Here is a 71,085-nt window from a genome sequence, read left to right as displayed (position 1 = left end):
TTTCCTCCTACGCTCAGCTTTGTTGTATTAAGTATAATTCTCCCTACTTTTATGAAAACAGGTTAAGAAGAAGAATTGGAGATATTTGGATTAATGTACAAGAACAGGGGGATTAAGAGGCCCTGTCAATTAAGGTGATCCCTTTAAGGCTCTGCCCTTTCACCCTCGGAGCTTGGCTTTAATTCCTGCTCAGACTGATGTGACTAAACTCCTTCTAAGCTGACAGCTGATACAGGTCAAAAGTTAAATGTGTCCAGGCAGAAGACAGCCTTCTCATGGTCCCCGTCCCCCGGGCTGTGGAGCGGGAGTCACGCTGACCCAGCAGCCCCAGGCACCCCACAACTGTGCCATAACAGCTGAAACACAAAGGGGACTCGGCTGTGACAGGCTTTTTTCAGCACTTTCTGGTTCTGGCTCCTCATGGGGATTCTTGAAAATCTAATCCTTCGTGGTTTGATTCTCACCACCCTATTTGATGCTCCCATCCCATCAGAGTACTGCAGGCATGTAGAGCCTTGTTCATCCTGGTGCCTGGGGAGGTATTTCAGCATTTTCCATGTGCAGAGTGTCCTGTGCCACCTGTAAGCAGTGACCCTGGCATCCCGAGGCTGGTGAGAGGGATCTGCCTCTCACCACTGAGGCTTGCAAAGCTTTCCAAACCAAACCAGAACACGGTGTTACTTCAAAGTGAATGCCATATCCAAGTGAGGCTGCTGAAGATGGTTTATGAGTTGTGAGATCTTCCAGCTTTTATAGCAAACTTCTATCCAAATCCATACCCTGGAGGTACTGAGGTTGGTGCTGGCTGGTCAGGAATGAATGGCCTACCTAAAATGAATAAACTTCTCAGCAGTGTTAATGAAAGCAAACTGGTTTTCCAAAGCTGTTTTCTTCCCTGCAGACAATGCCACTGGGCTCGGAGCCTTGCTGGGATCATTCTTCTCTGTATCATCTTGCACCTGCTCTGGTTCAGAAGAAGACTTTGAAGCCCAGAAAGACTGGGCAAGCAGCTCTCAAAGACCACACGACAGATATAATTCAGAGTACTTATGCTGAGAAAGCAGAACAGCTTTGCCCCATCTCAGATAACGAGAAGGTATTTCTGGATCAAAGCCACCTAAAGGCTTCTTTCTGTTTCTTCTGGCTGGGCACAGCAGCAGTGGGGACGAGGAGAGCAGGGAGCTGTAAGGACACAAATGAGGGGGGATGGAGCCCAGCATCACAGGGTGACAGCCCAAACCCCTCCTCCTCCTGCCCCACATCCCCATGAAGTCCTCTCCCATTGATCTACTCCTGCTTTTTCTACCTATGACTTCTTTTTCTTTTTCCTCCTCCTCCTGTTTTTGGTGAAAGCAGCCAAGACATTGTTTGATCCAATTAATTTCCTGTCACCAAAGGGCTTAATTCCAGGCACACAGAAAAAAAACGAGCAGCCATCATTCACGACACCAGTGCTTTACCAAGGTTCAGTCTCCCAGAAGCTGTTCTTCATTTTCCGTGTTTAACTGAGATGATGCTTTCTATGAAATCACTTTTTTGAGCCAGATTATTCAGTGTGCACTCCCTTCCACATACATCCTGAGCTCCTACCACTGCTTTCAAGGCATCACTGATCATTTACCTCCTATTATGCTCTCTTACAGCTTGAAAGAGGGAGGTTTGAGGACTCCAGTTTCCTGGGGCCTGAAAACCTTTGCAGTCATCAGCCAGAGACGTGTCCCTTCATCTCCAGAGCCACAGCACTGCCACGTGCCTTAAGCAAGCAGACTGCAGAGGCTCCTCCTGCTGCAGCTTTGGCGTCCAAAGCTCCTCTTGCAGACCTGCCTGGCTGGGATAATTCCTGCATTGCCTCAAGATGTTTTTCCTGAGCATCCTCTGCAAAAGCTGAGTGCCCTTTGTGCACCAAGTGAGCACCCTGTGTGCCTGACCTGGCTCGCGGGCAGAATTCACCTTCCCCAACAGCTCCCCAAATGCTGCAGCTCCAGAGAGCTCTCCAGAGCTGGCCTTGGGCACCCCCAGGGTGCCCAACCACAAGTAAGAAACTTGGCTCAGAACCTCGTTATTTTAAGGCCAAGGAAAGGAAGAAGACGCCGTTTCCAAGAGATCCAGATGTGGGGAGGGCAGGCGCTGCAGTCAGGGCAGGTTTGCCATCCTCTACCTCCATGCTCAGCAGCTCGTCCCAGCACATGGTCTAGATTAAGCCCCATTCTCTTTTTTTTAAGACATTAAAACCACGATGAGCTCTCCAGTCCCCCAGTGGGCTCATCTTGGAAAATCTCGCAATAGCTCCGATTTCTGCCAAATCATTCTGATCTGAGCTTTCAACTTGTCTGCCACCCCGGGGGCTTGGCTTCCCTGCTGGTGGAAGGATAAAGGGCTCATACAAAGGCCTCGGGAGAGGTGTGCGTGGGCTCCCTGATGCTGATTTGAAGCAGAGGCAAGAGCCCGCGTGTGGGGGTGTGTGCACGTAAAACTCAGCACACCAGTTCACCTCGGGGGCCACCCACAGCCTCCAAAATGAATTATTTGCTCATATATCTTCCCCACAATACGGAACCTGGCTGCTGCAAGACGACAGAGGGAAAGAGAAAAATTGCTAGTGTGCTAAGAGGTAGAAACCCCCTTATAAATGTGTTTTCTTGAGGAGTTGTGGAGTTCACTGGTGGGGAGATGGGGCGATGTGGAGACTTTGGGGCGTTGAAGGCTTTGCTGTGTCTGACAGATGTTCGGTTCATACTAAATCTGGTCCAGACTCATGTCTGAATGCTCACACAGAGCTGAGCTGATGCTTTGGAAATGACCTGATGTCTTAACTCATCTGTGCCGTATGGAGAAACCGGTGTTCTCAGGAGGAAGGCACCAGTTCCCGACTCTGCCATTGGTTTTATTTTGTTGAATGAAGACAGCCCTCGTACCGTGGTAGCCCTCCAGCCACCCCAGTGCCTCCCCCACCAGGAGTGCACCGTGGGGCTGTGGCCACCTCGCCAAGGCACGTGCGACGTGCCCAGGGGCTGGCAGCCACCTTGGCAGCCACCCCGTGAGCACAGGCCAGCACTGGGCTTGGTTATGGCACGTTCACACCAATTTGGTGACAATTTGGGCACACCAGAAGTGTTCAGAGAGCTAAGACAGGCAAACGAAAGCATTAGTCACAAGGCTGGGACGGGAGCTCTGTGCAAGGGGCAGCCCCCCTTGCGCCTTTTCTCATGGCTATCCATCACTCCTGCACCCTAACTGCAAGGTTTATTTTAGTGCCACAAAAATGTCCTTAAATTCATTAGCAGATGTGCTGTGCTTTACAAATGGCTCCTTTAAAAGACTGCCTTTATGTTCTCTCAGTCCGTGGGCACAGCCTTCCGAGTTCATGGTCAACAAACAGCTGCTGAGTGAGACAGGGGGGAGTCAGAAATTAATAAAACCTTTCCCAGGCTAAATGGTGAAACGCTGCGTAGCGGGTATGTAATCTAATAAATACACCTGCTGAATGAAGGGGTAAGCAAAGAGAAGGAAGAAAAATGTTGCCTGAGGCCACCCCAGGCTGGCTGCCAGCAGATGTTGGAGCAGCGCATGCAGGCGCAGAGGGTGTTGGTGTGGCAGCGACGGGCCGAAGGGATGCATAACAGCAAGGGTGCTTGTGGCACTTGAGGGTGCCCAGCACTAGCCCAGATCCTGCTGCGAGAGCCCAAACTCTTAAAGTCACCCAAGCAGACCGAGCACAGGCACACTCTGGGGCTTTGCAGCTAGGGATTAAATCAGTAAGCAAAATCACTGCATTTTTTTTTTAAGAGTCTTGGCAAAAACAAGGCAAACTAAGCTTTGTGACCTAGCTCTTTGCATGCAAGGATCAGCTGGCTTCCTTCGGATGCCTGCTGGGGCCACGTGCTCCTGATGGGTCTCTGCAGCCAGGGAGACACCAGGCAAACAGCTCTGCCAGCCGCAGGTTCGTGAATGTGTCCAAAGCAAAGTGTCCCTCACACGCACAGCGCCTCCATCGCAGCCTGTCCCAGCAGAAGACAGAGGAGTGCATGAAGCATGTTGTGGAAAGAGGGGAAAAAACACTCCTGGATGCTTCGGGTTCCTGATGTTTTTAGGGTCTGTAAGGTATTCATCATGGAGCTGTTTCTCCAGAGAAACTTGCCATCACATGCATGTCTCATCTGGCCCTTTTTCCTCCTGGTAGCTCATGCCTCCCCAGCCCTTTGGCCATGGCAATGTCCCCAAGAATGAGTCCCTCACGCTGGGACACATGCTGGGAACAGAGGGCGTCTGGACCCAGCTGGTGATATGCCACAGCATAAAGGAGGTTAAACCACGTGCCTTCCCCCTGATCATTTCCCCATAAAGGAATACTCCTAAAGTGCTCTGAGATCCCTGGATGAAAGGATCTGTTAGTAATAACACTTTATTACTGCAAAGCTACTGCTACAGGTCCGTCAGCTTTTCCTTTGTGCTTATATACAGTGGGGTTTACCGCAGAGTTACAGAACACCTCCCCGGGCTGATACTTGGCAAGCCATGACCCAGTCCTGAGCCATTTAATTTTTTATTCATCTTCTGAAAGCTTGTGTTGGCTGATTTTGAGCCTGCAAAGTGAAGAAACAGAAGAAAAACAATAATACCTGAACTGTAAAATCGGCACCCTAGTGATTTACAATGAAATAACTGTTCGGATTAGGGTGACTATTGTTCTAGCAGCACTCCACATCATCACCAAATGGGACAAAAAAATGAAAGGGGAGAAGAGAGATTTTCATGTATATGAAGACATGGAAAATCACGGTAGCTTAACATCTCTGAACACCTACAGCTTCCCCCCTCCCCAAAGCAAGCACAGATCTTGTGGACAGGAGCACAAATACATCCTCGTGTAGGCACACTGGTGTCTTCACTGTCCTCATCCAGTTGGTCTTTGCCAGCCAGCCGGGGTGCGGAAACGTGGCAGCAGTTCAGTGAGGTGAGGAAGGATCACTTTTTAACTGTAAAAGTTAATTTGTGAAAATGGTTTTAAAGAAAGAAACAGGTCATTTGGTCCTTGGCAAAACAACGCGCTCTGCACCTACACCATGATGGAGATGCTGCCTGCATGCATTTGGTGGCACTGCTCTTCTATGGCCTGGGGCATCAGCATGACTAAATCCCTCACTCATACACCTTTTCCTAAGCAACTTGGCTTGGCAGTTTCTGCAAGGGTAGGATGAGGAGAAGGTCTCTCACCCACCTGCAGCTCAGGCAGTGACCACTGCTATTCATCGCTGTGCTCTGCCTCGATTCAGACACCACCTTCCTGTCCTGACTTTGGAGCAGCACCAGGATGGGGTTGGAAGATGTTCCTCCTGGGCTCTGTGGCTACTAAAAGCAATTCAACAGGATTAAACTGAAGCCAAACAGGAACCGGAGAATTGTTTCTGTTTTGTTTTGTTTTGTTTTGTTTCTTTTTTTTTTATTATTTTTTCCAGCACGGGAGTGGAGTCTGCCCATAATTGCGTCCTCTTTACTGACCTGACCCAGACAAAGATGAGCAGGCCCTTTCCCCAAGCCTGAAGAGCTCACACTAGCCAGGACAAAATCTCATGTAAGAGTTTTTCAAACAGCAATATGAAAATGGAACCTCTGTTAGCCAGAAAAGGCAGCGAGCACATCAGCCAGACTGTGAACTACAGCCAAAGGCAGTGCCCTCGGGGGTATGCTGCATTTTTTTTCTATATGGAAAAAAAAAAAAAAAAAAAAAAAAAGCATTGCTGAAGTCCCAGCACAGAATTTTAATATAACACAAGCTACTCTGCATTCATGTTTAAAATAAGTCAATTACAATAATCCTTGATGGCACTGTGATGACACTACCTTCCAGGTTGCTTGTCTAGATTCAATCACTGAAATCAAATTATTTAAGCTACTGTAAGGTTCCACACGCTGCAAAATTATTGGCTCCATTCAGGGTGAGTGGAGGGCACAATTACTAAAGCAGAAAGCGCATGAAACAGAATTACCACCTCAACAGCCGCCATTCAGGATATATCAAAATGAAGATGAGGGAAAATCTAGTTTCATTGAAATGTATTGTACTGCATGACATTTTTTCATACTAAGCTTTTACTACATTTCTTCAAGACAGGCTGCTCTTGGACTGTAATGTTGGAAGAGTGTCAGGAAAGGTATAACTATTTCTTTTAAAAATCAATGATTCTTTAAGTTGTTTGGCATGTTTGGAATAACACAACAGAAAATGCAGCAAGTGATGAAAATAACAAAGTTAATGACTACAGGAGCTGAATAAAGCAAAGAAGCAAAAAAAAAAAAAGGGAGAAAACTGAACATTCAGTCTTTGGGAAAGGTGTCCAAGGACGTGCATGGTCAACATCAAAGCACAGGGCTTGCAAACATCTGCTGAAGCCAGGAGTTTAAAATCACTCTGCCCATAAACTGCAGCCTGCAGCAGGGATGCTGCCAGAACAAAAACCTCTGGCACAACAGGTAAAGCACCTTCTTTCTGTGAAGAATGGAAACAATCCAAACAAACGGAGACTGGTTCTATCTATAAAATTATAATGAAATTTAAAGACACATTCCCATCCTACTAGATTGTGGGCAGCTGGGATGCTGCACTGGTTCTCGGAGCGCAGGGATTTCTGCCAGAACATGGACCACAAATCCCAGCACTTCACCTGAAAAAAATGATGTCTTTAAAGGCATTGGACTTACACCAACAATGATAAAATGTCAATAAAAATTCCTCGGTATAAAGAGGTGAGCATGCATGGTGCTTGATTAAAAATGGCACTTTGAAATATCAAATGGATTATCTGTTTTTCATGAATCCTCTCTAGGAATGATGAAAAACAACTAGGAAAAAAAAAAATCTAACAAAAATAGGGTGACACACGTCCTGTCTTACATACACATCCAGGCTATATTCTTCAGCAAAAAGTAAGGCAATATTTCATCTAGCTAAACCGAGGATGTAATTGGAAAAGTTTCAGTCAGAAATTGAAAATAGTAATGTTTTATACATACATAAAATCAAAGTTGGACATGTTTTGCTTTGAAAAAACTGATGAGAATTTGGAACTACTTGAGGCTCATGAAATCTCCCAAGAAAAGAAGAGTGATCTGGACCTAGAAACGCTCCAGAAAAGATTAAGCTAATTCTTGGTTCATTTAGCAGATGAGCCACATTTCAGTTAGAAAGAAAACATATTAAACGACTGGGAATGTCATAAAAATGTTATGCTTCAGCTGTATTAACTGGCAAAAGTTGTGCTTGCAGTTCCAGTAATCTATGTGAGTGTTGAAAGAACATTTTCAGGACTCCAGTTTATCCCTTCACCACCGAGGTCCAATATTTCAGAGCAAATATCAGAAAATGTTGCTTCAGTTTTCTCAGACAGATTATTCAGGAGAAGCAAGGTTGTTTGACAACAGCACTGCAGTAGTGTATATTCTGCAAGATTTCAGTGCAAGAATGAGCAATCAAAAAAGATTCAATTTCAAGCAGCAACTTTTTCTTTATACTTCTATTAAGATTACACCAACATAATGGACTAATCAAATCCTATTGTTTTGTTTTGTTTTATTTTTCATATCATGAACAAAAGCAAAAAGAAAACCAAAGGCAAGACAGAGTAGAAGAAAGGCTTGAGTGGCTCCTGGATGTAAGCCCCACGAGGCTCCCCAAATGCTGCATCACCCACCTGTGCACAGCCTGGCTGCAGCTCTGCCCACCTGGGTGGTACGAGCAGAGCAGGATGGCTGCAGGTCACGATGCAGCTTTGCACCTGCTCACAATTAATACAGAGTTGCTTGAGAGTTTTCTCTCACACCCTCCATCTGGAAAAATAATCTCCATGATTCATTTCTGCTATTATTTTACTGATCAGCAAAATTATATTACACCAGAAAGCATTTGCGAAAGGCATAATGAACTGATAAGGACTTTTTTTTAACTGGATACTACTTCTCAGTAATTAATTTCTGGTCTGTGTTTCACTATTGTTCCTCTGTACATAGGTTGAAACTTGAAAGCATGTTGGTATCAAAGTGCATGCGGTCCTTAGCACACAGACCCCACTAAGCTCATTTCCTCCTCGAATGCAGAGCTCAGTTTAAAAGTTAATTCCTCCCCTGCAGAGGTTATGGGTTACGGCTATATTCCTTCCTTTAATGAGGGGGAATACTGCTGTGCTGGGAATATTTCCATGGCCAAATTAAACTCCTGAAGTAAGCCCAGCATAGCCAAGAGAAAGCTCTGCAACCTTTCCTTACCTCTCCTTACGGTCTGACCTCACCACAGCAGACTTGAGCCCGTAGCTGGGAACAAAGCACGGGGCCCAATTCTGCCCTCAGATACACAGGGGCAAGTCTGCCTTCTCCGGGAGGATGTTCAGGTACTACTGAAGGCACTGCTGGACCACAGTCTTTGTAGTCTACCAGACTGGAAGCCATGTATACTGAGGGAGTCTTTTAGCTTAGTATGTCTGGTGTTTTCCTTTCCTTTTCTTTCTTTTTATTTTCTTTCTTTTTTTTTCTTTTTTTTTTTCTTGTGTTTTACCAAGCCTTCAAGAAGGCCTTTGAACTGACACACACAAAAAATGAAAAAAAAAAAAAAAAAGAGAGAAAAGAAAAAAGAAGAAAAGGAAGAAAGAGAAAAGGAAAAAGAAAAAAGGAAAAAGGAAAAAGGAAAAGAAAAAAAAAAAAGAAAAAGAAAAAAGGAAAGAAGAAAAAAATGAAAAAAAAGAAAGAAAAAATAAAAAAGAAAAAAAAAGAAAAAAGAAACAAAAAAGAAATAAGAAAAAAGAGAAGAAAAAAAAAAAAACAAGAAAGAAAAAAAGAAAAAAAAAGAAAAAGGAAAAAGGAAAAAAGAAAAAAAGAAAAAAGAAAAAAGAAAAAAGAAAAAAGAAAGGAAAAAAGAAAAAAGAAGAAAGAAAAAAGAAAAAAAGAAAAAAAAAAGAAAAAAAGGAAAAAGGAAAAAGAAAAAAGAGAGAGAGAGGACAGATACTCTTGTTCAGTTTGAACAAATTTGGCTATCCTTTAATGCTCAAAATAAAGTACTAAAAACTGATGATGGAAGAAATTAAGGCTTTCTTAGCTGAAAGAGTGAGAGTATATTTAGGAGAAGCAAGGAAGTTCTATAAATAGATTAAACGATGCACACTTTGTTTGAGGGAGCTTTCAACACAGTACACAAATTAAACATTTCCAGAAATTCTGTTAGGCCTACGTAACAGGGTGCTATTGTGGGCTCTCAAAATGACCTTTCATATTTAAAAAAGATGTATTTGTATATATAATGGAAAATCTGCCTTGATAAACATAAGGTACTTTGTTGACTGTGGTTGAAAACGGCCTGTTGAAGTAATCTAGCACACGGACACAAAATGAACGCTTGTTTTATTTATTTATTTTATTTTACTTCTTTAGCAAGGTCATGGGTTTACAGACATTGCATGGAGAGAATGGAAACTTGTACCTCATCAAACTAGTAAGTGGAATCCAATACAGCTCTCTGGCACACTCGCTGGCCAGCTCAGTCAAAGTTTTCACCAATGCATCTGCAGAGAAGTGTTCTCATCTAAGACTTTGGACGTAACACTGCAGTGTTGCTGAACCCACCTTGGTGCGTCTGCAGAGAAGAGGCAGCCCACCCTGCCCTCACCTCTCTCAGCCCTTGGGCAGCCCAGCCCACGAGCATGCTGCCTTCAAAACTTCTGACATTCCTTCTACACACATGAAATAAATGTGTTTGCTCGTTTCTTTGCGTCCCAACTTCTTCTTACGTGGTACAGGCATAGGAAGCTTTACATGATCTCACCTGGGCACTTCAGTGAGCTGATCTGGCCCTTCGCCATTTGGCAGGGTAACAACTCAGCAAACCAGTAAATAAGAGCAGTTTGCCTCTCTGTGTCTCCATATCCCCATCTTTGAATGAAGACCTTCATAAAACACATTGCGGGTAAGGGAAGGAGTATTACTGTTCACTTTTCTGCGGTTTGGGGAGCAGCAAGGTGCTGTCTGAACTGGGCTTAAGTTCCTGTCTTCTCTGAGATCAGAGCTAGTTTCCCTCTGTGGCAATAACAATGTCTACTTACCAGGATCCACCACCCAACTCACTACTTTGTTATTAAATTACAGCCCTAGAAATGCTCGAAATAAAAACTGATTAGATCAAACACTACTTGCTTAGCACGTCACCATGGAAACTCCCCTTTCTCCATCTGTTTATTTACAATGATAATGGGCTCTGCAATAAACTTTGAAATAGATACACAGATAGAAACAAGTCAAAACAAATGACAGAAAATGGATCTCTTAGCTGGCAGCGAGTAAGCCAATCGCCCTCTGCCCCAGGATACCACTGCTGCCTAGGCTCAAGTTGAAAAAAATTGTGGTGACCAAAGCTAGCACGTAAGCAGATGTAGTATGCAAAACCCCCGGTCACTTGCTGTGTTAACCATAGATATTTTGGGATATTTTTGCTTTTAAATTCTCCAGACACCCGGTTTTCCCACAGTCTGGAGGTTCTCAGTATGGTCTGCCTGGGCAGCACGTTGGTGGTGATAGTATATAAGCACACCCCAGAAGGATCTCTGCTTGGAAAATACCACTAAAAGCTAAATCATTTCAGCTCGCCACAGTCCTTCACCTTATCTCTCCTTCGCTCCATGAATCACTCCTACTGACAGTGAAGATACCTCATTATCACGTGAAACTAGGCAGGCTCCTGGCAGCCAACCCCTCAAAGGTGCTCACAGTCTTCTGTGGATGGACTTCTGTGAGCTGCAAGAGCACTGACACCAGCAAGTCTAGGAAAATGCCAGTGTCTGTGGTTGAGCCTCAAGCCCTGGGGTCCACTGAGGGAATTGGCACCATCAGAGGTGATCCATCACCCCCCTGAGATGCCCTCCGAAGCACAGAGGGAATCAGCAGCAGGAGATGGAGTCCATCCAGGGACACGGGTGCCCAATGAGCCACCCAAACAGAGAGCCCTCTGACTAGGAGGGACGTGCACGTGCATAAAGCTAGGAGGCAAACCAAAGCCTTGAATGTGAGAACCAGTAGGGTTGTTCAGCACTGCAAGGCAAAGCAGAGCTGCTAGATCCCATCCAAAACACGTACGTGGTAGGTTCAATGCCCTGAAACATGGCTCCAGCTCGCTGTTCTCCTTTATACTCACAGATCTTTCCCCAAAGGCCAAATTTCTCTGTGTTTACACGGATGCACACAGTTCCGGGCAAGGCTGCTCTTGGGACGTATGCCCACGTAGGCAGGCAAACAGGATCTTCACAATCAAAGAGATGCATTCACAATTCGCCCGTCTTTATTTTACTGTTTATAAATACCCAGTTAGGAATTAAGGAAAAAACCACTGTGTGGTTTAAGTAGCCAGTCTTATACCACAAAAGATGAATAGTGAATAGCTGAAGTGAATGATTCCCAGAAAACTCATAGTCTGAAAACTGTTTGTCTGTGTTATTCTGCAAATGCTTGATGAATAATGAACAAGCAAACAGAAGTCAGAACATGACCAGAGGATGGATCAAACTGATCAGAGGCTTTATTCACAATTAAATATATTCATGGGGGGGTGGGGGTATTTATATACATCATGCTCTTATACAAGTATAAACAAGCCAGAGCACTGACAGCAGCATATCATTATCAGATGGTAACGAGCAACACACTAATGAGAGAGCAGGAAATGGCTGTTGCTGGGTGCTGTAGTGCAACACCCATACACGAACCATGCTTTACCTTCTCTTTTTGGGTAGGGTATGGGTATAGGTTACAAGCACAATCAGTACGCACGCTGAAAGCTTAACAGCTATGCATCAGCAGGTGTTTTTAACACCTGGTTGTTAAAAAAGGGCAAGACCTGACAAACTTCTTCATAATGCTCCTTGTTGGGATTGTACTGAACCTGAGCCAAGAGCTGAGATGGAGAATCCTTCTATGAACGCTGCCACCAAAATTTCCTGGCCAAGAGATTGTGGGAAATGTTACCTGCAAGGAATCCAGCCTCCTGCCTCACAGAAATTCTCCTCGTGCTGCAGTGATTCATCAGCCCTTGAAAGTACTCTGGAAGGGATGGTCACCTGCATGATGCTCTCTTCAGGAGTGCCACACATACAGCAAGACCCCTGCTTGCAAAACCCTTCATGACAGTCCAGAGTCAGAAGGTGTTATAGGGTCAACCACAAATTATCCAGAAATATTTCTCCTATTAAGATGTGCTCACTAGGTCACCAAGCCCTGTCAAATTCCCCAGCAGAACTGGGTGAATAATGGATTTTTTTTCAGCTCCCAACTGGAAAGAAGTATTTGGGATTGATTTGAACTTTTCATTTTTAAATATAGTCTGATTTCAAAATGAAAATATCATTTTTTAAACAAAACGTCAAGATGCTTTCCAGGTTTCTCCCTGCTTTTTGTCAAAATGATTTATCAGACTTGACCCAAATTGATTCAATTGCTCTAAAACTGCCACAAATGTATATATTAACTGAAAATATTTTCTGCTCAGCTCCATCCAAAACATGTATAACACTTATAAGAATTAGTGGGGGAAACTGTGACGGGGATGCAGAAATATTTAAACATCCAATGCAAATAAAGTACAAATGTAATGGCCTCACTACTACAGAAATGTCTTGGCGTGTTTCCACCTGGAGCCAGCTAGATGATTAACTGGCCACGTGCACTAATTATTTGAGGTTGATGTTTACATCAGCACTGTGCAAACTGGGTGCAGTCCTGCTCAAAAAATAAAAACATTCAACTGTTTTTCAAACTTCATTTGGGAGAAGTTGAAATAAGGTACAGGGAAATGAACCCCTGAGATTTCAAAGCAGAGGCTTGGGCAGACCTGAAGAAGCCAACATCCTGGCCAGGGATCCTTTGCTTGTGCCAGCTGCAATAGCACCCACAAGGTTTTCCCAGAGTAGGCATCACTTGCACAGGAACTGCCACCAGCTCTGTCCCTCAAGTGATGTCTACTACAACCTCCTTCTCTGAGACTGAGATAAGGAAACATGGATCTGAATGAACATTACCTATAGAATCAGTGCAATGCTGGATCCAGCCAAATGCCCTTTTCTGACTGCATCCTCTCTTGTTCCACCACTGGTTCTTTCAGAATTGATTTACACCTTAGGTTACTTACAGTGGATGAGACGTCCTCTCATTTGGCAAAAACTGGAAACAATTCTCCACAAATCAACATAAACATGGCATAAGCCAGGTGATCTGGGAGCATACAAATGAAAAAAAGGCACTTAGTTGCTGAGTAATGGTAACATACAGCTATAACACAAATGCAAGTGTTTTGCAGAAAAAAAGTCTGCACAGAAACAAAGGACAGGCTTCTCCCAAACCTCCTTGAAATCCAGAGGCCAGATCCTGCTTCAGCTCTGAGTGAGCAAGGTACAAGTCTACTAAAGCAAGTAAAACTTTAGCAGCATATGCTTGGGGTTAGAGCCCTGTTGGTTAGATTCCTGATCTGTGAGGAGTGCCACTCGGCAAGCAAGGACCCCGTGCTCTCCTACATATTTCCTCCCACATATGCCTTCAGACAGCACCTAAATTTGCATCCTTCTCTTGGATGGAAACAAACAGGCTTGGTCTTCATGCACATTTGGAGCAGGCAGAGCTTTTGCTGAAAGGTACCTGTCAGCCTGGCTCTCCGTGTACTGACAGCTTAAAAGCTACATTAAAGCTCAGCTTGGAGGTTGTTTGATTTGAACACAAGCTACAAACCCAGCTCCGGGAGTGCTCAGGGGCTGCAGGCAGCCTTGCTGTTCACTGCCTCCTTTTATATATTGCGGTGGCTGAGTCTTATCTGTTCTCTGTTTACTATTTGTGCTTTTTAAACCAAGGGGAGAAACAACCGCCAAGAAAATTCTGGCACGTTTTTTGTGTGTGACAGACACGCTATAAATAATAGAAAATTAATGCTTTCTTTTTTCATATCTGCTTGCAGATGGCTTGTCCGGTGCATTTCAGGCAGCAAAATTAGATCAGTAGCAGCTTTGTCAAACATATTTTTTTCTTACCAAATGTTCAGTTTCTGTCAGAGCCTGTCCAGTCAAGTTCTCATGAAGGGCTGATGATAAACTGAGATCTTCTGGTGCTCTTCAGCAGCCCCATGCCTCCAGGGTTGGGCCAGACAGCTTGTTCATACATCAGTGCATCTTTTCATGAAACAGCGCTGGTAAGGAAAGAATGGACAAAAGAGGAGAGGTCAAGTGCAAGCTTTTATAACCGTTTGTTTAAACCTGCTGTAATGAGAAAACATTTTGCTAACATGAAGTGTGTGGGAAGGCTACTTCTGGGGCCTGTCTGCCCACTAGATGGTGCTAGAAAATAATGTAACTGCCCTTTCTCATCATGCACCACTGCTGAAGCAGCAATGCTTCAGTGATGCACGGGTCTGCAGTGTGCAAAGTGTGTAGCTTAACAGCAGTTGGAAGCCAGTATAGTTTCTTCTCTGATCTGAGCTAAACTTGATCAGCTTGGTGTATAGATGTGCCCTAAAAGAGAGGGGTTAGTTCAGGTGCACTTCGGTGCCTCCAGTTCTTTTCAAACCAAGTGCCCTCACGAGCAGTAGATGCTGGGCAGGCTGGTGCAGTGCATGGCGTAGATGCAGGCTCAGGATCCTCACCTGTAGCTGCACTGCTCCAAGAATTCAACCCCCCTGTCCATCGCCCGGGTGAGCTGGGCACTGGCTAACACGCTCCCAGCCATGGCCAGCGTGGCCTTCAGCAGAAGGTCAGCATCCAGAGGAACAGAAAAGCCTTTCATCCCAGCCGGCCAAGTTCTGAAACGCCTCCTGAAGGAAAAAGCGCTGCCAGGACCGGGCACAGAACGGAGGTGTGTGCTCACAGGCAGGAGCATCCCCACGGGATCTGCAGCTGCAGACATGGGCTTTGCACCGTTCCTCTCTGTTTCGTGGTCCAAGAAAGTCAGTCAGGAGACTGATTTATGAAGGATGTGGGTGACGTGTCATTTCTGCAGCGGCCTCAGGGCTGGATAACCGGCACTGAGATGGGTGGTGGCCAGCAGAAAATTCCTTTGGTGAACAGTGGTCAGTGATGTATGGAAGCCCCAGACCCCGAGTGGGAAGGAGAGGACATCTTACTACTGGGTAGGGCCACCGAGTGGGATCTGTGGGGAAGGGGACCCAGCAGATCGAGGACATCAAGCACTGCAGCACATCCTCTCGTGTATTAGGAAAACCATTACAGTTCATTTGACAAGTTTGTTCTTTTTTGAAAGAATGCTTACAACACAAAACAACAATTACTCATGGTTAGTTAATACGGGGCACAGCTTTCCCACGGATGCACATGCAGGTACCTCAGAAACTCCTGTTTCTCAATGTTTCTTACCAAATTACAGCTTTTATTTTTTTTTCCTGCACCATTTTCAACCACCTGCAGGAATTAATCACACTCGCTAATGGACGGAACAAGCTGGATTAAGACCTTAATTCAGAATTACTCTGATGACAGACGGCTTCTCTGATTTTATGAGTGACAGTGAAATCAGTTTCTGGTCCATTCACCACTGTTTCTCATGTTGTTCACAGAATCTTCAAAACCAGAATAGAATGCTCTCAAAGTCACAGGAAAATGATAGGTACAACGTATATGATAGTATAAGTGATAAATCTGCCCCTTAAAGCTACTGCCTTGTATAGGCTGGAAAAGCTTTCTGGGTAAAAAGCAGAGCTACAAGTCAGAGCAATTCCTACAGCGGTCACACAAAGGCCAGCTGAGGTCAGGTCATATGCCATAAGCAGATATTTCCATGCCGGAGCACTAGGTAATGTGGTCCTGGCACATCTCTGTTCCAAACACATGTCCAATATTCGGTGTTACAAATCATTTATTAAAGCTCAGCCAATCATAATAGCAAATTTGTACGCATGTGAAGATCTCTATATTTTGCCAAAAGTAGCTCATGCATAAAAAATATTACATAAACTTTCTGAACGTATATCAAAATAAATATTACAAATTACAGGAAATATGCTAAAATGACTCCCATTAAAATTTCAGGATTTGTTTAGGATTACTCCGATGGTTATAAAAGTGTCTCCTCTCATATCCTTCAGTTGGAGGAACAGCTTTGCCTTGGTCATTTTCTCCCCTTACAAACATGCCAGATTATTTTTACATCCACCAGAACCGCTACAGGCACAGTGCAAAGTCTAGACACCTGCACTTGTCCAGACCCAGCGCACTGCTGAGCTGGGTGCCCCCAGGTCAGAAGCATCTTCTGGGCCAATTTTCCAGTGCTAATTGATGCTGCCCCTCCATGTGAGCCTCCCAGCCACCATCTGCAGTGGTCACCGTGTGCCTGCAGGCTGTGCCAGCATGTCGAAGGCAGGTATCAACACCCTTTACAGAGCACGACAGCAGGATTTGAACTTCCACCGCGTGTTGCAAAGAGGGATGAAATCACTTATTTGCTTCCCCCGATGGCTGTCAGCCTGCCTGTGCTCCAGCTCTGGCTATACTCACTTCACGGTACTACAGTGACCGCGGCATTATGGTATTAAAGCACATTTTGGGACAGAAACCAAGCTGCGAGCCACGTATGCAGGAGGGATTTGCAAACAAACACAAGATCCTACAAAACTTAGATCCACGGCTCCAAACTAGCTGCCCCTGCTCTCTCCCCATTACATATCCTCTAGCCCAGTCAATTCAAAAGTATTTCAAACTGTTGGGTAAATCCTTAAGGCTGCCAAGAATTTGATCAGCCCTGGTCAGTTGGTGTCAAGAAATGATGTGGAGGTAGTGGGAGCTAGAAGGCAGGAGCTGAAAATGATTACAAAGGTAGAAAAAGAGCAATGAGAAACACTGGAACTGTATAATTCAATGAAACTGAAAAGCAACACTTGTAGGAATAATTTTAAGTTGAACAAAAGGATTGTTATATCACGTTATCTCTGGCGCTTACAGCCTCGTGATTTCATTTGAGCCATGCCCATATCAGGTTTCTGAGAGGACTTAGGCACGGATAAACGAGATCCATATGAAGACATACATCATTAGGATTTAAAAAAAAAAAAAAAAAAAAAAAAGGAAGTTTTGTTAGTCTGACTGCTCCATTGCTGTGTGTTACAGGAATTTCTGTACTTTCCACAGTGCACCAAGCGCTTGGCACTGCAACACTTTCATCCTGCCCCGCGGCCACTTCCTCGAAGGAAGGGAAAGGAGTGATGAAACCTGCCCCTGAGGGATGCAGGGCTGAGTTTCTGGGGCCGTCCCCACCAGTTTGTGGAGCAAAACCCGGCAGGATCGTGCCCGGGGGGCTCCCCCCTGAGTGTCCCCAGCCCCCTTAGCCCCCTGTGGGCCCGCTGGTAGCTGCCATGGCCGCCTCCTCCCCCCGGCCCCCCGAGGGCGGGAGGAAAATGGCCGCCATGGCCTCTGGGCTGAGGGGGTCGGGCTGCCCTCTGCCGGCCTCAGGGGGAAAAGGGGAGCGGGGAGGTGGGCACAAAGTCAGCCTGGGCAGCGCTGGGGGGCTTCGGAGTCAGGCCTGCCCCCTCCCAGAGCCCTAAAAGATTTTAGAGAGCACAGGGCTTTCATTCTGCCATCCAAAGGGGGAGGTGGAGGGGTTACCCCAGCCTCTGAGGTTCTGCAGCCCGCCAGCTTCACTGCAGCATCCATACCCTGCAACCATCAGGACACGACTGTTTGTAATGAGGAAGAAAATTTTCATAAATATCTGCCTACTCCAACAGTACGGGAGTCAAAAAAAAAGCTTATTGCAGAATTTGGGGTAATTTGCAAGCTTTGTCATTGCTGCAACATAAATAGGGAAGTGCTCTTTGTGTTGGGGAAGGGAAATTGTACAAAGCATTTTAGGGGAGGATGTAGTGTCTTTAAATATAATTAATTTCCCGGTCTGAAGACTTTCACCCTACAGTCACACAGTTTTTTTTTGCTGGTGTATATTATTTCAGCAGGCACTTTGTTTTATTTTAGCTCTAAAATAAATGAATTTGAATGAGAGATTTGCAAGGGTTTTTAATGAAAGCACTAGTAGTGTTTAGTTTTGTAAATGCTTGTGTATAGAAGTGACACACAAACATACTTGCAAAACCAATTCCCAAACACAGACTGCCCAGATGGTGAGCTCACCTACACATAAAACGTCAGGATGCTGTTCTCACACGATCCAGCATGCAAAACCGCTGGAGACGCTTCCATCTTCCCACTGCCAACTCATCCCCACCTCAATCCCAAACAGTCTGAATGGGAAACATATGATTTTCATTTGGTCCTAAATAGAAATAATCCATTATTGCTCAAATTATGGAAAAAAAAATAAAAAAATAAATTCTAAATGTCACTCAGAAAAAGGCAAAGTCTGTAAAAACTTACACCAATTTAAGAGCTGCTTCTAAAATCAACTGCTAAAGACAGGTGCTGAGGTGTAGTGACCCTTAAACCAACACGGTTACAAAAAATCTTACTAGTGAAAAGATTTGGAAGACTTCAAATGACTGAGGACTCGTTTCATCAGAAACCACTGCAAGTAAAAGCGTTTGCTAACATGCCAGTGGCAAAGAAGTGGTTTGTGTATGACTTTTATTGAGATCTAAGTTCCAGGCTTGTAGAAGACAGGACCGGTGGTTTATACTTCAAGGAAATGACATTGTATACTGAAGATTATTTTTATAGGTCTTGTTGTTTCCATTGAAACATGAAAGCGCTTATCTTTATGTAGCTTCCTTTATCACTATCAACTATTTGTAAACTCTATTTGATTTTCCAGATCCTTTTTAGTCAAATGTTATTTAATAAGCACTGCACTGTATACAAAGCAGAGCAGCCAAAGGGCAGTTTTAATTTGCAGGCTGAAGGAAGCGGCATTATAGCCAGGCAGGGAGGAACTTCCTGGCCATTTTTTATAAACTAATAAACTTTTTGAGAGAAGGCGGCTCCTCACTGCATGATTTCTCTTCACCTGGAACAGGAACCCCTTGCCAACAAAAGCAAAGCTGTTTGCTTTTGTTGCAAAAGAAAAACAAAACACAGAAAACCGCCCTGCTCAGCCTTCACAGTCCTGCCTGCAGATGAAGGAGGGAGATACCGGCATGCACTCCATATATATTTAAGTCCTTGCACAGTTGTCAAAGAAGTGGCATGAGCTTCTGGGAAACCCATAGTTCCTGTTTAATATGTCAGTCAGTCACAGTGTTGTGTGGCCCGTACAAGCAAGTGGACTGTGTGGCTGTACAAGCAAGGGAATGTTTATATGGTCAGATGGTGATAAAAACCACTAGGCTGGGGTGAGTTTTGATTCATGCCAGGTGTATTATCTTCCCATCTGAGCAGCACACATAGATATTGACTTCATTTGTCCTTACTGGCATGTGCTCATCACATAACACCAATGCATTCAGCAAATTGCACTTATAGCAGTATGTAGGTCTTCATGCTAGCTCAAAACCAAGTGCATGCTACTTTTCCCTCAAAACTCTGAGAACAAGTGCTGTGTTTGAAATCTTCCCACACCATATGCTGGACAAGCCTTCCAAAACTCAAAAATCCCGAATGATGCAAGGCTTGCCTCCTGTGCTCTGTTGGCACAGAACCACTGGGCTGCAGTGGGGTTTTGGAGGGTGCCTGTAGGGAGCTCCTGGTGCTGCTCACCCTCCTGGACCTGAGCTGGAGCGGTGGCCCATGCTTGGGTAGTGGTCCACACTGCAGTGGTGAACCATGCTGCACATCACTGCCTGGTTTCAGGATGGGTGCAGGGCAGTGACCATGGTGCGCATGGTCACAGACCACCAGTTGGCTTCCTATGCTGGTTTCAGTCCTTTTCCTCCTTTCCTACAGCACATACTCTAAAAAACACTTATATCACAGCGTAAGTATTACCTCCACTAAAGCACTGTGATGCTTTGAGAAGCCTACACAGCTCAGGCTTCTGAATGCAGGAGGAATAGTTGGAGTATTTCCTGTCCAAGGAGAGGAAGAAGCAGGTTCAGCCCCGTTGTCTTCCTACAAAGAGCCAAATCAGTGCTCAAGAAGGATTCAGAAAATTATTTTTCTGACCAAAAAATCACCAGTGAATCGGCAGAGGTGGGTTGTAGTTTCATTTGTTAGGGTTATTTTCCCAATGTTGGAGGAGTCCTGAGTACATGTTGGTCTGTAGGCTGCTTTCTTGTGTATTTCAGAATGAATGGACAGTGTCCAAACTTTTGATCTCTTCAGGCTAAACAGAGGTAGTCAACGTGTTTGTTTTGAAAGACCTCAAAAAGAGATTTCACTGGTAAATGGCTTGTGGTTTTTGAGTATGAAGCTAACGTTTTACAACTATTCAGTGCTACTGGTTTGAAATCCACTGGAAATCCCCTGCACCTATCGGACAGTTTCTGGCAGTGAGTTCATTTTCTAAAATACTACATAAAAAGGATGACACAAGCTAAAGGAGGTCCAAGAGCTCTTGTTTTAAAATTCTGACCAAGATTACAACATCAATAAATGAAACCAGTCCAGCTCTGGTAACAGTGAATAAACCTTTTTTTTTTTTTTTTTCAATTCAATTTCTCTTTGCATCTCTCCTTGTTTTCAAGGGTTACTGGTGACTTCCCTCAGCTTATTTATTTTTATCCCAGCTTTTGTGTTTTTGTTCCCTCCCTTCCACCACGAGTGACCTCACTGGAAAGTCCAAGAAAGCCTCACCATAAAGTTTGTGAATTCTCCCAAGGCAAAAAAAAAAAAAAAAAAAAAAAAAAAAAAAAGGATCATGATCATTACTTCCCATTTGGTTGTAAAATGTGGTTCCATAAATGTTCTTTTCAAAGCTGATACAATTACAAAGGAACAACAGCTCCAGTTCTGGGGTGGAGTGCCAGCAAAAACCTTCCAAGACTCAGCCGTTAAACAAAACATTAGCTGTATCTTATGTTTTTATATTGATCGTATTTGTATTTTTCACAGATTGTGAGGCAGCTGGGTGTTGGGGAAACAGCCGGGGTGAAATCACCAAGTCCTCAGGTGGCAGCAGAAGGCTGCTCACAGCACACGTGCAAGCAGGCTGGGCGAAACCTGGGGAGCTGAAAAATGGGCAAAAGCAGGCCAAAAGGGCAGCGCAGACCTTCTCAGACTGATCACCCCTGTGCAGTAATTATGGCCCCAACACCGGAGCAGAGCTGATCTCAGCATGCCATGGCAAATATCTGCTTCCTCCAGCACCGCATGGAAAGGGAACCAGGGGCTGACTCACGCCCAGTGAAGTTTTGGGTGTTGGTAGTGAATGGCAAAAGCCGTTTGGGTGAAAGTGAGACCAAGAACGAAAGGGAGAAGTAGAAAAGCTGTGTATCAGCAGTGGCACAGAGAGAAGAAAGTGCTGATGGCGTTTGCACAACAGCACGGTGAATCAGCTGCGGGGATGTGCCCAATGGAGACCTCTCGGTACCAGCTGGCCAGCAGCACGAGCGAGAGCACACAGCTGTACTCAGGTGCCCTGTGGTGACGCAGAGGAAGGAAGATACTAGAACGAAAGAAAAAGTTCCAGGAAAATGAAATTGGATTTTAAAACCAAGAGGAAAGCAAAAGATAAGCTACGTTTGTCAGGGTGCCTTTCCACAACACTTTGAGACGGTAGGTTTGGGATTGGAGGCTCTGCAGCAATGCAGCTGAAACATCCCAGCTCCCCATCCCTGCCTGCTCGCTCCCAGATTCATTCAGTTTCATTGTGAGATCCTTTTTCAGTCAGATCCATTTCCAGGTAAGAGTGAGAGGGAGATGTGGTCTGCATGTGGATGGGGACAAGTGCCTGGAGAAGGGCAAAGGATCTCTTGTCCCAGCTTTGCAGCAGAGACACACTCGTGTGACACCTCGTGAAGAGGCAGCCTGTGACTGCCACACTTCTGCATCTAAGGACAGAGCCAACAAACCAGTGATGGTGTTATTTAACCTTTTTACATCTATATATATATGTATTGATCTTGTGACTGTGGATCCTCCTGCTCCTGCTGCACAAATACCTCAGGGCATCTCTTACAGTTTTCCATTTAAGAAAATTCGGCTGCAGTGAATGAATCTGCATCACTGGAGGACTGGTAGACAAATGCTCATCATTTTCTATGGATCAGTTTAGTGAGTTCATTTTTACAAAGAGAACCTTTAACTGCCCTGTGGTTTATGCTTCTCCTCTGCATCACATCTTGTATTTGATGACTTTATAAAGGTTTGTCCTGGATGTTAATCGGTGGCTGGTGGCTGCCCACTGAGCAAAGAATTACCGAGTGGCCTCAGCATCCATGGGGCATTGCTCCCACCAGTAGCACCCTGTGCCATCCTGGCCATCTACACAGCCTCAGCCACATTTCGGAAAGATGACATCCCCAGAGGCTAGCAGGGACCTGGCACACCGCAAAACTAAAGGCGACAGCAGTTGCAGTAGCCCTGCTCTCAGTCAGTCTTCATTCATTCATTCGTTTGTTCCCTGTCCCGTTCTGGGCTCTAGTGGATGGAACTGGCTGGTGCCAGCCGTGAAGTTCCCGAAAATGTTCCTCTACCAAAAACATCACTAGATGGCGATAGAAGCTTTCAAACGGAGCTGGAGTCTGAGGCTTTGCACAGGGTTTAGGGGCTCAGGCTGTCCCAAAAGGAATGGGGCTGACCTGGACCTCAGCTGATCTGCAAAAATGTCAGTCAGAGAAAGCAAAGACCTTAAATAATACTGTAGCACTGCCCTGTACAGTGCCAGCATAGCAGGCTAACTTCTCTTGCCTGTGCATATGCCCAGGGGGAAGAGACTGAAGCTTGGGGCTGTAGCTGGGACTCTGTAGCTCTGGCCATCACTCCTGTTCCCTCTGTGAGAGGCAGTAAGCTGCAGTATATCAATATTTGTTTTGAGGCATGGATCTGGCATGCTGGGGCAGGGATATAGAGGCAGCTGGAGGACCTCTGCTTGCCAGTGGGGCAAATAATCTTGGCTAAGTAACCAGAGCTTGGCCAGCTGGCCAGAACAACATCACAGTGCCCAGAGCATCCTTTGGCATGTTGTGCAGCAATAAAAGCTCACTCCAGGGCACAGCATACTGCCTTCCCACCCGTGAGTCCTCACCCCAGCACATCTCCACCTCTGGGGGACACTCCTGCTTGCAAGATTGAAGAAACCAAGAAAAATTAAATTTAGTATTATATACAGTAACAAATTTCTGCAAGGATGACACCATTCTGGGTGTTAAGGTACTGCCTAGGGAAGCTGTGGGAGGTGTATCTCCTCATTATATGCTGTAAACACGGTTAACTTGTTTTTCTGTGTAAATGACCTCTATGATTCATTGTCGTCAGGCAACATGCACAGAGTTTCAGTTCCAGATGAATTTTAGAAAGGGTTTGAGTAAATTTCTTTTCTTTTTTTTTTCTTTTTTTTTTTCTGGCCCATCACACACAACTGTGAAATCACACTTGGGTTGGGTACCTAAGCTGCTTTGGCATACTAGTGAAGTTTCCAAGGCCAAGGATGCTTGTTTCCTACATGTTCCTGCTTGCCCTCTGCTCTGCTGCTTGCTGTGCCATGGTAGGGGAGCAGAGGTGGCATGCCAAAAGCTCTGATATCCCTCTGCCTCCCAGCAGGGACAGCATATCCTGCTGGGGTGGTGAAACCTGTCCTCTGCTCCTCCAGTCCCCAGAGCCATCATCTTCAGCATCACCTCCACGGGCGTGCAGGGATGTATTTCATGGACTTCACATGTGCCTGTGCCCCAGATCTCCCCGTGACTCAGGAGATGTCACACCTCGTAAGGGCAGGTCACCTCCTCCCTCGAGTCCAGGATGCATGCAGGCACAGGCAGGATCTGTGGCCTCTCTGCAGCATAGAAGTGAGTCCTCACGGTCTTCACAGCTTCATTTCCCTGTATCCCCCTCTAAACAGCATGTTGTCTTCATACACCCCACAGCCCCATGTCATCCAGTGAGCGTCTGGATGAAATCGTGCCCCGTGAGACAGAAAGAAGAGGCTGTGGTCTAGATGACAGTGTTTTGGTTTCAAATGGAGCTGAAGGAAATGGACACCTCAGATGGTTCACTGCCCCCTGCAACCCCTTGCAAGGCTCAGTGAGCAGGACATTGCCCTGCAGCACCATGGGGAAATGCGTCGGCATTGTCCACAGCATGATAGCAACAGGGCTTCGGGTAAGGCTGCAGAGGCTTTGCTGAGGAAAGGTTGGGATTGCATCACCCACTTCTCCTACCAGTGGAAGTGCTCACAAGCTCTGACAGGGCTGAGGATCTCCTCCTGAGCTAGAAAGAAGTCTTCTGCCAAAACAAGGGGCTTGGGCTCAAATGCCTCCCTCTCCCAGCCCAGGCAAGGTGCTGGCGGGGACCCTGAAGGACGTGTTAAAACTGCTGATATTAATTGTGTCCTGACAACATACCGGGAAAAAAAAAGGACAAAGGAGAGTCCCACAAGCTGCAAAGCTGAGTGTTGGCCATTCGGAGTCTATGTCAGCAATTTAATATTTGATCTCTGCATCTGGATGGGCAGCCTCCAGGCAGCCTGGAGGCAGATGACCTGGCCCTTGCCCTGCTGATAATACCTGCAGTTGCACCAGCTGCTTTCTTCAGGCTCCACCGAAAGCTCAGAACACTCTGGGAAGTTTTAACCTTTTTTCTTTTTCTTTTTTTCTTTTTCTTTTTTCTTTTTAAATTGGTATTCAGAAAAATAAATGTAATTCTCTTTCTCCTGTCACCGCTATTTTCATTTTCATGTGTTCTTGAGCTTCTGATTTCCAGTTACAACTGAAAGCAGAAGTGAGAGGCAGCAAGAAAGGCAGTTCTCAGGGTATTTTAGGTTCAGACAGAGTCAGGAGGTTTTGGAAACAAATTATGAGATAATTTGGTTTGTGCTTAGCTAAAGGAAAAGCAAAATTTGACGCTTACTTATCCCTGTGAACAAGCCACATACTTTCTCCTCCCTCTGAAATACTCACTTGGTGTCAGCATCCACAAGTCTGTTCCAGTTTTGCCAGGCAGAAAATGTTTCTGAGTAATAGTGTTTGTCTCTTCAGTAGGAATTCCTGTCTGAGGATCTGAAAATATCTGATAACCCTCATTCTGACAAAGGAAGAGCAGACAAACACCAGATTTTCTGAACACAAGGCTTTCCCTAACCTGCCCAAGCTCACGTTCTGCTGCTGGGATAGAGCCCAGATACACTCTGTCCTTAAGTAAGCAGTATTTATGCATATTTTCCTTCAGCAAGTAGGCCAATTTGGATTAAAAAATATATATAATTGTCTCCTTTTCAAAGTCAGTTTTGTACGGATTTGGTGTTAGCCACTCAGAGGCAGAGTCTCCGGCCAGGATGGGGGGATGAGATGCAGATCTGTTTATACACCATACACTTCTTGCAGGAGAGATAACAGGTTTTGCTACAGAGCAAATATTTGCCAACAGCAATGATATGAAGTGTGGACTTGAAACAGAAAATATATTTGGGAGTAGTGAAAGCCTGTGGGTTTTTCTTTATGTTACACCAAATGACCCTGAGCGCATCACACTAGAACAGGTCGGCACAGGGCAGGGTATGGAAGATACTAAAAGTGAGGGAAATTCAGGTGGAGTCCAGTGGAGTTTTCAGGCCACAGGCAAGGAGTTCAAAGTCCTAGACGCACAGTGAAAACAAGCAGATGTTTTCAGATGTTGTGCTCTAGGGACAGCGTGGAGATGTAAGACCTTAGGGAGGCATTCCCAGCATGAAATCCACCTAGGTGAAAGACTTACCTTTGGGGGCTGGATCCAGCCCAGCTGATCCTACAGGGTACTTCAAGTTAAAAACAAACAAACAAACAAAATGATTTTGAAATTTAGATCTGAGCAGAGAATTGTTCTTGCAGCTTATAGCCTATTATCAGGACAACTTCCCATTCAACTCCAAGTTTCAACTGTTGAAAAAAAAAAAAAGTTTGTGTTTGCTCTGTCTAATCTTACGAGACAGGAAGAGGAAAATAAGATAGAGTGGGAGATATAGGAAGAATGTGTATCAAGGAGAAAGGAAGTAGTCATGCTGATAAGGTTAGTTAATAAGGAAACATTACAGTAAATGAGAGAACTGTGCCTGTTTCCACAAAGAAATATGTTGATGTCAGACAAAAAGAAAGAACACACACAAAAGAAAACAAGAAAGAAAGAAAGAAAGAAAGAAAGAAAGAAAGAAAGAAAGAAAGAAAGAAAGAAAGAAAGAAAGAAAGAAAGAAAAAAAGAAAGAAAGAAAGAAAGAAGGAAAGAAAGAAAGAAAAAGAATAGAAAGAATAGAAATTAAGGGGCATTGTACGTAAATGTAATCAGTTCAGCTAATAAAGTGGAGGAGGACCTTGATCTTCCGGTGAAAGACACGTAATCCACCGGTAAGGAGATAACAGTAGGGAAAAATGCTCTTGGGATTGTAGGGTTGAGAGAGGTCAGGAAAGAGAGTGGTACTGGAGAATTGTGATCTGTGTAAAAATCAGGTTTTTTGAACTGGTCATTAAGTGCTAGCAGGGCAGTTTTAGAAATCTGTCATAATCTTCCAGGTCAGTTTTGCATTGTGATAGCAATCTCCGAGTTTTGTCAGAGCAGGGGTAATAATGGCAGTTTTGGAGAGGAACTTTGACTCCTGAATTACTGAATAGGAACACAAACAAACAAACAAACAAACAAAAAAGGGCAGCAATGGCCTGGAGGTGGTAGCCAGGAGGTTTTTCTCCTCCTGGACTTGATGAACCACAATGCAAAGCCAGCAGGGATGTCCTCTGCTGCAGAACTAGAAGTGCCCACATATTCCCACATATTCCACGTATGCTCATGCATGTTCCAGGTGTCTGGATGGTTAGCTAGGGAATGCCAAAGAGGTCTCTGTTTAACTGCATGCATGGACACAAGTCACGTAGGAGAGAAACACCACAGAGCCCTTGGTAGCCAGAGCAGCAGGGAATGGACTGTGGGCTGGCAGGGCCATCCCCTTTCCAGGTGTAAGAGGCAAACTTATTGACCATATTCTTTGTGATCCACCAAGTAGTAAATGCAGAAGCTGCTTGGGAAAAATGCCCTTCACGAGAAAGAGGAAGACTGGAAAGGCTGCAACCCTGACGGGATGAGTTAATGTCCTTTCAGGTGCAAGCAGGAACCTGCAGAGACTCTGAAAAGGGACTGAGCAGTTGGGGTCATGCCTTGGATGTCTCACAGTGCGAGAGAGAGGCAAGTGAAAACTGCCATGAGGCAACCACACCAACCAAAAGACATCAAAACAAACAGGAAAGCATGGGTTAAATGAAGTGGAGAAAGAACTCACCACAGGAACCCTTCCTCTTTTGTGCAAGGTCTGCTGCGTGATGTAGCAGTGTCGGGGGTGTTGCACAAACCAGCAGGGCTCTGCAGACATTTTCCCTGACAGTGTTTTTGCTACATCCTCTTAGTTTCTCATTAGTTCAAGTTTTCCTCCAGTTTCTAGGGAAGTTTGTGCGTAAAGGAAAAAAAAAAAAAAAAAAAAAAAAAAAAAGAGGCTTTAAATATGATGGAGGCCTGGCATCATCTGATCAGATGCCAGACTTCAGTTTCAAAGTCCTTTTTAGGATCTGGCTCCAGACACTTTCTTCCTTCAAGCTCTCAGGAAATCCCCCAAGCTGGAAGGGTTTAAAATAAAACCAGCTTAGACTTCCCAGAGTAGAGAAAAGCACCTGAAAATGTGACAGAGAGAGAGATTTTCTCTGCATTCAGGTGAAGTCTGAAAGTGTTTTTTAAAGTAAATTTTCCACTCTGCCAGCTCATTTCTGCACTGCTCTTGTACATAGGAAACGTCACCCTGAGACAGGCTTTTCCAAGAAAGTCGTCGAGGGGGGCACAAAATGGAGGCACCCCCTTGCTGGGGTCACCAGCCTGCCCCTGCCTTCATGCCCAAAGTCCCTCTGCTCCAGGTACTGCAGCCCTGGGGTGCACAGAGGCATCCCCATTGCCTGGCCCACCCAGCATCCAGGCTTACTCCTCTGCTGTCCCCTCAGTGCCTCCAAGGGCTTGAGGAGGACCTAGAGGAGACCTCCACACGGCTGAGGTCTGCAAGGCCTCCGTCTGCAGCTGGTGTCACACAGCCCTGGCATTCAGGCTCTCTCCTGTCCCTGAAGTGTTTCCTCCACTGTTCTTCATCCCCACCTGCTCCGGGGAGCAAGGGAGGGAAGAGGACTGGGGGGACTTTCTGCGAGAGGACCTTTATCTTGTGTAATACACAAAGTTAGACAAGATGATAACCAGCCCTCCTAGCTTTAAGGCCTCTGAACCACTTCCTCTCTATCTTGTACATTCACTCTGTTCGTTTTGACCTGCGCTGGAGCTTTCCCCTCCACCTGCAGCCGTGGAGATGAGCTGGCCTGTGGTGAGGTCTGGCACCCGGGGCATCTCCTCCGTCCCCACAGGGACTCCACAAAACCTCGCTGTGGAAAGCCCCTCTAGGGCTGGGGAACCACAGCAAAGGAGGGCTCGAGACAGAGAGCCTGCTGCTACTGAAACATCCTTCCCATCTCCTCCAGGTTTGATGCTGCTCTCGAGCACCAGCCTTTCCCTCCCCATCCTGTGAAAGGTGAGACAAGCTTCGGGCACAAATAAACAAAAAACCATGCTGCACTCAGCTCTCGACAGCAAGGGAGTAAGCTGAAGCCTCCAGCGCACGTGGCTGAGAAGCCCCTTACAAACTGGGACAAATGCAGGAAGATATCTTGTCCCTGGCACCATGCCTACACAGTTGGCAGCGTGATGCTGGGAAGCAGCTGGAGTGAGCCTGGGGGGGCTGCGGGGGCTGTGGAGGAGCCGACGTGCACCTCCCTGTGATGGGGAGCTATGTGAAGCTCGTTGCCAGTGGGAACATAGCTCCCTAAATATATGTGGCTATCTTTTGTCCCAGCAGATGTGGAGCAGACATGCCCCGTGTGGAGTTTTTGAAGTGCCTGCCTGGGTCTGTGCCACTGGCTGCCGAGGAGGAGGTGGGGATAATTATAAGGATCCTGCCACAGGGGAATAGCTGAGATCTCGAGTGTCTGAGTGGCCAGAGGCAGCTTAGCTGCCAGGGCTGGGTCTTGGGAAGGAGCAGGCTCAATGAATGCATGCGGCTTTCCTCTTTTGCTAGCTATGTAACACCACAGAGACTTCACAAGGCTTGGGTGAAAAGCATAAAAACATCAGCCTAGCAGGGAGCAAGCTGCTAGCTAGTGATCTGTGTGAAGGAGTGTGCAGGATGGAGGCCCAGGGGGGATTTGTTTCAAGGAAAAGAGAAACCTGTGTTCATGTTATGGATAAGTGCATTAGACAGACTGATATAGCTGGACTACATCCTGTGTCTTTCTCCACTTCTGCCTCCCCGGTGCCCTTTTGGAAGATGCATCACCCTATGGCTTTGACTCACGAGCTGGCGGTGGAACGACTTTGGATTTACTGCCTCATGTCCTGAAAGAAGAGGTGGAGGCACTGACAGTGCTGGGAAAGTGGAAATAAACAATCTGTCACCCTTCTGCTCTGCATGCCAGCAGCACACCAGTGCTCCTGCCAGGGCCACTCAGCTCTGGTTTGTGGGGAGTACAGGACCTGATCCCATGGCTTTCAGCTTCCCCAGCATCCTGCATTGGAGCCAGCCTCAGAGGCCTCCTCTGATCTTCAGCACGTCCTGGGGACAACACGGTTGTGCCAAGTCTCATCCTGTGCTTGAGGCTTGGATGCTTCCAGGCAATGGGGTGCAGCGTGGCTCAGCCTTCTCCTGATGTGTGCAGCCCCCAAAAAGCAGTCCTGCAGGGCCTGAGATGTCTTGAGTCCAACCCCTGCTCCATGCAGGGCTGACTGCAAAGTCAGAGCTGGTTGTTCAGGGCCTTGCCCATTCACGCTTTGAAAACACATCCCGTATCTGTAAAAAAAATACCAATTTATAAGTTTGAGGTGACTGGCCTTATAGATAAGACTGGCAAATGTGCGTGCAATCTTATGTGCCCAGTTGGTTGCTCATGTCTTCGGAAGCCAGGCCTGAATCTGTTATGTCACTGTGAACGTGTGACTTCAGAGCCACAGTCACAGCCTCGCGGGCTGGCACTGGTGAGAGGAGCACTTGGGAGGGATACTGCCGGGGTGAGTCAGCCCCAGCAGGCTGGGATCCAGTCCCTGGCGTGTTTCCCTGGTGCCTAACCTCTGCCTCATTTCATAATCTTTCAGGGGCAGAGGTGATGTTGTCTGAGACGGTGTTGGCAAATAGGGCACCACGTTATCATTGCTGAGAAGATGAGATGTCTATAGGGATTCTGGTACCGGTTGCTCTTGTGAGCACCTTGGCTCTGTCTTGATGGCTTTTCACATAGCATCACTACCCAGTTCACTGAAACCACTACCTAAATACAAATAAGACCTTTCCTGGTCAAAAAGGCGCAATGAAGTACGAGAATCATCAGTGTTGTGAGACCTGGAGGAATAGCACCAGCTGAAATACTGAGCACTGCAAAAAGTTGAAGTCTATGAGAAGGCAAATTCCAGTTTACAACTGAAGTTTGTGAGGAATGTCACAGCTCCTTGCCTAAATGCAGAATTTTTCTTCTGCACACTGGGGCATGAAGGGCCTGCGTTGCCCACCATCTCCAGCAGGCCTTCTGACCGTGCTGGTTCATCCTCCTGGCAAGTGGGCTTTGTGAGCATGTCGGGTCATCTGCCAGATGACCTCCAGAGGTCCCATCCAACCTCAACCATTCTGTGGTTGTCAAACACATGGAGAAAACAGCTTTCCCTTGCCCGTGCAGCCTGGAGGTCTGCATGGGAAGGGACTCTTGCTTGTGGCCAGCCCACTAAGGGACCTGCTGACAGGCACATGGGCCGGGCACGCACCAAAGTCTGGCTGCCGGTGGCTGAATGTGAAGCACTGCCCAAACACCTGCCTGAGAAATGCGAGCTGGAAGTTACCCCGCGCTCGTCATGGAGGCAGGAATGCTTCTGGCCCCGTGCACAGCTTTAATGGGTGCAGGAGGAAATACCACGCCTCTCCATAAGATGTGCACGCACCTCGAGGCCTCCTCCTTCCACCTCACTTCTGACTTCTTATCAAACATGTGCTTCTTCGTGCATGTTACAGGGAAGGTGAAGAGATGGCTTCACAGTTAATGCTGGAGTCTTGCTGCAAAGCTGGAAAATAAACCCTAGCTGTGGTAGCAGTTGCATAAATGTACAGAAAGGGAGCCAGCACTTCCTGAGCATTTTTATCATTATTTGGGTCGTTCCCCTTCCCTGAAATGTTGCTCTTTCAGCAAGATGAGTTATTGATGTGGTGCAGCCAAGGATGTTTTCATATTTCTGTGGGGGAGCCAACTTGACTTCAAGGGGTAACCTTGCTTGCATGAAAAGATCTTTTCTTACACGGAAAATGATTCAGGTTTCCCTGAAAATAACCCAATGTATACATGAAAACGGTTTTTGGCTTAGTGCATGAACCGGTGAAGCCTGGTTTTCTGTGCACTCTAAACCACCTCCACTGGGAACCACGGGGATGCAGCACACGTGCCCTTGCCGCAGCAGGTCTGTGGGCGAGCAAGGAGCCACTCCGACCTGCCATAGCTGCACAGGGCTGGGGACTATTTCTCAGACATGTCCCTTAGCAGGAGCCTTTGCCAGCATCCCTGGAGTGGATCCCTGGGTGGCTGTGCCGCTGCTGCTGCATGATGCACGCACAGCCCTTTTCCCTTGCACAGCTCCCTTTGGGGCACTCCTCCCTCCTCTCCCACTGGTCCTGCTCCAGACAAGCCCACCTTCTGCCTGTACCAGGGTGCAGCTCAGGTGGCAGGCACTGCTGCCTGCTGTGGGAGGCATGGGGCAGCCGCTCGTCTCCTCCCTGGTGAGTCACGGTGCCCCAGCATCAGCCAGCAGGGCTATGCCAGTGGCCAGCCTGAAACAGCGTGCGTGCAGCCCGGGACCGTAACGAGCCACTCCCAAGGTCTGTCTGGAGTTTTTGGGCGTTGCTGAGTTTTGCTGGTATGCAGAGTTTATAAAGAACTTGTTTTTCCATCACCCAGATGATTAGCTTTGCATGGGGATAGTTTTAGAAATGCACCTGGTTGGGCTTTCCTATAAGGAAAAGAAATGGATGCTCTGGCTCCAAACCATGTTTTGCTTGCTCTGCATCCCAGAGCTGTTTTTCTCCACACACTTACGCTTTCCTCTGCATTTAGCATCAGTCTCACTATTCCCCCAGGAGAAAATGAAAACTACACACCAGGTGTTAACACAAAGGCAACCCATTTGCAAAATCCCACTGCTCGGGGCAGACCAGCCATCCCCCCCGGTGGCAGCTTTCCTACCACCCCTTTCCATTCCCTCTCCATCATCCCTCTGCCTCCATCGCTCCAAGTACACAGGGAACAAGCACTGTAGGATACACCGAGGGACACGATCTGCCTGGGATGTGATGCCGGAGAGAAATCCTGTGGCTCACCTGCAATATCACCCTCAGCTATTAGAAAGTTCTCAGCGCTAGTAGCACCACTTGGTGCTTGGCGTACCTGAACAGCTACTTGTTGGTTGTGTACCAGGCCTCGGAGGTGCTCTTTATCATGCAGCCTCATACAGTTTAGACCTGTGGATGTGACCATAAAGAGCTACTGGTTCACTCAGCCAGACCTTATCACCGATATCTGGCACCACGGTAAGTGTAATTACTTTGGACAGCCCGATCAGATATTAGTTGCATGGTGTGAAGACACATACCCGCCATACACTCAGAACAAATTTTAATTAGTGAGCCTGCCCCCACATGCAGATTCCCATGCTGAATTGTTTGGCTGGGTGGGGGGAAGACAAGGACCACATTAAACAACAACAAAATCACCATAACATTTTTCAAGCTCCCTAGGAGCCTGTAATTCTTACCTTGTGGTATCTCAATAGTTGATAAGCATTTCTGTAGCATCCAGCTACTGTTTTTCAGAAGGGAAATTGGGGAAAAGATAGCTACAGCCAGAATGAATATGAGGAGGGCTTCCCTGCACAGTTCTCCATCTGGAGATTTCGCAGTAAGTACGGGGCAGGTTGGCTATTCCCACCTGGACTTTTTGTAGAAATTACCATCAGGACTGACGTGTTTGTTGCATGTTGCACACAACTGCTGTGCACCATTCAGGCAGCCCAGAAGGAGAGCTGTGGTCTAGATGAGATTTTGTCAGAAACACTGGTTGTCTGTCATTAGAGTCCCAAATGTGTCAGCAACACCCTTCACCCCACACCTCAGCACTGCAGAATGCACGTATGTACCTGGGCTGTGGAAGGGGAGGTGGAAGGATCACAGCCCCATGCTGTTTCCAAAGAGAAAAGAACAGAGTGACCATGTCTCAAGGCGCTGAGCTGGATTTATTCATTTGACCATATCAGTATCAAACTAGAAATCATCTGTTTAAGATTGTATGTTAGATAGGAGCAGCATTAAATAATAGATGTATTAAAAAGAGACTGTGCTTCAGAAAAGATTCAGTGTACAACATACATAGTATGCCATTTTAACACAAACGCTTAAAAGAGAGTCATCCTAAGCATCAAAGAGTTTTATAAAAGTTTACGTTCTCATCCCATGGGATGTACAGAACTATGCAGTTCACATAGTTTTACTATCATCCAAAACATCGTGTTTCAAATGAATGAGGCACAGCGAGAACAATATAATTCCATTTCCATAGGAACATAAACACAGCTTGTCACTAAGGACACGCTTTCCAAACCATAGCACTCACGCCAATTATACACGTGTACAAGTTTGAAGTATTAAAAAGCAAGAGTCTGGAGCTTGTCCACTGTTACCAGTAGGAAATAACATCTGCCCTACCCCTGAAAACTAGCTGAGACATCCTTGCAGCTTCTGTAACATCGAAAGCAGGTGGAGTCACTGCCGCGCGCTGTCAGGACCAGCTTGCTGAGCTACTCCCAAAGCTAACAGATACACTGATGGATTCCCTCCACCCGCAGAGCAGGGGGTACAGGGAAGATGCAAAGCTGAAACATATCAGTAACCAAGTGATGCTCTGACTCAAGAGAGCAGCTGAGAGAAACTAGCTCAGCTTCAGGAAGGTCCTGATTTACATTAAGAATGACCAGAGATTGGCCAGGTCTCAAAGATTGAACAAGGACTTTGTTTTGGGAATGTTTTCACTAAGGACAGCTCAGATAGACCAGATCTTATGGCCCACATGCTCTTTTTCTTTTTTTTTTTTTTTTCTTTTTTTCTTTTTTCTTGATGGCAATAGTTGCAAGCATATAATATAAGCTTTATGAAAGTGCAAGACCCAGCACAGGAAGATCTCCCAAGAACGAGGCGCTCCCAGCAGTGTTCTTTTTGCTGTCTTCTTGTTGGTCAACCAGCAGACGCACGAATATCATTGCTTGGCATCAGCTTATCAAAGCCCCAAAGGGTTTAGCTTAATCATCTGTGCAATTAAACACTATTCACATTTTACAGCCTACAATGGCAATAGTTTTATGTACAGATTTGAAAGTCAAGTCTTAAGATCAAGTTCTAAGAGGTAGAGGTCCATTTCTGGAATCAGTCATATTCTAATGCTGGTGGTCCCCTGACAATATTGAAGTAACCAGCTAGAGCTCCGAGGTCTATGTAGAGTGATCTTTGCCTCTTTAGCAGGTCTGACTCCTCCATGCTCCCGGTACACAATGAGGAATCTAAAAAGGAAAGAGACAAAGTGCGTCACTAGTGCACAAACAGCTCCACTAGTGCAGTCTCACAATTACAGGCATTATTGGAATAATTGGCCTAGCATTTGCTTTTATTTACTTGTGCTTTAGAACTCTCTATTTTTAAAGACAATATAAAATAGATTTCATATAGAATAAAATGGAAGATACCAAAGCAGCTCGTAACTCTAGGGCAAAGAAAGGTAAGCAGCTTGCTACTGCAAACAGCAAATACGTTCAATTATTTCAAAAGCCCTCTGCCAGCTGGGACAACTAGACAGAGGTTCCTCATTCTCTGAGCCACAGTACTAAAGGAGAGGCTGGTGCAAGAAAAAATACAACACTCTAATAGTTTTCTGCCAGTTGAGAATTTCCCTTCATTACAGGGGAATTTTCATCTAAATAAATGACATCCTCTTTGTGCCACTGGGCGTAACTGTACAGAACAAACCCAGGACCATCGTCCTCAGATTTTTTTTTTTTCCTTAGCTCAACATCTGAAGAAATTTGCAGCTACAGAACATCCCCAGAATACTAGTGTAATGATTGTCCTGGAATCTCATGCACCTAAATTAGAGTTCCAGTTTAATGCCAAACATTCTTACAAAAAAAAAAATCAATTCTTATTGCCTGTAGTCAAAAGATTATGCACACACAAAGCAAAATCCAGAAGGAGCAATGCCATTATAGATGTAAAGGCAGTGATTACTTTAAATGTTAAGTAGATTCACTGCAACAATTATGTACTAGAGCACCCAAAATTTTGCATAGATATTTTTCAAATAATTATCACAATAAAATAAGCTACTTGTTTGGGGTCACTTTTAAAATGTCCCCTTCTCAGGATGATCCTAACATGTCTTAGAAATAGAAGAAAAGTTTTTTGAAGCCTGCTAGCAGGTTCCTGATCCCCAGGCTTCCCTGGGCTTGAGTCTGAGTACACATCAAGTTGTGTTTTTTGTTTGTTTGTTTTTGTTTGTTTGTTTTTGTTTGTTTGTTTTTGTTTGTTTATTTGTTTTTAAATGGTTCACATGTTATTATTGATGTGTTAATAAAGCAATTGTTAATGCACAAGGGAACTGAATTCTATTCTACCGTCATTTTCGTTTTTAAAACAGAGGGCTTGTACTTTGGACAGCATCATTGCAGTTACGGTTTTATGTGTGTCTTATCTTTAAGGAGGGAAACAGTGATACTTTTTGTTGTGACTGTTGAAACTTTTTTTGTTAAAAAATAAATCAGTAGCATCAGTAAAACATCCCTAGTACTGGGACAAATCAAGCCAACTTGGCACAGCAACCTATACTCCATGAAGAACTGCCCTGAATGATTGCCACAGCTTTTTCATGAGCCAATCCTTCCAGAGCTGCAGAATGCAGGCTGAGTCCTTCCCCAGTTGAAGTCAACGGGCGTTTCACAGAACTCTTAATGAGTTCTGGGTCTGACCTCATCTGATTGGGATTTTACTGGTCTCTTTCCAGAAGCTTTTTGAGTCTAGCTTGTTTCTAACCACTTAGTCAAATCAAAGTTTGACACAAAGTAAAATCTACAAAGTGCAAGGTGAGTAAGGCTGATAGTATTTACCTGTAATGTTTTCTGGTAACTGCAGCTCCTTCCTTCCAAGTAGTCTTTTCCTTTCAAACAATGCTGAGTCCAGACTCTGGCACCGCGGCTGATCTTCTGGGGGTGGGTGTAAGGCTTCGTGTTTCAGTAACTCTGCTGCAGACAGTCTATGGTTAGGATTCCTTTCCAGAGCTGCTCCTAGCAAATCCCTCATGGAAGTGCTGCAGTCTTCAGCAATGTCCTCTAAAGGGGGAGCTTGCTTGTGTATCTATTGGAAAAAAAAAAAAGACTGAAACAGTTATTCCAAAAACAATGGAAAAGGAAGTCACAGATAATCGCGTTAGCAGTCTAGGAATTCCCCACTTACAACTCACCACCTTTCCAAGCTGTGCTGAACAGAATATGCAAGCACACAAAATCTACCTCTTATCAGATTTTATTGTAAATCTCAAAACTCAAAGCTACTCCAAGCAAGTATAAAATCCAGTGTAATGCAAATTCATCAGACTACTGTACCGCAGTGGGCGAGCCACAGAATCAAATTTGCCAAGCTCTGTTTTTATCTGCAGCTTCTAAGCAAAACAGACTGGTAGGACACAGATGGGCTTGTTCCAATGAAGTTTCACACTGTTCTAACCCTGTCCTTGCAGGAAACCCAAGGCCTGTAAATTGTAACACAGACCACAGAGATGACTCCAGCTCAGCTTCTGTCTTCCCCTAAATGATCAAAACCCGCTTCTTCCCTCCCTCCCCCGAAGCAAAACGGATGATATCATCTCTCTGACAAATATTTTGGTAGTCTTTATATGACTGGAGCTTTCCCAACAAGAGCACAGGAAACCCTTCGACTGAACCAGAGCTATGGCTTTTCTGAGAGCACTTACGATGTAGAGGTAGGATGGGTACGCAGAGCGAGGGTATCTGCTCACCCAGGGCGGGATGCCAGTTTGCATATGAATAATGGTAGCCCCCATGCTGTAGATGTCTGCTTTTGTCGTGTGGCCTCTGCAGAGGATAACTTCAGGACTCATGTAAATCTGTGAAGAATTGTCAGAGAAGATTAATCAATAGAGGAAAGCAACAAGCAAAGACCAAGCGTGACATGCTGTTGTCTGAGACACACACATGGATCCCACTGGTACCCGCAGCCTGGAGACCGAGCACCAGCTGTGGAATAGATTTTCTGCTCTGTTACACTGAATAATACACAACTCTTCGGACAGAACTGGCAGATACACTCATTCATGTCTTCATTAGCCTTCTCTCCCCCCGTTATCCAATAACCTGCATGTTGGGGCGCTGCCCTAAGAAATGGGGCAGTGAGGCACAAGCCAGGTCTGAGGCTGGGCACAGGTTAAAAAAAACAAGTCCTGCTGTGTGATTTCTCCCCCGAGCAGCTGTTAAGGCAAGCATCTCTCTCCCACCCCCTTTTTAACCAGGAATTCCAACCTCCTCTAAACCAAGCTGCGGTTTCCATCCGAACCCTTGACTGAAAAGTTCAGCTCTGTCAGAGCAGCAGGGGTGCTCACAGGGAAGTCCCCAGCAGCTGCAGCTGGAGGAGAAGGAGCAGGATGGGATGCGGGAGGCACTCCCTGCCCATGCTGCTGCCACGGGGAGGGGTTCAACACACACAGCTCGGTCAGCAAGCCGTCCTGTTCGCTTCTGGTTTCCACTTTTCCCTCGCCCCATTTCCCTCTGAAGGAGCCAACACGGATCTTTAATTAGTTCAAGCTGCCCTGCCACACGGCATCGCTTGAAAAGCCACAGGGGCAGGAAGTTAAATCATCGCTGCCTCGTAGGACAGCTGGCTGCTGCAGACTGAGAGCGGCTGCCGCGCTCACGCAAATTCCCAGGAATACTTCCCGGTAAATCACTCACATCTGCCACCAGAGCTTCGGGATGGAAGCACGTACAAAGGTTTGGCAGATGTCTAGGGCTGCTACCGACCCCTGTCCATTGCTTTCCTCAGAGCTAGGGTAAAATAAGGCACCTGCCATGGTTAAATTTCATACAGAGCAAAGCAAAGAGTTCCCATTTTTATAAAACAAGTAATTAGTGCGTACAGTGCAGCTGCAGTGAAGTCTGTAGAGACAAACAGAATTTGCCTTCTTGAGGAAAAAGGACGCTGGAAGCAGAACCAGTCTGCAGTTGCAGTGTGTGACAAAGGTCAAGATGCACCTTGACTGCGCAGGGACAAAGATGTGCACCCAAGCTGTGACTGCAAACTGATTTAGTCTGGCCTAAAGCTCGGTTGCCCCCAAAGAGGGCAGCCCAACCCCAGATTTCCCCATTCCTGCTCCTTCCCGTCGCTGGGCTAGCAGCTGTCTGCCTGTCAGACACAATCCAGCTGTAACACAGTCCATTTTTTGTGCTGCCCTCATTTCAGTTCAGCATTCGTGCAAACAAAGCACACCCTCAATGTTCAATTAACCTCAGCAGACAACTTTTTTCCCCTACAATGTTTGCAGCTGAAGCCTCTGCACTTTAACAAAGCTACAGAAGCGCAGCAGAAAGCCTGTCCTGCAGAGCAGCTTCACCACACCCATGGTGTAACGCACTGCATGCATCGGAGAAAAGTAGTTCAGAAAACCCAGATTTTTCACTCTATACAAGCTAAACAAAATTTAACCATTTAATCATTCTGCCCAGAATTGCAACTATTCATTTTCATAAACTCAGAGAGGATTCACACACACATTACATGAGAAATGGTGCTATAAAAGTCTACAGGTGGCATTTATGGGCAACTAGATCAGGCATTGTCTGCTTTCTGTGGACGTGGCTGTAGGCACTCAACAATGCAGAGTCTTTTTCTACTAAGTGTAGAATTATGTGATTTTCACAGTTGTTCTTATCAGCACAAACTTGACCTGTCCTCCAACAGCCAAGAGTGGAACACTGCTGCTGCACAAACCTGCAAATTTCCCACCTACACACATCTCCAGGGTTTTCATCCCATTTTTTTTCCTATCGTCATCCCACTGTTTTTTTTTATTAACAGCATGCACGTATACTCAAAGCATACACATTAAATGCTAAAAAATCACATTACTTCCAGTACCATAAGTATTTAAAGCTCTTAATTCCTCTGACCAGAAAGCCAATGCAAACAAATGCTCAAGTATTTTCCCAAATATCTTGAAAATAAATAAACAAGGGTGGCATTCTGTGAAATCTTAGTTTATCCTACCCTGCCAAGGAGTGCTACGCTCTGTCAAATATATGAGTATCTCCTCCAGATACAAGCCTCTGCTGTGAAAGACTATCAAAATGGTAAGTGCCAACAGTTAAGATGAGGCATTTCCTGTGAACAACCTTCTCTGGCAACAGAGGACAATCAAAGCCACAATTGCATCCGTGCTAATTACCCCTGCTTGATTGTTTGCTAAAGCTCCAGTCCTGGAAACACTGTGGCATGAGAGTACCCAAGCGGTGAGCAGGACCTCTCTGCGTGCTCAGAGTTCAAGTGCTTGAGAACATTTCGAAGGCCCCCACCTCCTTCACTGTAATGCCCAAGCATTTTACCAGATAACCATCACCCACGCAGCACATAACCCCCGTAGCATGTAAGGACAACACACATATGGGAAACATGGCTCAGAAATGCCAGAGATCAAAACCCACACGTTTGTCATTTCTGTGGTTTCCAAAGGAGGAGTCCAACTGCCATGCTGAGCAGGTCACCCCAGTCCACAGCTGGTATCTCAAGAAGAAATCTTTGACAGAGCAAAAGAACCAAATTGCAGTCTGAAGTGTCTGTGACCAGCAGCCGATTTGCTGCAAACCACCCTCCCCAGAGCATTGTTCCTTTGTTTGGCTATAGTGGATCCCAGTTTCCTCCTTGACTTCACATTGAATAACCACTAAAAAGTGGGGCTGCAGAGAAGGCAACAAGGCTTTCAAAATGTAACACTTGATTTTCCATTCAACAGATCAAAATTTAGAAAAATTAGATTATCAAAAAATTAAAATCAAACATTAATGTAACGTATTACATATATTTACCCTTGAGCTCCAAATTTGAGCCTGAGCATCACAACAATTGGAGTGATACAACCAAGAGGTTTTTGTCCCTCTAGTGCCTTACCTCTGTTCCTCTAAGGTCTTTGGGATAGTAAATGTCTTCAGTCATTTGAACACTTAAGCCAAAATCCACCAAAACAGCCTTAGTTGACATAAAGACAATGTTGCTTGCTAAAAGAAAAACAAAAAGATGGCATTTAAGGTTCTAGCATGTTGAGCGTTTATTTCACAACATGACTTTCATTTGGATGTTTGCCTGAAATTGGAGACCAGCACAACCAGTCCCAACAGCCAACAAAGTCCTTCTCCTAGCCAGAACAGGTCTGTTAGTGATTGGGACCAATTTTTAATTATATCTTTAAACAAAAAAAAATCAAGCTGGACTGGTTTGTGTAGAAGAAGAAAACAATGTTTTGAGCAGAGCTCCTGGCTTGCTCTGAAGACCTTTCATTGTCTCCAAAGTGAGAGCATGCTGTGCAGCTCCTGCTAGGAACATAACTATTGGTCACCAAGAGATTTCCTAACACAAGTGATTTAAATTAAGACAGAAATAAAGAACTCAGGCCCCGCCACAGCAGCCCCACCGGTCAGCAATATCAGCTCAATATAGCAGAAGACAGCTTCAAAAGTAAGAAAAGAGAGAATTTCAAGCTCCCACTGAATTGCAGCAATATCTAGGAGCTTAATTCACTCTCCTTCATGAAACTCTGCCTAAGGCACAGCTTTGCACTCACAGGCTTTCTTTGCAGTTGTATTTCTGATCAAGCGCTTATCAAAGTAAGGCTCTGTGTAAGCCTTAAGACATTTGTATTCACTTTTTCTAAAACACAGACAAACAAAGTCTCCAAGTTATGCTACAGAAATACTTTTTCCCCCCAATGACAACCACGAAGTCAGGTCGTTTCCCATCTTGACAATGCCCGCCATGACCACACAGTGGGAAGAAACAAACTTTGATTTTGGTTATATGGATTCCTGAGGTAATCTCCCAGGTATTTGCCTACTTACAAGTGTCACAAAAGAGCACAAATTAATGTGTAACTGTAGGGATAACTTTGAAGATACAGACTTCAAACACCACATAAAACTGAAGCAGAAAGCAGCAGTGCCATAAAGGCAGCTAATTCTTTGGGATCGCACCCCAGGCCAGCTTTGCAGCTGGGACATGGGAAGAAGAGCTGGATCCTGCAGAGAGGGACAGCTCTGCTACAGCTCCTCCTCAACACACCTCCAATAACCTCATGATTTAACAGTTTCCCAACGAAGGGTTAAAATCAGCTACAGCACTGACCTACTCCTAGGAGCCAACAGAGTCCCCCTCCTTCCTGGCCCAGGGAGGCCTTTCTGGCACTACAACCCCCACCTCCTCCTGCGTCAGCGCCACAGACTCAATAGAAGAGGAAGAAATCGGAGATGTTTGGATAACAGCCTTTTCTACTGACTCCGCCTGGCAAGGAAAACCACACACCTTGGCTCCTTCTGGGGAACCTGCCCTGCCCGACACGAGGTGTTTAGGTCAGCTTTCTGGGGCAGAGTGCACCGGGTCCCATCCGGAGCGCGGACACTTCAGGCAAAGCCTGTCCAACACCTACAGGCCATCGCCAGGAAGCCGTGGTGTTTGCACCCAGGGGCACCACGCAAGTCTGAACCTGCAATTTCAGAATTAGAGGGACCTAAATCCCTGCTTCTGCCAAAAACGGGGCTTCCCTGCTTCCACACACGATGTCCTTTACTCCTGTGCTGCAGCCCCTGCCAGCTCTCCTGGTGCTGGCGGCAGACCCAGCAAGCATGAGGTGAAAAGAAACCACTTGCCCCACAGCACAGGAGTCTAAGATCAGTTAAAATGGGATTTCGTGGCTCCCTCCAAACTGCACCAGGGGTGCAAGGCCGAGGAACACCCCAACAGACTGCCCGCTCTGCTCCTTTCACATACATACCCCATAACACCCCTAAATCCTCCTAAAACACATGAAAATTAATTTTCATCCAAGCACTGACCCCTATTATCTAAAAATAAAATCCAACAAAATTTAGCAATTCTTGATAATCGCTTTCTGACGATTAATAATCCTAACACTTCCAGTTTGAATATTTCTACTTCACAGAAAAAAATAATCTATTTTTAGCAAAAATGAATTTGCAGAAGAGATGCATCTTAATTAGAAGCACTGCTACTAGAAAGGCAGGCACATTTATCTGTCTGCAGTGGGGGGGATTTGCTGGGAGAAATAGTATTTAATATTAAATTACATGCAATGCATTAAAGTTGAATGTCAGAACAATGTAATATTAATCTATTAATTTTATGTTTAATATCAATGCACTTTGATTATTTACATGTTAATGCCCAGAGGATTTTAAAAACAAACGTTAAAGTCTGCAATAATTGTTAAAAGAAAAAGCAGTAGAAATTCTGTATTTAGTTCCAAAGTAGAATCAAACTGTGAAACAGCCCTGCACAAAGACAAAATTATTAAAAGAAGGCACAAGTGGAAGGTGGGGAAGGAAACACTCAGTAAATTTCCATGGAAAGAAGAAAACTGATTAATCCATCCTGATAATTTTGCTCTATTTCTTCAGGTTTTTATTTCCAGATTGAGTTGCTCAAGAAAGCAAAGGAACTCTGACTTGCAAACCATCCTCTTCACTAAAGTAGTAATAAATAGTGTAACTAACTTATCTTAAGAACCTGATCTTGTTATTTGTTGGGCGTCATCCAGTTTCTCCCTCCCTGTGACGCAAGGCAGTGCACCCCAGCTCCATACCAGGCCTTTTATCGGAGCCCCAGTCCGACCTGCAACAAAAAGCACCCCAAGGAATCACACACTTACGTTTGATATCGTGATGGATAATCCTTTTGGAGTGAAGAAAGTCAAGGCCTTTCAGGATATGCTTCGTCACCCAAATGATTTCAAATTCCCTCATAGGCCCACAGCTCTCCAGCTTTTCCATGACAGATCCTCCCTCTCCAGCCTCCATAAAGAGATGGATCGTCTCGTCCCACAGAATAGCACCGTATAATTCAGCAATGTTTTCGTGACGGAAACATGCCTGTATTTCAACATCTGATGGTTTGAACTGTTCCACTGGGACCTAGGAGATGGAAACAAAACCACATACAAGCAGCTGAAGATCCAGGGTATCTCTACAAACAGTAGTTTTCCTATAGATTGAAATGGAAGAGGGAAGCAAAGCACCCCTGTCCACTTATTAAAATATGATTTATTCTGATTTTATTCTGATCCTGTGACTTGTTCTTCCTTCCCAGTTCAGAGGAACACATCCTGTTCAGAACTGAGAGTTTTTGGAATTGTGCCCAAGTAAAAAGTGCAATCTTCCAGAAAAAGCAATGTAACAATTCCTGTCAAAAACTAGTGGTTACGCAAAAGCTCTAAGCAAACTTCCTGGTGAAGGAGATAAAAGTCCCACTGCTTTTTTAATTAGCTTTGCAGACTCATCTGCTCCACGAGATCTGTACACCCATTTGACACGTGGATCAGAGCTTCTAGCAAAGAAATGCTCAGCACAGTCTGCAGACTAACAATGCTCCAGACCATTACTGACCTTGATTAAATCCTTATCAGCTTTCTTTTACGGTTTCCAAGACAGGAAATCCGCTTTAAAGTGAGCACTCAGCACTATTTCTTTAAAAAGTACCGATGGCAGATTATTAAAGCAATAGGCAGTGTTTGTTTACACACAGCAAGGCTATTACCACTCTTTTTACTCTCTTTCCCTCAAACTTGCGGCTGTGAAGCAATTAACACAGTAATATTTTCTGAGAAACACTGTCTGCATTTTCAGAAGCATTAGGGAGCTTTAACCTTGCTGTGCGTTATGCAGGGCTAGCAAATTAAATCCGTTCCCACATCAGTACACTGGCCACAAGGGAAGGACATGCAACTGCCTCCCCAGTTATGTCACGCACAGGTGCTCATTCACAAGTGCTGAGATACAGGAGAGTGTCCCAGCTGAGCTGTTGCTGGCCCTAAACATTTACTACTCAATTCAGAATACGTTGTTGAAAGGTAAAGTCGAAAAAAACCATTGGCTTGCAGAAAAATACAAGGGTGCTCAGCAATTGTCTTGAGACACCTCACAATGCTATGCTGAGTTAGCGTCCAAAACGCGATGACAGTTGCGTGTAAGCTGAGCTCACAGAGACATTAATTGTACTGGACTAACAAAAACATGTGTCTGAAGGCCCCAGCTGAAGGGTGAGATCCTAGAACCAGCTGCAGCAACAGGGTTTCGCTGTCGCCTCCAGCAGGGATGTGATTCCACACTGATATTCTATCTCCACGAGTGCTGCAGGACAAGCAGAAATTCTTCTGCCGCAGGGGCTACCAGATACTTCCACAATGCTGAAACTTTTAAGGTCTTGGGGCCAAACACCAAAAACAAATTAACACTTAAAAACGTCCATTTTTCCTGCATTGTGTAGGCCAACAAAACCCAGGCAATATTCAGCCCACCAGTGGAATTTGATGCTGACATATTTGAAAATTTACCACATGTACCATGTCACCTCGTGTTTGCTCAGAGATAAAACCACTGAACTAACATACCAGTTTGCATGCCATTCGTTTCTTGGTTTCTCTATCTTGGGCTAAGTACACCTTCCCAAAGGCTCCCCGAGGAATAAAGTCAGAGCCGATATTTCTGTAAGTCAGCTTCCACGGGAACAGGAGCACATCCGAGTCGATTTGATAGCGGCCATTCTTGGGGGTGATCTGTGGAGTCAAATTAAAAAAAAAAAAACACAAGCAAAACAACACTGAGGTTAAAATCACTTCAAGCCTAATTAATTTTATACATTGTGGAAAGAAAAATATCACTTGTATATGTGCACGACGCACGTGATCTGTTCAGCAGTCTTTATTTAGAAACACCAAATGGGAACAGCATGTGAGGTGTGGCATCCATTCACAGCCCAGGCATCCACGTTTCTCTCAAGTGACTAACTCACAAAGTGTAAGTTGCAATTAATTGTCTTGAAACAACAACAACAGCAGCTGGGTTAATGAAATTACCCACCTCTTGTTATTAGATTTACCTGCACATGTTTGTCCTTCCTGTAATCTGCTAACTTGTTATGCCACATACCTGTTACTCACAGGCTATCTTCTATGATGTGAGCAAGAGTTTCAGCATTTCCTAATATCACATGGACTGCTAGGGGAACACATTTTAATTTTCCGTCTTGTATCAGAATTTCTGCTGCTTAGTAAGCAGTTGGAGAGGTCTGCCACAATCTCACCAGCCACCTTCTTGAAGTTTTATATTGTAGCTGAAAAAAAGGCTGGGAATCACAGTATGTGCTTTAGGTGGGTAATGTATAGGGCTCTGGTTTTCTACACTGTCACCAGGGCAAGGAGGGGTCCTCCAGGAAGCGGTTCAGGGCATCGAAGTCTGTTATCTCGCCCTGAATCTTCCCCTGAAAGAGCTCCCTCCCTCTGCACATGACAGAGAAACCAAAGTCCTAACTGCAGCAACATGAGTCCTGCCTTAGGTTTGATGTTGGTTCTGAAGTCTCTTCATATTCTCTCAGCCAAAGCAGCAGTAGTCTTTCCTGTGAATATGCTTTCAATTAATTCAGGGATATACAGTTCTGCCAGCATCCAGAATATGGTTAACCTGTTTACTGATAGCTAACCAAGATTCTTCAAGGCATGTAAAAGTAGATTAAGGATATTTATCACTGTGCCTGTCACATGGTCTCAATGTGCTCTGCTCGTCAGCCTTCCTTTCTAAGATAACAGCATCTTAGGAAGATTACCGGTTTTAGATTTCTTTTTAAGATGTCATGCACGTCATCTCTCTGTGCTTTAACTACTTTGGTGTTTTTGATTTAGGAAAGCATCTTCTCGACTGCTAAAACAGTCATCTGTGGCTACTATTTAAATATATGAAATAAGTTAATTCTTAGAAGCTGTTAAATTTTGTGAGGTTAAGTTCTTAGCTGATGGGGAGACTGCCTTATCAGTAAAGGTGCTTTGGTGTTATCCTGCTTAGGATATGCAGAATGAGCCTCCAAGCTACTCATCAGGACCAAGGCAAAGACTGTACCAATCCCTGCATCTCCCCTGCGCACTTCTGCATTTCACAGGGTTGAGATTCGCCAATCCATGTGGGTGACAGCTGTCCTGGTAAGCAACGCAGAGCGAGTGGAGTGCATTTGCAGAACAAAAGAGAGCAGGAAACATCACACTATTCATATTTCAGGAGGCTTCCCTTTGGACTAGTTCCTAGCCTGGCGTTGTGGAGTGAACGCTCATTTGTGGCCATAGCCCATCATCTTCCAATTTAGTTTCAGCTGAAAGAAATCCAGCTTGTGTGCTCCGAGGCTCTCCGTGATGCAAGCCACGGTGCAGTTTGTGGCAGTCAGCAGGCAATCAGAAACACGCCTGATCCCGACTAAAATGCAGCAGGTATTTACAATGCAGATGTGCCTGTTGAAACGCATCTATAGGTAAGGCCCTGCCTCCAGTCCTCAGTTGCTCAACGAGTCACGTGCACCTAATAACACTTGGTTCATACCAATTGTATGCATCTATAGGAATAATACCCAAGCAAAACAACCCTGGGTATGTAGAACAGTGCCTACCCTAAGTATAGGAAACATTTAATATTGGTGTCATTTCAGTGTTACAGTTCAAAAAGGGATCCTTTTGCAATAGTCCTCAAAATCAGAATAAAGCATTACCCTTTGCTGCTTCACACCTAAGAAACTCATTAAGCCTCAAGCAACCATTGCTCACATGCAAAACATAGTGCACGCACGGTATTTTAGATGATAGATCTAGAAAGTACTAACAGAACAAAGCAGCAGGACAAACATGTATGAATAAGCTTCCCTTTCTTGATTGATTGTTTCCAAAGCAAATGATTTTTTAATAGAACTTCAATGACACCGGTACCTACACATGCTTGTAGAACACAAATCATTTCAGGAATAAAAATGGACAGAGCTCAGAACAACACACCCATGCTTGCGTTCAGCAGAGTGTGATATTAGATAATATTGTAATTCTGAAAGTCACAGTTGATACTAAGTACTTTCTCTCTCATTACTACGTTTTACATTTTTGTGCAGACAGTGAGCTCACCAGCTCTACCAAAATAGACCCTAGACCTTTATTTGGGAATTTTGCATAATGAGCTCTGTTACCACGTGAGCACAAGGCACTGGAGAACCCTCACCATCTCCCAAACTCTCCCTGTAAGCCCTCAGAGTTGTGGCTTTTTCTTAATTGTGTGTGTCTCGAGTTTGTCTTCAGCATTGGGAAATATTTTCTAATCTCCAGGGCTACCAAGAGGCAACACGGAGTGAATCGTTCTGAGCAGCAGATCTTTCTCCATAGCTGCCTGAGACTGCAGGGGCTGGATTTGATCTCCTGAGGGATTCCCTCCAGGCCCAGGCTTCCACAGGGAACAACATTCTGCCCGTGGGACTGGAAGTGATCTTTACTTAGATTCAGAAGTAACTTTGAACAGTAACTTTGAACACCTAATGCCTACTCATTTTCAAGTAAAAAGAGAAGAAACGTACCATATTCAAGAGGATTCCAGATTCTTGCTGTCTGCATCCTTTAAATTGTTTTGCAGTGTTGGAAACCTGATTTGCAAAAGCAAGCAGGTCTTCCACAGTCCCATACTTGACAGAGGACATCAAAGAAACCTCCCGTTCACAAAACAGTAAAGATTCTGCACGTTCTTCATTTTGATTTTCTTCTTCACACATCGTAATTAAGCTGTCTTCATACACTGCGAGGTCTCCACCTGGATAAAGGTTTTCCATGATGTCTATCACCTCAGACATATTTAAATTAGTTAGCAACAAGTCAATTTCCTCTTTGCTATCACTACCCGTGCTCATATACTCCATTACTGTCCACTTTGCAAAACCACTCCTGAAAAAAAGAGAAACAAACAAACCTGAAGACACTTTTCTTCCAAATTTGTTTTAGCAAAGCAATAAGGAAAAGAAGTGATCAGAGTGACAGATGGCTCGTCGATATACAGTTAGATTTAAAATCATTTTGTATTAAGAAAAAAAAATTCCTCATTAGTAGACTGAGTAAAGAGGAAAAGGAGAAAAACCCTTTACTAGCAAAATTCTTGTGCAAGTTATTAGTGAACCTCTCCCGTCATTCAGTCTTGGAATTTACCTTATATCAAAGCTTTTAATTAGAGGTACTGACACAATAGTGAAGCATGGACCAGTTATATTTTGCTGGATATGCAAAAATGCAGGAGCACCCTCAATGCCTACAAAAGGATGCATTATTTGGAAATGGATGACAAAGAGGGATAGATATAAATGTACCATATTAGTTTATCCCCAAGAGTCTGTGAGCAATTTATGTGATGTGTCCAGAAAGAGAAGGTCACAGAGCAAAGCCAATAAGCACCCACTAGTAATAAGCACCTGTTAGTATCACTGTACAAAGCACAAATCAGTCACCACCTGAGATACACCACCCATTTTTTTTTTTTTTTTTTTTTGCAAATGACTGACCAGAACTAGACTTGAACCAAAATTTTCACCGATTTAGGAAGATAGTCAGAAACTGAGCTAGCATAAAAGCAGTGAGCTTTTGAAGCAGTTTCCAGTGGTTTGTTCTGCCCTCACTATGTCTAACAATAACTTCTAGGATAAACCTCGACTATTTGGCTGAAGTGGACTTTTAGCTCCAAGAAACTGGATTCAACATCCAGAGAAGTCCATTCCCATCCCAGTTTCCTAGCTTGAGCCAAAGAGAGGTATTCTGCTCAAGTGGAAAACACATATACGTGGTCAGCCATTAATACACAGACACAAATAGTTTTCGACATGTAAATGTCTGAGAGCACTTACCTTATGTTTATCCTGGTTACATCACACAAAACCATCAAAAACGTCTCAATATAATCCCCAAAGCCGTCATGTTTCTCGAACCCGTGTTTACCGCCGCCAATAATTTCACAGCGTTCCGTAGCAGTCTATTAAAAAAAGCAAAACAAATAAAGCCATGGCAGACCAGCTCAAGCAGAAGGACTGGTTTATATTCATATGATCGTTTGCTTCACAGGCTTCACGGAAAGAAAAAGTAGTAATCACAAGGCTGAGATAACAGGGGATTTTGGGCAGAAAAAGATGACTGTGAAAAAGAATCAAGCTACTGTGTGATCATCCAGATTTCCAGGTAGTAGTGAAAAGTAAGTTTTCCATGGGCAGGTCTGGAGTTTTATCTGCGCTGCCTCATGCTTGCAGATGGAGGAAAATGAGATTTGGCTCTACTATCAGAACACACCACACACTGAGAGCTCTCATTTCCCTTTTTCATAATCCACTGCAGCCAACTATTCTTAGCAAAAGATAAAAACCGGACAAGAAGATACTTACAAAAGAAAAAGAAAAGAAACGAAGCACAACCTATTTATCTCAAGGACAAGCAGCAGACTCGGTCCCCCGAGGCCATGAAGCAATGCAGCTTACCCAGGTACAGTTTCTGGTTATGATCATTATCTTTCTTACCCTCCCCGCAAGGACGTGGAAGCTCTGCGGCACATATTTCTCATGGGTTAGAGAGCATTTACGTCAGCTCTAACGTTGAAGAAAAATGAGTAAAATGACGCAGCTAGCATGGCACAGGAGTTCAGCCCATGTGCTGCCAGTTCAGAAGGCAGGGCAGGAAAACTCGGCAGAAGCAGAACAGGAAAAGGCACGGGGAGTGCCGGCAGTACCTCGTGCACCTTTTCAAAGCCCTGTGGTGGCTTTGCCAGAGCAGCCCCCAGCCCCCAGCCCTGGGCAGATGGAGGTAATGTGCTTCATCAGCGTGCACCCAGCCTCTGGTCCATATGTGGGACCCCAGCTTTGGAGAGGCGGAGGAGGAACCCCTGTGGTCGCTAGCACTGCTTCAGCAGGGAGCACACAGACCTTGCATCTGGGGTGCTGAGAGGTCAGGGTTTTTGTCAACCTACGCAAGAAGTAACAGAAGCTGTTTTCTAACCCCTAGCATCTCGCCTTCCTGTTCTACCCCCCTAATTAAAGGTTGCCCTGAAAGCCTGAAAGTGGTTACTCTTAATTATAAAGGAGATTTCTATTTTTTCTTCACACCAGGATTTTTATTCATTGCTTTTTTGATGCTCAATTAATGGGGGTGGAGAGAAAAGAAACACCCAGTCCAGTCATAAGAGGAACTGAGGGACTGCATGTGAACAGCAAGGTCAAGTTAGAAACAAGTCTTTAGGGACTTTCAGAAGAAAAACATGAGCCTAGAGAAGCTTTAGTCCTTTGTGGATATGGACAAGTAAGCATCACGATGAAACCAACTCCCTCTTTGATGTTTTCATGCAGAAGACAACAGGGCAGTTCAGAACAAAATGAGCTTTCCCTAAATACCAGCTCTGCTCCCCCAAATGTTCCCAGACTCCAGCGTAAAACTCTTACTCTCAACAGCCTCACTACTACCCAAAAGGACCTTCTGAATAACAGGAGGTGTCTGCTACCAGCATATCCTCAGTTCTGTGCTGTTACTGCTTGAGAAAACCTGCAAGCCCGTCACTTTTCCCAAACCTAGCAAATTCGAAGGAGTAGACGTTTACATACCAAGAGCTGTGTCTAGGCTCCGTGAAGCCAATTTTTTAAATTATGCAGCACTTTATGTATTATATTTCCACCACTGGCAAAAAGGCGTCAATTTACCACCAGGGAATCCGTTCTCCATTTTTCCCCCTAAAATTCTCCAATAATACCTGTGGTGGGAACCTAATGACCCAAATCACTCTCTACAGTCCAGGTAAATTAAGGAATTACGTCACGAGGTACGTTTTACCTGTGCTCTCAGTTAAAAATCTGCTTTTACCTACAGTAGGAAAAAAAACCCTCTAAGCAAGCACTTGGGTCAGTTGCTAAAGCACAAGACTCTTTCTCCAGTTCTGTCACTATTTCAACATCATCACATGAGCAAGCTGCAAGCCAAGATTTATTTCTCCCATTTATCGTGAACAGCGTTTCCTTAAAACCCCTTTTCTGGGAAGAGCACAGCTTTGACGTGCGTGCACCACATAGTGCAAGAGTCACTGGATAGGAGCGCGGAGCCCCCGTGGGATGTGTGCGTGCGTGCCAGGAGTCAACCAAAAAGCTTCATTGAAACTAAAAAGCTGTGCTGACTGCCTCCAGGCAGAGAGATATTCAAAATAAAGGTCTCCTGTGCTGCCTGTAGGGTTAATAATTTCCTGGTCGAAGTTGCAGGCGATCGCCCACCGCTGATGGCAAGTGAATAGATCAAGCCTCGCGGCTGCTTCTCGGGTTATTATTGTTAGATCAAGAAAAAGCACACAATTTCAACCTCTTCATAACTTTAGATGCCCACTTGGGATAGTAAATAAATAAATAGATAGATAGATAGATAGATAGATAGATAAATAAATAAATAAACAACACCCCACCCCCCCAAATCTTTGCTTACAGCATCACCCAGGTGGGCTCCGGGGGGGGGGGGGAGGCTCCCGGGCAGGTGCTCCCCATCCGGGGCATCTCCCGGGGAGCCAAACCTGCCGGCTGGGAGCCCCCCGATCCCTTTCCTCCGGCCGGGTTTTGGGGTCCCGTCTCTCCCAGACCCCCCTCCAGGCTTACCTGAGGGGCTCCGGGAGCCTCCGGGCCGCCCGTCTGCTCGCAGCCAGCGCCGGAGCCGCTCGGGCCGGGCCGGCCGGCGGCCGCGGGGAAGTCCCGGGGGCGGGCAGGGCTCAGGTAGCACCGCCCGGGCCTGGCCGGGGGCGGGGGAGCGGCAGGCACCGGACCCGGTTTCTATTTCGTTTTACTGGAAGGAGAGAGCAAGCGCCGCCCTCACGGCCCTGGGGGGCTCGCTGAGGCTCGGGGGTGAGGGGTGAGGGGGTGGCTGTGCCGCCCCACAGCTCCCCTTGGTCGTGGGTACCCCGTGGAGGCAGCCCCAAATATCGTGGGGAGGGTGAGGGCAGGGAGCACGTCTGAGCAGCTTGGCCCTTGCATCATCGCGGAATGAAGAACCGTTTTGTGAAAGAGAAACCCGAAAGGCAGCTGAAGTGGCTGGTTGTCCCGTCTCGGAGGCCGCTGGCGCACCACGCTCCTCCGGGTGTCCCCAGCCTGTGTCCCTCCTCCAGGTGTCCCCAGCCTGTGTCCCTCTTCTGGGTGTCCCCAGCCTGTGTCCCTGCCCGCCCTGGTTTCTGCTGGAGCAGCTGGGTGCCAAACCCCGTCCCCACAGCCCCTCATGTCCCCCCGTGTGGTGGACACACTCCAGAAGAGCCTACGCTCTTCCTACGCGAACTCAGTTCAAGCATCGTCTAAATAAAACTTCAGCGGCGAGTCTGCTGGAATTTGGGACAACAATGTGTAGGATTTGCTAGTGGCGTTAGGATTAAAATGCTCCGGGTGACAGTAGCATGAGCTTGACCATTGCCAAAAAGGGGCAGGACTGCATTTTATTCCCCATCCAAAGGGCAGTAACTCTTGCAGGACTACTGTGCTGCCCAGCAGCTTCCCTTTGATTATTTTTTGGTTAAGGAGAGAAATGGGACTTCATCACCCAAAGCAGCTCCTGCAGCAGTAGCAGGTGTTGAGTTGAACCTCTGTCACGATCTCACAAGACACAGGCTGCATTTTCTGTTTATTACCTGCAAAAACTGACATTTTGCTGACTGAAGCCAATGGCAAAACTTTCCTTAAAAGGTTTCAGGACAAAGACTCGGGGTAGGTTTTGGTGTTTGAGTACGTGAAACTCCTTTACTATTTACGTTATCTAGACACGCTGACCACCTTGTTTAAAGGTTACAGGCTTACCACTTCTCTATATTCAAAACAGCACAAATGGGGTTCTGAACGCACAGGGCTTCAGACAGAATCGCCACCTGATGCCCCATTTTCCTCAACATCACGACCCAGTGTGTGCAGAGCTGCTGGCAGGGCTGTCCCCTGCCCAAACACACTTGCTTCTCCAAAACACAGAGGTGATAAACACATTGGCAAAGCCCCGTTAAGAAACAGGTATCTGCTTTGTCGAGGTCGGACTTGTTCGATTGCTCTGTTCAGCGCATATGCTGAGAAATGCCTGTGAATAAATGCAAGGAAGTTGAGGATGATTAATGGAACTAAAAATGGAGGAGGGAAACGAAGGGGATTTAGGAGGAAGGCAGGCTACAGGAGGGATAAAATGGAGAGAGGCCAGGCCTGGGAGAGAGCAGAGCTGGCAGCAGCTTGAAGGTAGGAGGTTCAGGCTGAGTAACACATCCTTAATACACAGCAGCTCACACGCTAGGGTATTTGGGTATCCTCTTTCGGGAACATGCCTCGGTTATTAGTTTCCCTAACCCCCAAATTAATTTTAATTAAACCATTTTCCTTTTTTAGCCCAGCTTCAAAGGGCAAAGAGGAGGAGTTTCTCTCTTTCCACGCCAATGAAATTAGGAAAGCTGCGTCACAGGACTCCTGAGGAAACTCCTGTAGTTGCTACAGAGAGACAGATGAAAACATTTCTGCTCTGTGGCATGGGTATTTAGGATATTAATTAAAATTCAGTACTTTAAAAGCGATCTACTCCGTCTTCTGGGTCATCCTGGGATACAAACCCAAGATAATAAAGTTATAGAAGTATCTTTCCAGCTCTATGGGAGGTGAATAAGAGCGTAGCCGACCCACCATGTCCTGCTACCCCACGCAGCACCCACACAACCCTCATCTCCCCTACAGATGCGCCTGAAACTTTTACATCCCTGACTGCCTTCACACACCACAGCCAGCGGCGTCCAGCGTGTCCTCTATACCCCTTATACAGGGCGCCGTGACACAGACCGAGGGCACCCACCCCCGAAACTCTTTTATTTCTCCTTTTCCACCCCAAAAATAAATAAATAAATAAATAAATAAAATAACACTAGGGCAGGCCTGCGCCAGCCGGGGGAGTGCTGAGCCTCGGCGGCTGCCGTCGGTAGGCGGTGGGCGGCGGCTGCGCGCTGCGGGCGCTGCCCCGGCCCCGGCCATGGCGCTGCGAGCGGGCGGGCGGGCGCTGCGCCTGCTGCCGGGCCGCCTCAGGGCGCCCGCGGCCCGCCTCGGCTCGGGGGGGGCGGCCGAGGCGCAGGAGGGTACGAGGGGGACAGGGGGGCAGAGGCTGTGCCTCACGGGGCTGGAGGGGAAGGGAGCAGGCGATCCTGGAGGGCTTTTCCAGCCGTAATGCCCTGGGGCTGTGCGTGGGGGTTGGTGGTGTAGGGCTTCAGGGGTAGCTTTATGCAGTGTGTGTGTGTGTGGGGGGGGTCGGGCTGTGTTATCACGAAAAAAATCCTTCGCTATTTGTATCCTTTAGCTAATGAACATGTAACACGTTGGGTTAAGGAGCCAATTTGGGTTGATCGTTGTTGTTTTGTGGTATAAATTTAATCCTTCGGCCTGTTTCGCTGTGTGATCAGCGTGCAGATGGTGCCTCAGGGTGTGTGTGAACACCTCAGGGGGTGGCGGGGCTGGTCCCAGCACCACTGCTGCTGCTCTGGGACTTTTTACCGTGACTGCAAAGCTCTGGCACTAGCTGGGAATGTTGTACGGGACAGGGAAGAAGGCAATGTGGGCTGCTGCGTGTACAGCCAGGCTGTGCACAGCCGCCCTTTGGATGCGATCATTGGTGTTTGTGCAGTGCTCAGAGCCAGGAGGAGATGGCAGAGCACTGCCAGGTGCCTACAGCATCTTCTGCTGTAGTAACTAAACGTGTATAGGAATTAAATCAGGGGAGAAGTGTGTAGCTAGCCAGGCCTCATACAGAGAGCTGCAGGGGCGAGAAGGGCTGTGTTCGTTTCTTGGCTGTGGCACCGGTCCGTGGGACCTGTCACTGCTCAAGCACCTCAGTCACTATACGCTTCTTCATCTCCCCCAGGAAAAATGTTACGCATAGACATGGACTAGAGGTAAATTAAGAGAAAGCAGTTATTCTGCTGAAACACTTGATTGTCACCGTGTTCTTAGTGCAAGCCAAGAACTGGTGAGGACCAGCCATTGCTGACGTGCTGTGACTTGTGTTTCTTCTGACGTAAAGTGCTGTGCACAACTAAGCAGCTGCAACAACTGCTTTGTGTAGTTTGTTTGCAAGCTTACAGAAGAAACAAAGAGATTATAAAAATACTCCTTTTAAATTAGAATAAATAGTAGCAAGCTTGATTTGATAAGGTTTTCTTGAGTCTACAAAATGCTACGTTTTCCTCAAAATCAAAAATATCGTACAAGGAGCTCTCTGTTGAACTTCTCTGTAGCCACAGGAAGGTAACTGCATGCTCTCCCGCTTCCCAGTCTGGGTTATGGATGGCTGTACAAACAGGGAGCGCCTTCCAGCCTGTGGTAGTGGGATGTGGTCAGATGATTAATTTGAGTTACGCAGGGATGTGGTTATGATTTCAGATTTGGGCTGTGGCCCCTCTGCCTAGATGCAATCAAAAAAAACAACTTTTCAGTGTTTTTTGCCTGTTCCAGCTTGTCTTATTTCCGTGTTGATTCTGTAGGCTGTCAGCAGCAATTTACCTTGCCAGTAGTGTAGCAAGATATGACTGATCTGTGGTTAAATTGATGTGAGTTGATGCAAGGATAGTATCAAATGAAAATTTTGTGTAGGAGTTTACTGTAAAAGAAGGTGGTGACTTGTTAAAAGAAGCAAGTGCTGAATTGTTCCCCAGGTGAAAGTGCTATTTTCGTGGTAGCAGAGAGAAAGTGTCTTTTTAGGGCAGTTTGCCAAAGGTCTGGCTCTGCCTTGTGTTCTTGCTGGGTACCTTGGTGTTAGACTCAATACATGTTGAGTTGTTCGTGGTGAATAGCAAATCAGAGAGGAGCGAAGATTCTTTGTATCATCAAACTTCCTGTGGCAGCGAGGAAAGTCAGTGTTGTTTTCATCCTGTATTTCCTGTATTCATCCTGTATTGTATTCCTGTTTTCATCCTGTATTGTTCTTAGAGAACATAGTTGTTTGTGAGAGATAGGCACTTCTTCATGTATTTCATTCTTTTTTGTTTGCTGTTCTGCTGTGATCCTCTCAGAGAGCCAAAGCAAAGCTTGTAGTTCTTCAATCCCAGAAGAGGAGCTGAAAATCAATTTTAAATCTTTATGTAGAAAAAAACCTTTATGCTCATTTCTACTTGCAGATGCTGAAGTCAATACCAGAAAGAAGACATTCACAGAGGTTCAAACGGAACGACTGGAGCAAGCGGAACGAACTGTTTTAATTAAATGCCCATCAAGACTTAATGAAAAAAAATTACTGCAGTATTTATCCAGTCATGGAAAAATTAACAGTCACTTCTTTTTTGAAAATCGGGTAAGTTATTAACCATGTAAACTGAAATGTACACTCGGACAAAAAAGAAAAGCTTTTATTTGGTCAAGGCCTCATACATGTAGGTCAAGCATATTATGGACAATTAATATGTTAATCTAGCTTTTGTCTTTATTAATGTTTACAAGTTGCTGAGCAACAGATTTTTATTTGTGAGTTAGCTAAGCAACAGCTGTTTTAAGTGGTTCTAGCAACCTGCTTTACATTAAATCTTAAACTTTTACGTAGCACTGTAAATTATCCTAAAAATAGAGCTCACTTTTTTAATGAACATTACAGTTGTGAACGTAAATAGATTTCAGAACTGTAATGTGTAGTGCTTACTACCAAGAATAGCATGCCTTACATCTTCTTGTCCTCTTGTGAAAAAAAAAAAAACATTTTAAAAGTGCTGAGGTACAGAAGCTGGTATTCAGCTTTGTGACTCTCTCATTAAAATGTCCCAGTGCTACCACAAATGGCTGAGTAATGTCAGTACAATAAGTTCAAGGCTTGTGTGTGTTTATCTAACGCTGTCTATTTCCATTCTTATTTTTTTAGGGTATCCATGCTTTAATAGAATTTTCTGAAAAGAGCAGCGTAGCCTCATTACAAGATGTTGTTGGAATTCCAAAGGCTGTAGAGCATCATGTCGTCCCATTTAAATCTAGACTTTTTACCTTCACGCTGAAAAACCCAGTGGCTAAAACTGCTGAAGAAACACCAGTTCATCTCTCCCCTCAGTCTCACATTCCAGTGAACGAGCTTATTCAAAAACTTCATAAGGCAGACAGTGTAAGTATAGATTTCTAGAGTTTTCTCAAACAAAGTCCTACGAGGAGCGGCTGAGGGAGCTGGGCTTGTTCAGCCTGGAGAAGAGGAGGCTCAGGGGCGACCTTATCGCTCTTTTTAGGTACCTCAAGGGAGGCTGTAGCGAGGTGGGGGTTGGCCTGTTCTCCCACGTGCCTGGTGACAGGACGAGGGGGAATGGGTTTAAGTTGAGCCAGGGGAGTTTTAGGCTAGATGTTAGGAAGAACTTCTTCACTGAAAGGGTTGTGAGGCACTGGAACAGGCTGCCCAGGGAAGTGGTGGAGTCACCATCCCTGGAAGTCTTCAAAAGCCGTTTAGATGTAGAGCTTAGGGATATGGTTTAGTGGAGGGCTGTTAGCGTTAGGTTGAAGGTTGGACTCGATGACCTTGAGGTCTCTTCCAACCTAGAAAATTCTGTGATTCTGTAAAAATGATCCATGTCCACCTAAGATTTGCAAGTGGCTGTGTGAAGCATATAAAGCAATTTACTTCTATTAAAAAAAAAAATCTCTGTTAGAACTTTGTGTCAGTGGTTCTCATACTTTCAAACAAATAGAGAAAATTATTTTAAATGTCAAAATCGCTTTTTCAATATGATGTAAACCTGTTTGAAACTAATAAAGATCTTATAATTGCAATGATAGTAAGTAGAAGAAAAATATATATTAATAGAAGGTGGTCTTTGTATTTTATTACAGTATTTATTTTCTTTAATAGATAAGCAGTCAAATGTACATTCTGCTGAATGAGTATCAGCTCACCGAAGAAAATATCAAGCTCCGATTTCTGGCCTGTTCCCTGGTTCAGGATTTTGCACGTGCATATTTTCCAGACAGCACGGTAAAGCCGTTTGGCTCTTCAGTGAACACCTTTGGCAAACTGGGATGCGATGTGGACATGTTTCTGGACTTCCGTGACGCACAAGAGCATGCTGCAAAAATGGTAATGTTACGCCGTGCATCTTCGGTCCTCGTTCTTCCTTGTAATAGGGAGAAAATAATTTGCTGTTTTTCCAGACTTCATTTGTACTGTCAGGGTGGACTTCACTGTGAAGAAAACCCTCATCCTCCAAAGTTGATTGAGCAACACTTCCCAATTTTCTTATTATCACTGTTTTTTCTTCTCTGGAGCTGCTGGGCTTCACCCATGCCATTTTAAAGTTTGGGTGTGATTTTTAAGGTCCTCTGTGTCCTGGTACATAATATTTCTGTGCATTTGCATTTTGGGAGGGTTGTCAGGTTCTTTTCCTCAGTTTAAAGAGTTCACTTGCTATAGCAACTTTATTACATACTAGAGTACATACACCTGTACGTAAGAGTGTGTGGAGATGTTAAGACCTTTTGGAGTAATACAGGTGGCACCATTTGTGTTTTTGGTGTCTGTCCAGCAACAATTAAATTTCTTCATAACCATGTCTTCACTGGTACTGGGATATTGAAATCTATACTGTGCAGTAGCCAAGTGTCACGTGCTTGGTGTTGGGACTGGAGCAGCTCCCAGTTGTAATGGTTACAGTAGGTTGTGTCATGGTCCAGGTTTGTGAAGGCATAATGAATAGGAAAGGGCTAGACAAGGTTTTTTTGGAAGGCTTATTTCTTGCTATTGGTTTTTGACTGTGGACAGTGTAAATGTCCTGTTGAACTGGAGAAGGAAATACAAAAGAAAGAGGTGAAAATCAGGACAAGAAGAAGGGAGATTTGGATTAGAAGTGTCCTGTGGAGAAGCTGGAGTTCTTCACAGATTCTGAAAATGCCAGAATCATTTAATTACCAAAGCTGCCTTTTTACGTATGTGATAATAGTTTGGGGAAGCTAGCTTTGTTCTCCTTAAAAAGAAAGAAAAAAAAAAAGATGATGGCCTTAAGCTTTTGGAGATTGAAAATTTGCTTAGCTTTTCTGTACTATTTGCATATTACCATGTATTTTATTTTTCTTTAAAATATGCCTTCAGACGTTCCTAGTTTTCAGTATTATTGCAGTGATCAAACACAACGAAAGCAGATATGTCAGCTGAGGGATAGGATCACTGTGCCTTTGTGGGAAAGGTTAAAATCTAGGAAACCTTTACTTGAGTTGCCTCCTGAGTTTTGAGGAAAAAACAAATATAAAATGTCTGTTTTCAAAGCATGCTTTGTAAGTAGAAGTTTTCTTTGGTATTGATGCTCTGCAGAGAGAAAATCTTTCTTTCATGTTGTGCCTTTTAAGGAAGATGCACACTCTGAAGGCAATCTTATAGTAGAAGATGAAATCAGAATCATAAACCAGACCTAAGGATAAAAAGCAGTGGTCACTGTAAATCTTAGTTCTTAAAATCATCTTACCCACATCTTAACATTTGATTTGATCATTTTTTTTATATGTATGCATCATTTTTTCAGTCAGACTAGTATTAACAATGGACTTGGATTGGTAAGTGTGTGGTTTGCATGAGCACGCGGACTTCAGGACAATGTTAATATAAATTTTGAGGAAAAATGACTATACCTAAAATGAATTGCTTAATGTTTGAGAGGTGGAAAAGATGTCAAGTCAATCATCCTTGTGCAGAAGTCCCATACCAGTGCTAGGAAACATTTTAGTGCATTCATTTTAGAAAAAGAACAAAATTTGACCATTGACATCCTTTGTTCTTGTATAGTGAACTTTTCATTTGTCCTTTTGAAAAACTTCTACAAATCAAGCAGGGAGGCAAGTGTAATTGCAGTTGCCCATTTTTTTAATAACTTTTTTCTCCTTTTGTTGAATTTTGAAGTGACAGCATGCCTAGGCATCATGCAGTATTACAGTGTACTTGATAAATTCAGTTTTAATGGAGTGATTCCTGTCACTGCAGATTATTTTATATGAGGAGGGGGACAGAGATTCTCACTTTAACTTCACTGTGCTTCTAAAACAGTTCTGAAATTGAGGTGAAGGTAAGGGAGGTTTTTTTAATTGACATAATGAACAACGACATTTTAATAAAAGATTAAAACTACAGAAAACTTTAAGAAAAATACAGAAAAAAAATGTAAAACTACAGAAATTCTTCAAGCTTTTCTTACTAGTGTTTCTTTACATGTTCTTTACATGTAAGAAGATGCAAAGTCTCAACAAGATAAGGAGGAGAACTAATCCACTGTAGTCATAATATTTAGCCTCGCTAGAGACATTTCAGCTCACATCTTACTTGGGTAAATAGTTTCCCACCACCAAATTTTATTTCAGAATGCTTCTTCGCCCATAATTTGCACTTGTCAGTGAGTTATGGAAGGTTCTTTGGAACTGGGCTGTATAACGTGCTTTATTCAGTCGTAGTTTAGCTGAACTGGATTCACGTAGTTGACAGGAAGACTACAAGGAGTGTACCAAAATGGCAGCAGTTCCAGGCATGAAAAATTCTGCAGTGAGAATCAAGGTGGTCTAGTGAGTGTTACGAGATGCACCAATGAGATGGAGTGTTCTCCCTCAGCGTGAGGACAGATACTTGTATACGTTGTTCTTTTAAGTTGTCTTGTCATCCATTCACAGCAATCGCTGCAAGAAAAGTAAAAACAAGCAAATAAAAAACAAACTAGTAGTGTGTGTCCAGAGCTATTTGCCTGTCATCGTTCCCTAAATGAACTGCACTATTTAAAACTTCTGTTATAAATGTCAGAGAGATGTGGGAACAGGCTGGGTTACTAGAAGTGGTGAGGACTTGTGGGCAGTTGACAGACTTGCTGCGGTGGGGCTGCTGCAGCAAAGGCCAGCAGGGATGCTGTTTGCACTGCTGGCTCCCAGTTATGGGACAGGTTAAGGGGCTGCACGGCATATTTACACTCTGCGGTGCAGCGAGGCTTTTGTCCTGTATGCAGATGTCATCTTTATGTGCTAAAGATGAAGATCTCGCTGGTGGTGTTGAAACTCCAGAGTGTTAAAATGTGGGCAGATCTGCTCCATCACGGTGAAAGTATACACAGAAGTAAGGTTTGTTAAAGCATTGTCTTGCAAAGGACTGTAACAATCATTAGTGCAACTCCTGTCCTGATTCAAGCATAGCCAAAGAGTAGAGGAGAATAAGGTGGCAGCACCTAGAGAGGTTTATTCTTCGTAGGGAAACAAGATGTGGAGTACCTCCCATAATAGGCAACAGCTTAATGCTTCAGAGGAAGGCAAAAATCTCATATAGGTGGCAACGTGATTTATGGGGACAATGATACGATACTTTCCCTGGCAAACTGTGTTTCTAATAACCATACATTGATTGTCTTTCTTAGGACGAGCAGAGGCAGAGGAAGGTAGCGTTAGTTACAGGATGATGCAGCAGCAGGGGGAAGGTTATCTATCTTCTGAACTACCGAATTGTTGCAGCCTTTCAGGAGGTACCAGCAGTGACAGAGGACCAGGCATTTCAGCATCTATTTACATTAAATCACACTTTTTTTTTTACCACATCTTGTGGCAAAAAAGGTCAGTGACTGTGACTTAGGTGGCAGTAAAAGTCAGAGTGTTCTTTACCAAGAGCAGATGATCAGTGCAGTGTTTACCACGGATGTGGTGTGGTTAACTTGCAAGCAGTTTGGGAGATTAGGGAATGACTTAAAACAGAGTTTTGTGATAGTTTTAGAGTAAGTTATTGTATTAAATGTTGCACTTCTTGCTTGAGGATGTGTATCAGTCTACCCCAAAGAAGTAGTTTACTTTACCTGTATCTGCTGTTTTGAGCACCATGCCACAGGGCGTGAGTATCAGTATTTTATCCTCTGCAAGAGGAACCAAAGCTCCATGTGAAAGTCCAACCAATTAAGAGCATCTCCTTCATTATTACAAAAAAGTCTTCATCCAGCTTCTTAGAGATACTGAGCTGCTGCCTGGGAAGGCATGTTGTGATTTTATTTTTTTTTCTATTTTGCTACACAATTACAAACACCAGCACGCCCAAGTGTCAGCCAATTCTCCATCTTCTTCTTTCCTGTTACCTACCTTAATGTCTGTAGCTATAGGCTTCTTACACCTTGAGCTGGTCCTGCTGTAGCATGCAGCCACATAGCCAAATGGGATTAAGGAGCACTCTTCCTGGTATGCTCAAACACATGGGCTGGCTGGAGGAATGTGGGCAAGAGGAGAGCAGGAAGGGTCACCTTAGTTGTCAGAGTGACACAAATACAGCTCCTGAGTAAGTCTATGGGATGATTTGCAAGGTCCATGATCCCAAATTGTTTCACCTGTCTTTGAGTGCCTGTTTTCTGTGCACTAACACGGTGACAACAGGAGTAACCTCCTCTATTTATGTCTTAGAAGACTAATTAGGTCTCTGCATAATGCTTTTTGTATCATACACATTCACACTGCATTCATTACATGTTTCACAGGGGAGGATAAGTCACTGCCAGGTGTCAAATCAGCAAGCAAAATTAGTTGGGGCTTAAAAACAGAGGATAAAGAGAACAGAGATTTCATGGGTATGGACTTAGTTTATTTGGGTGTTAACTGCAAATGGGACAATTAAAATATCTACAGGAAAATTAATGTCTGATCTCAGAGTGCAGCTCCACAAATTTTTTATTTTTTTGAAAAATCTGCATCAGGTGTGAAGCAATTATTTTAAGTTTTAAGGAAACTTACCTTCATTTTGAAGCATTAAGCGATATGCATGCTATTTTTTTTAAGCTTTTTAATTTAAAAGTGATTTTCCTTTACACTGCTACTTTGAGGATATGAAATGGAATTACTGGTGGTTAGAAATTAATAGTGGTTTGGTTATGTTTTGTCCCTTTTACTTTTTAACTTAATTGTATGCTGCTCTTTTCAGTCAGTCTGTGCTGTCTTGGGAATTCCAGAATGACTTGTTGTAGACAGCAGTGTAGTAGCATTATACCCTCATCTAAACAAGTAACTTTACAGTAAGTTACTCACTATTAACCTGGAAAAAATTAATCACTGAGAAAGAAAATAAAAGAGAAAGTAATGTTTTACCTTTTTTTTTTTTTTTTTTTTTAAGCTCTGCAGGCTGCTTTGAATAATTATATTTTAACTCGTAATTGCTCAGACTCCTTTGCAAATTGTTGTCTTTCAGAACTATTCTTAAATGTCTCTTTAGTTCCAGAACTAATAACTTATTAAAAAAAAAATCTTGTGTTAGAAAAAAGGTCCCTTTGAAATGGAGTATCAGATGAAAAGATTGCCATCAGAAAGATTAGCAACTCAGAAAATTCTTTCTGTGATCGGTGATTGCCTTGATAATTTTGGTCCCGGATGCGTGAGCATACAGAAGATACTCAATGCTCGCTGCCCACTGGTGAAATTTGCCCATCAGCCAACAGGATTCCAGTGTGATCTGTCTGTGAGCAACAGGTAAGGCCTGGTTTTAAACATTTTACACAGAATACTGATGCACTTATGTTCTGGAAACTTGTCATGAAAAAAGTTTAAGCTACCCAGTTCTGCGTTGTTAACAAATGTGAATGTTGGGTCTGAAAAGGATGTTTTTGACTTCCAGATCTTAGTTTTCCAATGTGGTTAAATTAAGATCTCTTTCTGTAGTATGGTAAACAATTGAAAGCTGAAACTGCAGGCCTGAAAAACACTCTATATGGTAAGTTTGGCGTGTAGGGAATTGAAAGCAGACGTGGTTCTTCAGTCACTACTTCCCTTCAGGTATGTGGGCGCACAGCTTGTTTTGATTGCTTCAGGTTAAGCATCATGCTAATTTTCATTATTGTCTTTCAGCTGCTTTGCGGTCATTAGACTCCTAGTTATTTTGGGGTCTTTTTTTTTTCCTTCTTGCTTCTTAAGGGTCTGTGTCCACCTGTTTGCTGGCAAAGTATCAGGAATGATAAATCAGCCCACTGCTTCAGAAAACAGCCTGAAATGTTACTGTCGTTAGGGCCTTTCACAGTAGTGCCCAACAGAGGGAGCAGCCTTCTTAGAAATATTTCCCTTTGCATCTTTTCCTCCTCTTCCAGCTTGCTTTCACTTTCGTAGGTAACCAGTGGGTGATAGTCAAGCATATAGTTTGTTTGGCTGTCACTTAGTTTGAAATACCTACCTTAAACCAGTATATGTGTAGCACTGACGTGAAGTACATAATTGAAAAAAAGTACGTAACCCTTTTTCTTAGTGTTGGGGAATGGTAAAATATGAGTGATCATCTTTCAAAATACTTCTGATATGACTTACAGATACAGTGCTAGTACAGATGTTGTGATTTGTCTAGCATCTAATCACACCTGATGTAGACTGAATTTTCTGAATTACCCAAAGGTTTGTTTCAGAATATGCAGGAGTTGTTAGGAAAGTATTGAGCAAACGTCTTAAAATAACTCTGCTCTCAAACGTGCAGCCACAGTGAGAGGCAGCATGCAGTTCTGTGCAAACTTTGTAATTCCCTGCCAAAGGTTTGGTTGGTTGAGATTGTGTGTGTCTTGTTATTGTGGAGAAATAACAGAAATCTTACAGACACAAGGAAGCATTTCACAGCTGAAATCTTAGAAGTCCAGGTATTACAAAACTTCAATATGGCAAACTTCCGCAAAATGCTTTGCTGGGTTTTTAGAGGAATTCAGTGTAAGACTGGGAGTAAAAATTCCTGCAACAGTAGTTCAACATGCAATTTAAACTAAATTTGACCCCAAATTAAGTCTTGCTCTCACATCCTGCTTCCATTTTTTTCCCTGCCTTTCACTGCCTTCCCATTCATAGACTGCAAGAGTGTTTGTACAACCATGTAACGGATGATGAAACGGATCAAAGCTGATCCATCTGAAAGCCTTTATCCTTCCAGATTAGTTGTTTTGCAGCAGGACCTGGATTGGGGTAGTTATTACAAACAACTACCAGCGTGGTGGATGTGGCACTGTGGGAATGAGAGCAAGCACCTTGGAGCAAAGCTGCTTTCAGCTGCAGTTTTTGCTTGTTTGTTTAAAGAACTTGCTGAAGAACAACTTCAAATTCATTCTGATCACGTTAATAATGTCTTCAACACTTTATGGTTTAAAATTCATAAGTTTGTTTTGTGCTGTCAAAAACTTAAGGATATAAAGCTTCAAATGTTGGTCGTTTGAAAATTACCAAACAGATCAGTCTTTACAATAAGACTGTAAAAGAATTTCTAGTTTGTATATAATATATTAGAATAGACATATTGTCTAAAGCATTCCAAAGGCAATTGTGGCTAAATTCTATATGGTTTTGGCCTTGATCCTGCATAGTTTAACTCCAAGTATGTGATGGGTTTTTTGGGTTTTCTTTTCTTCTTCATTATGATGTGGAACAAGGAAACAGGAAACAGCACAAGTGTAATATTACTACTTAGCCTAAACTGTACTCTTCTTATAGGAAGTTATCGGATATTTAATCCTGGATGATTTCAGACATTCTTTTCTATTCTTTAATGGATAAAAGTGGTTTTTATTGCTCTTTTGTTTGATCATTGTTGTTTAATAGATATCATCTTCCCTTATAACTGATGAGCTAGGGCAGAGCAGCCAGCACTGCAACTGGTGCTTCCCATTCTCTTATTATTTACCTCTCATGTTTTTTCTTTTCTTCCTCAGTATTGCTATCAGAAGTTCAGAACTCTTGTACATCTATGGCACCCTTGATCCCCGTGTGAGAGCCCTGGTGTTCAGTTTGCGATGTTGGGCCCGTGTTCATGGACTTACCAATAGCATTCCTGGTACCTGGATTACAAACTTCTCTCTGACCATGATGGTCATGTTTTTTCTGCAAAAGAGATCACCACCTATCATTCCAACACTAGATCAGCTTAAAGAACTGGCAGGTAAGGGTAGCTGTTTATCAAAGAGGTTGAAGTGACTTTCACATTTATTTTAACTTCCGTAAAGCTATGAATAAACCCAAGCCATTTCTGTATGCTCTCAAACACCAATGTATGTTTTCTGTGCCTTAAGTTTGAAGGAACACCCAAGTTTCACTTGTATTTTTTGTGAAAATAATGCATCTTAAAACAGATTTAGTTTTGCATTTCTAGTGCAATGCTAAATTCTGCTTACAGGGGTTAGGCTTGCTCTATGCCTCAGACAACTAGAAGTGATTTATTTGCCCAGGGCTCCCACGCTGCCTGTTTATTGTTTATTTTGTTTTGCAGCAGACCTGTGAGATCTCATGTCTCTACAGTTTTTAAGGATTTTGTGCAGATTGATGCAATGTCTGTTGTTTTATAGACACCAGATGTATCTATATTACTTTTTTTTCACAATTTGTAATATCCTTGAGACTGTTGGTGTTCTGGCTGTTTCATACGTAGCTTTCAGGATGTGTTATCTTCAGTAAATCGAATGAAAGCTTGGAGAATGACATCCCAGATTCTTGACTCCTCGCTTATTTCTTCTGCTTATTGACATGCTTCCTTGGAAGCTTTGAGTAGAGAAAAAGGTCTGTGTTCTGTTGTTGGAAAATCAGGTTAAATGTTTCCATCAGCAGTTACCAACAAGTTCTCAAAATAAATCAGGAATTTTTATACTCAGAATGAAACATGTCATAGGAACATGCTTGTAGAAATGTCAATACCATTACAGAAAAAGAGGTGTGGAGGTTTTGGGTGTGATTAATGATGCCCTATAATAACTATTAACCTCAGAAATTTGTGCTGCTTTGTGTATTATAAAGCTCTGTATCCAGAGGTATCAGGTTTGTTAGTTAACTTTGGAGATATAAAGGTATCATATACCATTTTCCTGGACATTTTTGAAAATATGCCATCTACTCATGCTTCCTCTCCTTTGCTTGTCAAAAAAAATATTTTTCTTTTCAATCTTTAAGGTTAAGATTCAACATAAATGGTTAAAATGCACTTGTGAACTTCTAATTTGCTGTGTTCAATATAATAGTATTTATTGGATTCAGTCATGTCTCATATTTGAATCTGATTACATACAATGGCATTTTATTGTTTATCACTTCAGAATACTCTTGTAATCTTTGTTTCAGATGAAAAAGACAAGCATATAATTGGAGGATATGATTGCTCATTTGTTAGCGATTTAAGCAAGATTAACCCTACAAAAAATACAGAAACACTTGGTAGGTAAATCTTCATTAACTTCCCTTTTTCTGTGTGTTGAAAATAATTTTTTCCTTAATGTTACTGTTGGCTCTTGGTTTTCTTTGCCTTAGATGAGCTGCTCTGTGACTTCTTTGAGTATTTTGGAAACTTTGACTTCAGGAAGAATTCCTTAAATCTTCGACGGGTAAGTGAATTTGAATCTCTCATCATTATTGGTTGAATTTCTGTGACAGATAACGTGTGATCATTCTCTGCTTGCCAAGAGGGCTGCACTGTCACTTTGGTTGTTACATATCAGTTATATTATTTGCTGATATGTGTGTGTGTGTGTGTGTGTGCAAGTGTAATGGACATGCATATATGTAAGTACCTTAACTAGCACTTGTTTTTGATGGACTGCTTAGAGGAGGAGGGATTTCAGTGCAACACTTTCTGGCATAAAAGGTTTTTTGCCAGTACAGGCTGATCCTGGAAACTAATTAATTAAGCTGGGTAAATTTTGTTTGCCGTTAAGGCTTAAGAAATGAGCAAAAGCCCCCCACATGCCACAGCCTGACCTGGACAGGGGAAATGTCTGTGCTGCTGCTGGTTTTCTCTTTAACTAGTCCTGGCCCTGGGACCAAGGGTATGATGTATCAGTATGTAGACTCTTCCTGGAAGAGGATTAGCTGGTAGGTTCCTCCTAGAGCTTGCAGAGGTTCTGTAATGCAGAGCCAGTTAGCTAGGGAGCACTGATAAGCGCTGTGATGGGAAGTGTATTTAAGTAGCAAACTATGTAGTTGTCAACAGCTTGCATTGTACTACAGCGAGTGCACAAAAGTGGACTGTGACCCAAATAGCTCTCTACTTAAAAACCAAACTGAACTGGGGGGGAATTTCAGCCAAGGCAGCAGTCTTGCTTTGTTACAGTAGCTCTTAGTGAGCACTGTGAGGGGAATGGTTTGAACAGATTAAGTGCTTGGAGTAGTTTATCAGCCTGGGCTGTGCGCGTTAATATGACACACTCGTGCTGCCCGTACACAAATGGAGAGAGGAGCAGATTGCAGCGAGTGAAGTTTGAGGTTTGTGGAAAAGCAAATGGGAGGGTGGCCAAAAAGGCAGGGTAAGTTGTTGTACGTTCTTTGCCTTGAAGGAAATCTAAGCTCTATGTGGCAAGGAAAACAACCACTAAGAGGATTTAGAGAATAGAGTCGTACAGTTAGATTGACAGGAAAATTAACTTGATTATTAATCAACTTTTTTTTCCCCAAAAAAGTTCTCTACTAGGACGGAATACTCCTAACGCTGATGTGATCACTCAAGTGATTTGTTACTTGCTCAGCATATAATGCCTACGTGCAACTTTGTGTGTTTTTTTCCTTTACACTATCTGCAGGGAAAGGAAGTAAATAAACCTGAGTCGTCTCCTCTTTATATCTGGAATCCCTTTGAACAAGACCTTAATATCAGCAAGAATGTTAATCAGCCACAGCTGGAGAAATTTGTAGCTATGGCCCGAGAAAGTGCCTGGATTTTACAGAAGGAAGATAGAACTCAGCGAATGATCAATAAAGAGCCCTGGGGACTGGCAGCCCTACTAATACCATTTGGAAAAAGTAATACAAACAAGATGAGAAGGACAAAGGGAATGGGAAGTGAAACAATCAGAAGCCTTTTAGACTCCTTAAAGTTAAGTAATGCAAGCAACCTACAAAAAGCAGTGGGAAAGTGACTTTCGGCACAAAACCAAGGTAGCTGCTATTCTGTTTTAGGAATTAAATGTGATACGGTCTGAAGAACATTACTTTTAATATTTCTACCATGGTGAAATGGAGAGTCAGGTAACCTCTGGTTTTCATTGTGATGGTTCTTTGTACAGGTCTGCTTTCCTGCTGTACATTACCTCCTCCTTACTCTTCACTTTTCCATCTGTTTTATGAATGAAGAACATTAAAAGGCAAGTTTTACAGATATATTTTGGAAATATCCTTCACTCTTTAAAAAAAAGAAAAAAAAAACTGACAAAAGCAGCAAGGGCAAAAGCCCTCGGGAATTCTCGTGGTTAACATCCAAATGATGCGTTAAGGAAAAGCTCAAGAAGCAACCACCTTCCAGTGAAACCACATGTTAAAAGAAGACAAATATTAGAGCCATTGCTTCCACTGCAACCACATTCTGGGAGCCAGTAAAACCCAAGTGCGTGCATGTATTTTTGTAATTGGTTTTGATTCATGTAGATAGTGCCGAGACAAAAATAAAGAGAATGGAATTAGGTAGGAGGGCTTGCAGCTTCATACTGGATTGCTCTCCAAGAATAGCACACCTGTTTTGTGTTGGAAATGTGGGTTTGCTCTCGTGTTTACCACCTGTTCTCAAATTTCTTCAGTCTATTCTTTATCTTCTGTACCCATAGGACTGGTTCTCACTGATATGCACTCATGTTTCTCATTTTGCCTTCAGCTTCACTTTAAGCCTGTATTTCAGGTTCCAGTAGGAGTTTTTTCTTGCTTAATCACTCCCCTCAAAGTTGCTGCCTGCTAGGCAACACCAAAGCCTTCCCCTAATGATCTCTGCATCTCTCTGCTCTTTGCAGAGGTCCACAGGGAATCACATAACGTGTTTTGAGTCGTGTCCCCGGTCTTGCCTTATTTTTCAGATATTCAGCAGAGTGCTGATTGTCCCTCTTCCAGATCAGCTAAACCAGTGAGAAATGTTTATTGTTGGCTTAAAGAAAGCATTGAGTTCTCTATGCTTTCGCTATAAAATAATGTTTTAGAGGAAGATGAAGAGGGCTGGAAGGAAGGAGGACAGAAAGAAATGGGGAGAGAGCAGTCAAATGTCAGATTTTTTCCAGGCGGGTTTGTGAGTATTCTACCTGTCCAGTTTGAGAGCCACTCATCCATTAAAACTAACTGGCAGGCACGATGAGAACAACTACACAGGCTGCTGTTTGTTAAACAACACCCTTTAAAGAAATTCTGTGCAAGAGATGACTGTAACTCGGACATAATCATACAGATGCAATATTGAAAAAGAAACAGTACTCATAGACATCAATATTTTTAGATTCTTTAATTCACTAGTGGTACATGATTTTGTGTGGACTTTCTATTGGTTTAGTCTGAACTGGTATGTTGGTATTAGCAGCTGAAGAGAGTATTCTTTTTTCCCAGAGGTATATTTGTCAGAAATAATTTGTGCACTAATAAATAATTCCAAAGTTTTTGTAAAATACCCCTGGGCAGGGAGAAGCACTGTTCACAGTTAGCAATCTGATCAATGACATCTTGAGTGGCATGAAGACCCTCTTACAGATCAATGTGATGCTAATTTATTCGTACTTTAAAATAATATTCATGTGCATCCATTTCATGTTCATAAACATTTTATCACATGACTTTAAACAGTTTTTATCTTAGTTACAGGAATTAATTCTCATATTACCTGTTTTGAGCACTGAAGTTCAAACTTCGCTTTCTACTTAAATCCCTGTGCTGCTGTGTGAACTTCTTGGAGGCTGGAATGAAGTTTGGTGTAACTTGTTACTGGTGCTAACAAAACCTTTTGATATCAAGCTTGGCACTGGCATGGTGAGCAGTCTGTTGCTACCTTAATCCTTAGAGAACCCAAATAAATTTTCTCCTGTTTCCCGAGCAGACTTTGAAGCTGTTGAAGATTAGGGTGGTACCTGAGTACTTGCAAGTTTCCTTTTGTCCAGCCAAACAAAACGGGTACCACAG

The 71,085-nt window shown here is 44.2% G+C and overlaps 2 protein-coding genes across 3 annotated transcripts; one reads left to right on the top strand and one right to left on the bottom strand.

Moving 5' to 3' along the window:
• Positions 1–34,189: 34,189 nt before the first annotated feature.
• On the bottom strand, positions 34,190–52,025 carry MAP3K8 (mitogen-activated protein kinase kinase kinase 8). Its single transcript, XM_082753955.1, has 9 exons — positions 51,892–52,025; positions 49,129–49,253; positions 47,821–48,181; positions 44,837–45,001; positions 43,100–43,361; positions 40,333–40,439; positions 37,130–37,282; positions 36,267–36,513; positions 34,190–34,670 (listed from the first exon to the last, which is right to left on the bottom strand). Exons 2-9 carry the CDS (start codon positions 49,161–49,163, stop codon positions 34,537–34,539), a joined length of 1,464 nt encoding a protein of 487 aa, XP_082610081.1. The 5' UTR covers positions 49,164–49,253; positions 51,892–52,025; the 3' UTR covers positions 34,190–34,536.
• Positions 52,026–54,249: 2,224 nt separating this feature from the next.
• Positions 54,250–69,621, top strand: MTPAP (mitochondrial poly(A) polymerase). 2 transcript variants are annotated; one of them, XM_082752174.1, is made up of 10 exons: positions 54,250–54,368; positions 56,400–56,572; positions 57,131–57,364; positions 58,097–58,321; positions 63,482–63,693; positions 65,895–66,121; positions 67,291–67,383; positions 67,477–67,550; positions 68,742–69,096; positions 69,225–69,621. In XM_082752174.1, the coding sequence occupies exons 1-9, from the start codon at positions 54,266–54,268 to the stop codon at positions 69,075–69,077; spliced, it is 1,677 nt and encodes a 558-aa protein (XP_082608300.1). In that variant the 5' UTR covers positions 54,250–54,265; the 3' UTR covers positions 69,078–69,096; positions 69,225–69,621. The 2 variants fall into 2 exon arrangements, with proteins under 2 accessions (XP_082608300.1, XP_082608299.1); XM_082752173.1 differs by having other exon boundaries at positions 68,742–69,621.
• The last annotated feature ends 1,464 nt before the right edge of the window (positions 69,622–71,085 follow it).

Source organism: Aythya marila (assembly GCF_965140915.1).
Source record: "Aythya marila genome assembly, chromosome: 2".
Classification (NCBI taxonomy): Eukaryota; Metazoa; Chordata; class Aves; order Anseriformes; family Anatidae; genus Aythya; species Aythya marila.
The sequence above is the reverse complement of the archived record's forward strand: the minus strand, read 5'-3'. Positions and strand labels throughout refer to the sequence as shown.

Excerpts from the sequence above, each read along its gene's own strand:
- MAP3K8 (XM_082753955.1), bottom strand. The coding sequence starts at position 49,163 with ATGGTTTTGTGTGATGTAACCAGGATAAACATAAG. Across the intron at positions 40,440-43,099 it reads TATCCATCACGATATCAAAC|CAAGCAACATTGTCTTTATG; the intron begins GTAAGTGTGTGA and ends TTTTTCTTTTAG. Across the intron at positions 36,514-37,129 it reads ACCCATCCTACCTCTACATC|ATACACAAGCAAGCTCCCCC; the intron begins GTAAGTGCTCTC and ends TTTTTCCAATAG.
- MTPAP (XM_082752174.1), top strand. The coding sequence starts at position 54,266 with ATGGCGCTGCGAGCGGGCGGGCGGGCGCTGCGCCTGCTGCCGGGCCGC. Across the intron at positions 63,694-65,894 it reads GATCTGTCTGTGAGCAACAG|TATTGCTATCAGAAGTTCAG; the intron begins GTAAGGCCTGGT and ends TTTCTTCCTCAG. Across the intron at positions 66,122-67,290 it reads TCAGCTTAAAGAACTGGCAG|ATGAAAAAGACAAGCATATA; the intron begins GTAAGGGTAGCT and ends TCTTTGTTTCAG.